The sequence below is a fragment of the Dipodomys merriami genome, unplaced genomic scaffold, assembly GCF_024711535.1.
Source record: "Dipodomys merriami isolate MVZ:Mamm:240054 unplaced genomic scaffold, mDipMer1.0.p SCAF_27, whole genome shotgun sequence".
NCBI lineage: Eukaryota > Metazoa > Chordata > Mammalia > Rodentia > Heteromyidae > Dipodomys > Dipodomys merriami.
Genome location: NW_027204159.1, coordinates 8,191,408 through 8,262,694, shown reverse-complemented (window position 1 = coordinate 8,262,694; position 71,287 = coordinate 8,191,408). Strand labels below are relative to the sequence as shown.

At 41.5% G+C, this 71,287-nt stretch overlaps 6 protein-coding genes across 6 annotated transcripts in view; all 6 read right to left on the bottom strand.

Annotated features, from left to right (window-relative positions):
- Positions 1 to 10,571, bottom strand: part of LOC138837280 (protocadherin beta-4-like) — a 12,865-nt gene extending 2,294 nt beyond the window's left edge. The window contains exons 1-2 of the mRNA XM_070035979.1: positions 8,041 to 10,571; positions 1 to 2,517 (exon numbers count right to left, since the gene is read on the bottom strand). The exon at positions 1 to 2,517 is cut by the window's left edge and continues 2,294 nt beyond it. Coding sequence (XP_069892080.1) covers positions 110 to 2,517; positions 8,041 to 10,381 — 4,749 coding nt within the window. The 5' untranslated portion in view covers positions 10,382 to 10,571 and the 3' untranslated portion in view covers positions 1 to 109. The remainder of the gene's footprint in view (positions 2,518 to 8,040) is intronic.
- Positions 10,572 to 18,223: 7,652 nt separating this feature from the next.
- On the bottom strand, positions 18,224 to 21,421 carry LOC138837426 (protocadherin beta-4-like). Its single transcript, XM_070036208.1, has one exon. It carries the CDS (start codon positions 21,169 to 21,171, stop codon positions 18,754 to 18,756), a length of 2,418 nt encoding a protein of 805 aa, XP_069892309.1. The 5' UTR covers positions 21,172 to 21,421; the 3' UTR covers positions 18,224 to 18,753.
- Positions 21,422 to 24,602: 3,181 nt separating this feature from the next.
- LOC138837425 (protocadherin beta-5-like) lies at positions 24,603 to 35,745 on the bottom strand. Its single transcript, XM_070036207.1, has 2 exons — positions 35,720 to 35,745; positions 24,603 to 27,409 (listed from the first exon to the last, which is right to left on the bottom strand). The coding sequence occupies exon 2, from the start codon at positions 27,043 to 27,045 to the stop codon at positions 24,703 to 24,705; it is 2,343 nt and encodes a 780-aa protein (XP_069892308.1). The 5' UTR covers positions 27,046 to 27,409; positions 35,720 to 35,745; the 3' UTR covers positions 24,603 to 24,702.
- Positions 33,490 to 38,197, bottom strand: LOC138837424 (protocadherin beta-4-like). The gene has a single exon (XM_070036206.1). It carries the CDS (start codon positions 38,004 to 38,006, stop codon positions 35,610 to 35,612), a length of 2,397 nt encoding a protein of 798 aa, XP_069892307.1. The 5' UTR covers positions 38,007 to 38,197; the 3' UTR covers positions 33,490 to 35,609.
- Positions 38,198 to 48,027: 9,830 nt separating this feature from the next.
- Positions 48,028 to 51,100, bottom strand: LOC138837422 (protocadherin beta-3-like). Its single transcript, XM_070036205.1, has one exon. It carries the CDS (start codon positions 50,690 to 50,692, stop codon positions 48,359 to 48,361), a length of 2,334 nt encoding a protein of 777 aa, XP_069892306.1. The 5' UTR covers positions 50,693 to 51,100; the 3' UTR covers positions 48,028 to 48,358.
- Positions 51,101 to 55,092: 3,992 nt separating this feature from the next.
- LOC138837421 (protocadherin beta-2-like) lies at positions 55,093 to 57,816 on the bottom strand. Its single transcript, XM_070036204.1, has one exon. The coding sequence runs from the start codon at positions 57,776 to 57,778 to the stop codon at positions 55,379 to 55,381; it is 2,400 nt and encodes a 799-aa protein (XP_069892305.1). The 5' UTR covers positions 57,779 to 57,816; the 3' UTR covers positions 55,093 to 55,378.
- Between the last annotated feature and the right edge of the window lie 13,471 nt (positions 57,817 to 71,287).

Sequence of the window (71,287 nt, the reverse complement as noted above, 5' to 3'; positions counted from 1 at the left end):
ATGCAGAGGTTGGGAAAAGCGATGTGAATAGCTTCATATAATGATATAATTTCTTCACAGAAGGGTATAGCAGAGGAAAGTTGGCCACATTAAGTAAAACAAATAGCAACTAATTGAATACAAAATTATTCCTAAACTGGGATATGTTGAAAGAGTCTATTTCAGAGTCCTGAATTGAGAGGTTGGGCACTATCGGTTGCAGGACTTTAAACTCACCATTCCCAGAGTCTCCTGTGAGACACACCTCATACTGGTAGCTGTGGGCCAGGGTCCCCGTGCCACTCACGTCCAGCAGGTGTGCAGGCAAGGGGCCATCGGGCAGCGCGCAGCCGGCCAGCGAGCGCGCCCTGCTCCTCCTGCACAGCCTGACGGCCACGAAGAGCAGCAGAGACAAGAGGAAGAGAGAAGACACGGCCGCCAGCGCGATGACCAAGTAGGCAGTGAGGCGGTCGGGCTGCGCGCGCTCGGGCGCCGGCGCGTCGGGCAGCGGCAGGTAGGGCTGCGAGAAGCCATCCACCAGCAGCACGTGCAGCGTGACGCTGGCCGAGCGCGGAGGCTCGCCATTGTCCTTGACCAGCAGCAGCAGCCTGTGCTTGGGCGCGTCGCGCTCGCTCAGCAGCCTGGCGGTGCGCACCTCGCCATTGTGCGGCCACACGCTGAACAGCCCGGGCTCCGTGGCCTTGAGCAGCTGGAACGACAGCCAGGCGTTCTGGCCCGAGTCGCGGTCCACCGCCACCACCTTGCTCACCAGGTAGCCCGGCTCGGCCGCCCTGGGCAGCAGCTCGGTGCAGGGCGCAGACGCGTTCTGCAGCGGGTACAGCACGAAGGGCGAGTTGTCGTTGGCGTCCAGCACCTGCACGCGCACCAGCGCCTGGCTGCTGAGCGGGGGCGAGCCGCGGTCGGCGGCGCGCACGCGCACCTCGAACGCCTGCAGGGCCTCATAGTCCAGCGCCCTCAGGGCGAACAGCTGCCCGCTGTCCGCGTTGATGGACACCAGCGCCGCCGCCGCGTCGGGGTCGGGCTGCGGGCCGGGCAGCAGCGAGTAGGTCAGCTGGGCGTTGCTGCCCGAGTCTCTGTCTGTGGCGCTGATGCTGCCAATGTGCAGGGCGGGGCTGTTGTTCTCGCGGACCCACAGGGTGTAGGACGACTGTGTGAATTCGGGGGCGTTGTCGTTCATGTCGGACACCTGCAGGGTGATGGTGTGCTGGGTTTGCAGCCTGGGAGTCCCCAAGTCGGTGACGGTAATTGTGATGTTGTATTCGGCTGTGCTTTCTCTGTCCAGAGGACTCTCTGTCATCAAGCTGTAGAAATTCTTGAAAGTAGATTTTAGGATGAAAGGAAGGTCATCTGGAATAGAGCATACTGTCTTTCCATTATCTCCAGAATCCCTATCTCCAACTCTGAAGATAGAGACTAAGGTCTCAGCAGCATTCTCTGGGATGGAGCTGGTGAGTGAAGAGATGGTAATTTCTGGGGCATTGTCATTCACATCCACCACCTCTATGAATACAACGCCCTTCCCAGTTAGGCCTCCTCCATCAGTGGCCTCCATTTCCACACGGTAAGAAGTAACTTTCTCAAAGTCCAATGCCTTTTTCAGTCGAATTTCTCCCGTGATCTCATTTATTGAGAAAGTTTGCTTAATGTCATCTGATGCTTGGAAGAAGCCATAGGAAACACTCCCAAAGTTCCCATCATCTGCATCTTTGGCTAACACGTTTAGAATCACAGAATCTGGTGGGCTGTTCTCCAGGACCCGCACCTCATATGGAGAGTGCACAAACTCGGGAGCATTGTCATTGACGTCCATGATCAGGACTCGAACCAAGACTGTGCCAGACCTAGGTGGAGTCCCACCATCCAGAGCCACAAGGGTTAAGCTGAGCTCAGCCTGTTCCTCGCGGTCCAGCGCTTTGTCCTGGACCAATTCTGGGTACTTCTTGCCTTCGCTATTATTTCGAGTGAGCACATAAAAGTGAGCATTGGGGCTGACTGTGTAGGTTTGAATCCCATTAATGCCCACATCCAAATCCTCTGCTAATGTTAATGGAAACAGAGTTCCTGGGTGACTGTTTTCCAGTATTTTCAAGAGCACTTCCCTATCAGGAAAAACTGGGGCATGATCATTTATATCTTCAATCAGTAATTCTCCCTGAAAAAATTGCACTGGCATTTCCAGGGAAACTTGGAAACGCAACACACACGGTTCCTTGGGGCCACAGAACTCCTCCCGGTCTAATTTCTCTCTCAGAAGCAAATCTCCGTTCTGAGGGTCCAGCAGCAAATGCTGTTTATAATCGTCAGACACCACCCTGGCAGATCGGGAAGCCAATTCCCCAAGTGCCATGCCGAGATCTTGGGTAAGACTGGCTACAAAGGAACCGCTTTCTGTTTCTTCTTTCACAGAAAATCGCATGGGCTCCGGGCGAACAAGAGACACAAACAGCATAACAACAAAGAACCTCACTTGCCTGTTTGAGAGAATCATCTCTACCTTCTCCATGTTGGAGTCTGATGCTGGCATTCAATCACTTCTGCTGCTCCTGAGGAAATGCTGGAGATGTATTATGATTTCTTGTTTGGCTGAATCATCAGAAAGTGGCTTTTCTCCATCAATTCTTTGGTATACGTTCGACCAACTCCGTTCATAGCCTCTCCCAAAGCTTCTGTATTTGACTGTGTATTACAGTGTAAAGGAATACAGGCGCTCTTTAGGGCTGTTTATTCGGAATCTTAGCCTGCAGCGCCACCCTGCGTCCTGATTGAGAAAGTAATCCGAGATATTCAAGTAAAATGACCTTTTGCAAGTTTCTGATTGAATAGACCCATTACAGCAACTATAGTTAGTACTGTACATCTGGCAGTTTCTCTGTGTTCTGTGCTTAATGAAATAGCTAAATAAAGGGCATTTTGGATGTGGGTGTGATGGCCGGAGGTTCTTCAGGCTAGCCAAGGAGGCCAGCCTTGGCTGTACAGTAAGACCCTGTCTCAAAAAGAAATAAAAGCCTAAGAAAGTTATTTTCATACCTCCCCCATGGCATAACCCCTGTTTTTCACTGTATGTGATGTTGGTATAATTTGTGGAGGGGAAGGGCAAAAACAAATCATTTAAATAGGGATACAGGTGGACCCATGGCAACAATGAGACGTACAAATCGTTATGTGACAAAACGAACTTTACAACTTTGGCAGGGGGTGGAGGTGGGGGGAGTGGGTGGTTGGGAGATGGGAAGGGATGTGAAGGGGAAAAAAAGGAGGAGGCAACAATGCTTGATAAGAAATGTACTCATTACCTTGCCCATGTAATTGTAACCCCTCTATATGGTATTTTCACAATAAAAAAAATTAACCAAAAAATAGAAAAGAAAATTTTGTTTTCATGTACACATAAGTGAAGACAACTTTCAACCAAGTATAAGATATAATGGTTTCTTGCCATGAGATTTAGACCATTATCTTTTCTATATTTGCAATTTTTTACTTAACCTACAATGTATACATTCAGTTTATCTATATTACTAATAATCATTTCATGTGAATTGCTGATCGGATCTGCAGTTGAGTATATAGCTTGGTGATACAGTGCTTGCATGCCCATTGCAAAGCCACAACAACAGCAGCAACAACAACAATAAAGCACACTCATTAATTACATCTATTTTGTCCTCAAATTATAAATGACCCTCCCAAGTGTAGTGGCCTGGGAAAGAATTACCTCCTCTTTACTTGCCACAATTAAATAATTCCCATGGCAGTGGCAGCCAAAAAGGATGTTTTAAACCGAAGACTTGACCTTTTTCCTTATCTTTATAAGAATAGATAAGTATGAAAAGAAGAAAAAGGTCTGCCTAAAAGACCCATATTCAAGAATGCCTTTAAAGTAGTTTGAATGAATAGAAAAAATTATTTTTGATTATTAAGGATTTGCGTATCTGATTTTCAGTTATATACAATGACAGGTATTTTGTTCTGGGTAGAGAACCAAGGAACTCTTGCACACTAGGAATAAATTTCATACTTTACCATTGATCTGTATGCCCCACCCAGCAACATATTTATGTAGCACTAACTGCAGTTTATGTATGCTTAAAGAAATGCTAATCTTTTTCCTCATGGAGAGTTTCAAAAAATTTTGAGAATTTCCATTCTCTTTTAGTCACTAATATTAAATTTCTGGAACATGATGATACCTATGAGAATAAAACTTATTTTCTTAATGCATTTCTTTAATTGAAGAATAATATTATATGACAGTATTTTTCCAATTCCATGCAAAATAAGATTTGTTGTTTCGCAACTGCCCAATAAATAAGTGGGCGAAAGACTTAAAGAGAAGCTTCTCTGAAGAAGAAAGAAGGATGGCCAATAGACACATGAAAAAATGTTCAACATCCCTAGCCATAAAAGAAATGCAAATCAAAACAACATTGAGATATCACCTCACTCCAGTTAGAACGGCAAAAATCAAGAACTCTAACAACAGATGCTGGAGGGGATGTGGACAGAAAGGAACCTTACTTCATTGTTGGTGGGAATGTAAACTTGTTCAACCACTTTGGAAAGCAGTATGGAGGTTCCTCAAAAGAATTCACATACATCTCCCCTATGATCCAGCAATCCCACTTTTGGGCATTTACCCAAATGTATACAAACAAGACCACACTAAAGCTACCAGCACAACTATGTTTATTGCAGCATTATTTACCATAGCTAAGATATGGAACCAACCCAGATGCCCCTCAGTAGATGAATGGATCAAGAAAATGTGGTATATATACACAATGGAATTCTATGCCTCCATCAGAAAGAATGACATTTCCCCATTTGTTAGGAAATGGAAAGGCTTGGAAAAAATTATATTAAGTGAAGTAAGCCAGGCCCAAAGAAACATAGGTCCCTTGGTTTCCCTTATTTGCAATATCTAGTATAGGTATGAGTCAAGCGGAAAAGGTCAGATAATGTGATGTTAGGAAAACGAACCCTTAAATATGTATTTTAATGTTTTCATTTCTTTCATGCATGTGTTTCTAACGCATTTATAAGATTATTTCTTTGTTGCTTTGTATGTCCCTCCCCCACAGTGTAACCCCCGCTTTCACTTTATTTGATGTCAGTATAATATGTGGAGGAGATGGGGACAAACAAGTCTTTTAAGGATTCAGGTGGACCTGTTGCAACAAGGAGAATTACAAAATGTCATGTCAAAGCAAGCTTTACAATGTCGGTGTGGGGGAGGAGGGGGGTATGATTGGGTGGGGGGGAGGGGGGAGGCTGGGAAGGGAGGTGAAGGGTAAACAAAGGAGGAGGCTGCAATGCTTGGTAAGAAATGTATGCATTATCCTGTCAATGTAATTGTAACCCCTCTGTACAGTATGTTCTCAAATAAAATAAAATTAAATTAAAAAAAAATTTGTTGTTTCGAGATTTTATTCTTAGCTGTGGTTAACTTAGACTTTCATGATATTGTTCTCTTTTCTTTGGTATTTTTTTCAATTTATTTTATTTTTTTGTGAACATACTGTACAGAGGGGTTACAATTACATGGGCAGGATAATGCGTACATTTCTTATCAAGCATTGCAGCCTCCTCCTTTGTTTACCCTTCACATCCCTTCCCAGCCTCCCCCTCACCCCCCCACACAAACCTCTTCCCTCCCCCCTCCCCCCTGCACCAACGTTGTAAAGCTCATTTTCGACATGACAACTTGTACTTCTCATTGTTGCAACAGGTCCACCTGTATCCTTAAACGACTTGTTTTTCCCCATCTCCTCCACAAGTTATACTGACATCAAATATAGTGAAAGCAGGGGTTATACTGTGGGGGAGGGACATACAAAGCAACAAAGAAATAATCTTATAAATGCATTAGAAACAAATGCAGGAAAGAAAAAAAACATTAAAATACATATCTAAGGGTTCATTTTCCTAACATCACATTATCTGACCTTTTCCGCTTGACTCATACCTATACTAGATATTGCAAATAAGGGAAACCAAGGGACCTATGTTTCTTTGGTCCTGGCTTACTTCACTTAACGTAATTTTTTTCCAAGTTTTTCCATTTCCTAACAAATGGGGCAATGTCATTCTTTCTGATGGAGGCATAGAATTCCATTGTGTATATATACCACATTTTCTTGATCCATTCATCTACTGAGGGGCATCTGGGTTGGTTCCATGTCTTAGCTATGGTAAATAATGCTGCAATAAACATAGTTGTGCTGGTAGCTTTAGTGTGGTCTTGTTTTCCTTTGGTATTTTTTTGTTCAGCTTCATTATTTTGTTGATTGTGAGGCTTGAACTCAAGGCTTGGGTGCTGTCCCTGAGTCTTCTTGTGCTCAAGACTAGTGTTCCACCACTTGAGCCACAGGACCAACAGTTTTTGAGTGGTTGATTCGAGATAAGAAAATGATGGGTACTGTTCTGCCCCAACTGGCTTCAAATCATGGTCCTCAGATCTCAGTATCTTGAGTAGCTAGGATTACAAGAGTAATTACAGGATTTACAGTAATTACAGGAGCCAATGGTACCTGGCTCATTCAGCTTCTTGTAATTACAATGTTGAAAGTAGAATGCTGATGAGTATGGACAATTTTTATCCAAAAGGACTGTAAATAATCCCAAATCAATATTATATTGTAGTGTAAACAAGGAAAACAAAGGGAGAAGAAAATAGTTCCCTTCTAAATCACACTATGTATGTCTGGGAATCATGAATAATGAAGTAGGACTCCATGGACAAGATACATCTATGTATCTTTGTGAGATTACATGTGAAAGGGGTCTTCATGATTGCAACTCTGAATTTACAAGCCAACTGTCATTCCTCATGCCATAATAATGTCTCATGCAAAATAGCACACTCAGATGTTTAAAATGGTTTCAGTTTAATTATGTCCTCAGTCATTGTGACTATGCTTTGAACAACTATAATCACTTAAGAGGAGTTTACTGTATACATTCATTCTTTTGTTCATTGGAAATACAACACTAACAAAGTATTAATTGTAACTCAATAAAGAGAATGAATCACATGTTTTCTTTTCATTTGGGTACTATGAGCCTAAAAGGGAATTAATTGATCTTAAACACTTCATCATTTTCCCTACAGGCCATTAACTGAAAGTGTACTAGGAATATTATTGGAAATACAGTATGGAGTTTTGTTCAGCCGTACAGCAGAATCAAAGTACGCAGTTTTCAGTACATGGGTGGGAATGGAGAAAATCCTGTTATCCTACACAAGCCAAACTCAAAACAAGAGTATCATAACTTTTCCTCATATATGGAATTTAGAGGAGAAAAGAACATGAGAATCCAATGCAACAACAATACTCACAAGACACTTTGTTGGAAATGAACTCTACAACTTGGAGGGAGAGGAATAGGGAGAAGGAAGGTGGGAGAAAATGACGGAGGGGCTAACAATATTAGGCAAGCAAGGGTTAAAAATATTAGGCAAGAAATGTACTCATTACCTTACATATGCAACTGTAAACCCTCTGTACATCACCATGATGATTAAATTTAAAAATAAAATGAAAATCAAAAGGGGATAAACAAAAAAGTAATAACTAACATAGAAGGATTGAAGTGGGTAAATATATGCAAGTACAACAGAAAACAAATGGAAACCTTCACTTTTGAAAATAAAGATAATAGGAACTATACGTTATATAGGGAAATGTATTTGGATTTCATGATGTGTTTTTGCATTTACAATTAAATATCTGATAAAACAAAACTATGCCTGGTGTGAAACTAGTACTTTGAAACATTTAAGATTTACATATTTAAGTCCACAGATTCTGAGTGTAACTGCTTTAAAATACATAATTTCAATAAGTTAAGTACACCTATTTGAAATCACCAGTAACACAATGAGTTCATTATTCCTGTCCATTACTACGAACAAAAGAGGCATTACCTGAAGAACTGATTGAAAATAAAACATAAAACAATCAGAGCAGTATCGATGTGAAAACAACAAAAAGGAAAGGAAGTGTTTTAATATTTCATGTACTACAAAGCCACAGCATTAAGACTCCTGAAAAAGACTATTTGGAATAACGGGTTTCAGGAAATTGAACTCGTTGGTGCCAGTTCCTCCCTGCAGACACACCTCATACTGGTAGCTGTGGGCCAGGGTCCCCGTGCCACTCACGTCCAGCAGGTGTGCAGGCAAGGGGCCATCGGGCAGCGCGCAGCCGGCCAGCGAGCGCGCCCTGCTCCTCCTGCACAGCCTGGCGGCCACGAAGAGCAGCAGAGACAAGAGGAAGAGAGAAGACACGGCCGCCAGCGCGATGACCAAGTAGGCAGTGAGGCGGTCGGGCTGCGCGCGCTCGGGCGCCGGCGCGTCGGGCAGCGGCAGGTAGGGCTGCGAGAAGCCATCCACCAGCAGCACGTGCAGCGTGACGCTGGCCGAGCGCGGCGGCTCGCCATTGTCCTTGACCAGCAGCAGCAGCCTGTGCTTGGGCGCGTCGCGCTCGCTCAGCAGCCTGGCGGTGCGCACCTCGCCATTGTGCGGCCACACGCTGAACAGCCCGGGCTCCGTGGCCTTGAGCAGCTGGAACGACAGCCAGGCGTTCTGGCCCGAGTCGCGGTCCACCGCCACCACCTTGCTCACCAGGTAGCCCGGCTCGGCCGCCCTGGGCAGCAGCTCGGTGCAGGGCGCAGACGCGTTCTGCAGCGGGTACAGCACGAAGGGCGAGTTGTCGTTGGCGTCCAGCACCTGCACGCGCACCAGCGCCTGGCTGCTGAGCGGGGGCGAGCCGCGGTCGGCGGCGCGCACGCGCACCTCGAACGCCTGCAGGGCCTCATAGTCCAGCGCCCTCAGGGCGAACAGCTGCCCGCTGTCCGTGTTGATGGACACCAGCGCCGCCGCCGCGTCGGGGCCGGGCTGAGGGCCGGGCAGCAGCGAGTAGGTCAGCTGGGCGTTGCTGCCCGAGTCTCTGTCTGTGGCGCTGATGCTGCCAATGTGCAGGGCGGGGCTGTTGTTCTCGCGGACCCACAGGGTGTAGGACGACTGCGTGAATTCGGGGGCGTTGTCGTTCATGTCGGACACCTGCAGGGTGATGGTGTGCTGGGTTTGCAGCCTGGGGGTCCCCAAGTCGGAAACGGTGATGGTTATGTTGTATTCGGCTGTGCTTTCTCTGTCCAATGGCCTCTCAGTCACTAGGGTGTAAAAGTTCTCGAATGTGGACTTTAAGAAGAACGGGAGATCGTTTGGAATGGAACAAATCATCTTTCCGTTTTCCCCAGAGTCTGCATCAGAAACACTGAAAATGGCAACAACACTCTCTGGTGAATTTTCTGGGATAGAACCTTTGAGCGTTGACATGGTCAGTTCTGGGGCATTGTCGTTCACATCCAGCACCCTTATAACCACAGTGCATTTTCCTGAGAGTGCCCCTCCATCGGTAGCTACAATTTCCATGTGGTAATATGGAGTTGCTTCAAAATCCAACAATATTCTCAGGTGTATTTCTCCTGTCGTTTCATCTATTACAAACGGCTGGGAAACACCATCTACTTGAAATAGAGCATAGACCACACTACCATGCGTTCCTGCATCTAAATCTCGAGCAGAGACAGTGACAACTAAAGAATCCATCGGGCTGTTCTCAGGTACCTGCACCTCATAGAGCGACTGTAAAAATTCAGGCGCGTTATCATTGATGTCCACGACTTCTATGCGCACTGTGGAGGTCCCAGAGCTGGGTGGAGCCCCACCATCCAGCGCAGTCAGAGTGAGGCTGAGCTCAGCCTGTTCCTCCCTGTCCAGCGCCTTATCCAGCACCAGCTCTGGATATTTCCTGCCATCTCCGCGGTGCTGGGTAACCACATGAAAATTAAGGTTGGGGCTGATTGTGTAATTCTGGACAGTGTTGCTCCCTATGTCGAGGTCCTGCGCTGCTTTCAGAGGGAACACTGTCCCTGGCTGGGCGCTCTCTGGGATCTTTAGGAGCATCTCTCTCTCTGGGAACTCTGGAGAATGGTCGTTTATATCTGTGAGGTGCAAATCAGCTTGAAAAATCTGCACGGGGTCTTCCAGTAAGACTTGGAAATGCATTAGACAGGGTTCTGTCGCCCCGCACAGCACCTCCCTGTCCAGCTTTTCATACAGGAGCAAACTGCCTGTCTTTACATCTAGCTGCAAGAGCTGTTTGTTTCCTTTGTAATGGATTCGCGCGCTGCGAGTGGCCAACTCCCCCACCCTCAGCCCCAGATCTTTTGCCAAGTTGGCCACAAAGTGGCCACTTTCCGTTTCTTCTGGAATGGAATATCGAATTGTCTCACAACCAGACCCCCACACAAACAATAGCAAAGCAAGGAAAGCAACTTGCCTTTTCTCTGGGGTTTTTGCTAGCGCAGTCTCCATTGTTCAGACGTGGTTCCAGAAGGTCCGTTTCTTCAACTCCGTGTAGGATTAATCCACACAGGTGATTTCGCCAAATAACCTCAATTAAATCTTACTCACTGACTTGTTTTTAGAAGTATGCTCTTCCTAAAGATCTGTCCTCTAGACCTCACCGAAATGCGCGTCCTTCTTTTAAGGAAAGATTTCTGATTGTCAGCTTAATGGTGCTGTGGGTATCTGCAGAGCGGGTTGTTCTTATTCTTAGCCTGCAGCGCCACCAAGCGTCCTTACTTACTATTGCATACAACTTTTGCCATTTCAATCCCAAACTGGACTGTTTTTTTTTTTTTTACAAGAGTATTCAATTCACGGGACTCCCCTCTCTTGTACCTCTTTCTGTCATTTGTTGTATGTTCTAAAGAAACATGTTATGAATTAATTTTCAGAAGAAGGAATACTTTTAGAGAAAAAACTTATGTTTCATATCTGCTAGATTTTTTCTTTTTAAATAAAATATGCATCGAGAAACAAAAGACCAAAATATAGTATAAAACTCAGTGGGTGTACACCCAATTAATACTTTGGTTTAAGAATAATCTGCATGAAAAGTATAACTTACCAAAACCACAGGAATCCTTTTCTCTTATTTTCTGGTTACAACTCTCTCTCACTCTTAAATATTCATGCTATCCTGAGTCCATTTACCGAAGATTATTTTTTATTGTTGGAACTGTTATGTAAATGTTAGTTTGTGAGTATCACTCTCTCATGGTTTTTCTCTGACTGAAAATATTGCTAATAGAACTCATCTGTGGTATGTTGTAATTTGTTTTATTCTCATTACTCTATGAATGTACTGTAGTTCCTTTACAATCTTCTCTCATTGATGAACATTGAGTTTTTCCAATTTTTAACTTTACTCAAAAACTTCCCTGTTCTGTTTTTCTCATGCTATTGACTGATGACTTTGTAAAGTTAGGTGGTTGTGCCTCCTGATGTATGTTTGTATTTTACTTTAGCAAATCTTTTGAAATACTTTTCATGAACAAATATAAGTTCCAGTTGCTCTATATCCTTGTCAACATTTGATGCTGTCTTTTTTGTTTGAACATTCTAGTGAATATTACCATATTGAAGTTTTGACTTGAATATTCCTAGTGACTAATGAAAATTTTGCATTTTCTTTATATATATATAATTTTATTGTAAAAATACTGTACAGATGGCTTACAGTTACATGAGTAGGGTAATGAGTACATTTCCTATGGAGTATTTTTACCTCCTCCTTTGTTTTTTCCCCTACCATCTCTTCTTTCCACCCCTCCCCAACTCTTCCCTCCCCACCCTGAAATTGTAAGTTTGTTTTTATTATAGTTTCTTGTACATCTTATTGTTACAATAGGTCAACCTGTATGCTTATTTAAGCATTTTCTATATCCCTTTCCCTCCCCAAATTATAAAAACGTATGGAAAGACTTGGAAGAAATAATATTAAGTGAAGTCAGGGGCAAAGAAACACAGTTCCATTGGTTATTTGCAGTAACAAGTACATGTCTAGAACAAGAAGAAAAATTGCATTTTCCTGTTTTATGGCCATGTGAATGAATTCTTCAGAAATATTTGTTCAAGTTTTTATGTATTTTGTAATTGAGATTGTCTCTGTTTGCTTATTGCTCTATGGAAGTACTCTTACATTTTGAATATAGGACTCTGTCCAGATATGTGCATTACAAATACTTCTCACTTGATTTGTTGCATTTTAACCCTAGAATAGTGTCACTGATCCATCTAATTTTCTTAAGTTTGATTTTTCAGTATTTGTAATTTCAAATGATCATTTTTCCTGTTAAATTTAAATCTTTGCACCAGGCACTGTTGGTTCATGCCTGTAATCCTAGCTACTCAGGAGGCTGAAATCTGAGGATTGTGGTTTGAAGCCAGTCCAGGCAGGAAACTCAATGAGACTCTCATCTCCAACAAACTTCTCAGAAAAGCTGGAAGTGGCACTGTGACTCAAGTGGTGGATTGTCAGCCTTGAGCAAAAAGGCTCAGGGACAGTGCCCAGGCCCTGAGTCCAAGCAGCAGGACTGGCACAACAAAATAAAGGAAACTACAATCACCTTAAAAGGTTTGAAAATGAAAAAGATTTCATTCAATTTCTCCAGATACCTTAATACCATCTATTGGAAAATTGACTCAATTCCCTCTATTTCTGAAGCTTCATTGTTGTCATAAATCTAATGGTCATGTGTTTGCTCAAGTATTCAATTTTTATTTCCTTGTCTATCATGCCATATTATGTTATCAGTATAGCTTAATTGGAGAGGTAAGTCTTCCATTATAATACTATTTTCAGCCAGGTGCCAGTGGCCTATGCTTGTAAACCTAGTTACTCAATAGGCAGAGAGATCTGAGGATTGAAGCCAGCCCAGGTAGACAAATTCAAGAGATTTTTGCTTCTAATTCACCAGAACAGCCAGAAGTGGAGGTGTAGTCCTAGGGGTAGAGAACCAGCCTAGTTGCAAAAGCCAATTGAGAGTATAAGTCCCTGAGTTCAATCCCCACTACTACTGTGACTTGATGTGACTTTGATTAATTCTGAGATTTATTAATCTGAAACCACATTTTTAATGATATGTTTACTGGTAAAAGAATTTTAGCCTAGCAATAATCTTAATTCAGGACTTTAAATACAGCACTCCTTTGTCTTTTGATTTCATAGTTTATGTGAAAAAATCAGCTCTCTGTTTAATACATGCTATTTTAGAAATAATGTCATATTCGTTTCTTTGGTCCTTTTTCTTTGGAATAATGCACTAACACCACTTGAGCCACTCCTCTAGCCCCTGATTTTGGTCTTGAGCAACTTTGGCATGATATACCTAGATATTGATTGCTTGGGTTTTACTGAGAATCTTGAAGGGTTAAACTTTCACCTATTTTGGTGACTACCACTTGTTACCCTCTCTTATTATTCTAGTACTATATTTACATAGGTGTTAGAGAGTTTCATATATCCTATAAGAAAGTAATGTTATTTTCCATATTTTTGATTTCTTTTTCTTAGCATTTCTAGCCAGATAATTTCTATTGCCCTGCTTTAAACCCACCAATCTGTATTATTTTATGTCTACAACATTGCATGATTTATATAATTGTATATGCCCTGCATTATGTTTTTCAGTTATAGGATTTCCATCATAAATTTCAATTCTCTGGTAACATTCTTTTTTGTCTCTTTTCTCCATTATTCCTTGTTTTACCATTTTATCACACTTGTGTTAACACCTTGTTTACTTGATTCTATGTATGGATTTTTTAAGGCCGTTGGTTTTATTCAGCTCATCCAGTTTTATGTGCAAACTTGAATTTTTGATTTTGGTAAACACTACATGAAAAACCATGTCTGATGAAGATGATATTACCATCATTCAGGATGAATGCATCCTTTCCTCTGTTAGCTTGGTAGACCCCATCTCATCATCAAGCCTTTTGTGATCTAAAGAGGTTCTATGCTTAGTCAAGTGTATAAGAAGCAATAATTTTCAGCTAGAACTTGATCTATTCTCCACAGTCTTTTTTCTTGTGGTAATTCCCTGATAATGGTATTTCAAGAAAAATCTTACCCTAGTTTTAAAGAATTTTTCACTTAGGCTGGGCACACGTGGCTCATACCTGTAATCCTTGCTACTTAGGAGGCTGAGATCTGTGGGTTGTGGTTCCAAGCCAGTGCAGGGAGGAAAATCCATGATACTCTTATGTCCAATCAGGGAGCTAAAATGCAGAAGAGGAGCTGGATCTCAAGTGGTAGAGCACTAGTCTTAACCAAAACAGATGAGGAACAGGGTCCAGAAACCTGAGTTCAAACTTCAGTGACATAGCACACACACACACACACACACACACACACACACACACACGCACATGCACACACACGCATGCACACACACACACACACACACACAATATTACATTTAGTTTTTTAAATCTTTTTTTAACAGGGCTTCCCTGAAATTAACAAGTGTCCAGAGAGAGAAATTTACTTAAAATGTTTATTTCTCCAGAGGTCAATACCTTACTCTGCTCCTATCAAGAACTTGCTGTTGTTTCAGACTTAGAAAAATTCCACAGAATAGGGCTGGGAAGGTGGCTCAGTGGTAGAGTACTTTCCTTACATGCATGAGGCCCTGGGTCCAATTCCTCAGCACCACATAAGCAAAAAGAAGAAAGCCGCAAGTGGCACTGTGGCTCAAGTGGTAGAGCACTAGCCTTGAGCTGAAGAGCTGAGGGACAGTGCCCAGGCCCAGAGTTCAGGCCCACGACCCAACCACTCCCCCCCCCAAAAAAAAAGAAAAAAAGAAAAATTCCACAGAAGAAAACTAACTGTAGCTCTCAGTTCTCATCCTCACATCCTATCTGAGAAATTTTAGTTACCATATTTTTGTTTTGTTGATTGTAATACTAACAGTTGAACTCAGAGTCATATCCACTTGAGTCATGAAAGCCCCCCTTCAGTTCTTTTTGCCTTATTTTTTTTTGCCAGTCCTGGAGCTTGAACTCAGGGACAGGGCACTGTCCCTGAGCCTCTCTGTGCTCAAGGCTAGCACTCTACCACAAGGCTTCATGAGTGCTAGGCAAGCACTCTTCCACTAAACCACACTCTCAGCCCTAATTTGATTTTTAGATAATTTCTCACACTACTTTCCCAGGCTGGCCTCACATAGCAATCGCTCTACCTCTTCCTCCCATGTATGTCACGTGGGATAACAGATGTATATCACCACATCTTGATTGTCTCAATAACTTTTAGCCTGGCCTAAGGTCAACCTGTGAAACCTCTTGATCTCTGCCTCACACGTAACTGGAATTATGAGATGTGCCACCATCCCTAACTTGTCATATCATCCTCTTCCTATTGGTTATATATATATATATATATATATATATATATATATATATATATACATATATATATGTATGTACGTATGTATGTATGTATATATGTATATATATACATATATATGTATATATACATATATATGTATATATGTATGTATGTATAGATGTGTATGTATGTATGTATGTATGTATGTATGTATATCTGACATTTAATCAGTTTGTGTGTGTGAGAGAGAGTTATTTAGGCTACCACATGTCCACCTAATTCCACCAAATATACACATAAGTTTGGATTGTAAGAAAAGTGTAGACCTTCAGGTCATAATGACTATACTGCTTTCAGTACAATTTCTGTCCTTAGAATACCACTTATTAAATTCATTATGTCCAACACCTAAAAATGACAGCAAATGAATTATAAATGATGTATATATGTATATATACAAGCATTTGAAATTTCATATTAAAATAAAATAAGCGTTATTATTTGTCCTTCAATCTATTTTTGTTCTGTGAACACTGGCCTATTTTAGAAGGTGTGAACGTTATGGATATGTAAATTCTAACAACTAGATTTCAGAAATGGAGCAGTGACTTAAGTGGTAGAGTACCAGTCTTAAATGGAAAGGCTTAGGGAGACCATGAGGTCCCAAGTTTAAGCCTCAGTTCTCATTCTCATATGTGTGCATGCATGCACACATGCATGCAAACACACACACAAATCCAAACTCATCTGAATTTCAAAAATTTACCTACTCTGCAGTCTGGCTTACTCACTAGCAGTCAAGAAAGAATCCTTAATTTATGAGTGCAAGATTGGGTGGATTCTAGATATTATTTGATTAGTCTTCTATGGGTAATTATACAAACTGAACTTTCCTCATAAAACAAAAAAGTGAGCTTGGGACAAGAGCAGCAGTACTTATGTATAACTCCAGCATTAGGGAACATGAGTTTGAGAACAGCCTTGGATGGACTACAGAGTGAGATCCTGTCTCAAAACAATTACAGAAAATGTAAATGTGAAGTGCTATGACATTGAAATACAATGGTGAGAACTTTAACCAGTTGTATTAGTTGTCATGTAGAAAAGATATTTCATGGTCTAGGGATGTAGTGTACTTGCCTATAATGCTGAAGACTCTAGGTTCAACCCTCTATACTGCAAAAAGATATAAGAAATGGAGAAGTCATTATAATTGATTAGTCTATGTCTTGAATATTTGTGCTCAATTCTGTTGTCATTTTTATCTTTTTTCCATTCCAATTTTAAGACTAGATTTGAACTCAGAACTTCCTATGTGTTAGGCAGGTATTCTATCACTTAAGCTAAGTCTAGACCCTTTTCTTTTAGCTGTTTTTAAGATAGAGTTTCAACCTTTCCTCAGGACAAACTCATCTGTAATCCTCCTATTTATACTTCATGCTATTGCTGAGACAAAAGGCATGTAACATTGTGCTCTGCTTTTTATTGGTTGAAATGGGTGGTCTTAGGAACTTCTTGCTTGGTCTGGCTTCAAATCTTGACCTCTCAATTTGACTACTTGGGATTATAGGGCTGAGCCACTTGAAGCCAGCTGATTTTAATTCCTTAAATAGAATGAAGGCTGACAACGGTTTCAAGAATAATTTAAGTGGATAGAAATTTTCTCTTTTTATTGTATTATATCTTGGGGTAAAGAATAATTCACAGAAATACTTAAATCCAGCAGAATATGTGAGATTTTAAAGCAAATACAAGATTGTAAAGAAAGCTTTTAAATTGCTCATAATTCTGAAAAAATTCAATGAAGTCAACTTACAGTCATATCCATATATTTTTAGTAGTTAAAAATTACACACTACTCCATTAGGCTCATTAAACAAAACATTCAAAAATACCATTCAGATAATTCAAATCCCTTCAGGAACAAAATAAACATAAGCCCTTAAGTTACAAAATGTAACTTAAGCTCTGTTGAAAATTTACGTTATTTTAGTAATTATTACACTAAAGAACAAAATAGAAAATAATTAACAAGAAGCCATAATAGGGCTGGGAATGTGGCTTAAGTAGAGTGCTTGCCTAGCATGCATAAAGCGATGGGCTTGATTCCTCAGTACCACATAAACAGAAAAAACTGGAAGTGGCATTGTGGCTTCAGTGGTAGAGTGCTAGCCTTCAGCAAAAGAAGCTCAAGGACAATGTCCAGCCCTGATTTCCAGCCTAGGACTGGCATTTTTCACAAGATGAAAAATATTTAACTCTGTATGTGTGTGTGTGTGTGTGTGTGTGTGTGTGTGCGTGCGTGCAAGTGTGTGTGTGTGTGTGTGTGTGTGTGTGTGTGTGTTCATGAGTGTCTGACAGTACTAGGAGTTTGGCTTTGAACTGAGAACCTCCCTTGAGCTGTTTTAGTCAGAGCTGATATTTTACCACATGAGTTACATCTCCAGTTCTTGCTTTTTGATGACTAATTGGAGATGGACAATCCTGGCTTTGACTGCCCAGTCTGTCTTCTACCCAAAATCCTTAGATCTCAGCTTCCTGAGTAGGTAGGATTATTGCCAGGATCCACCAGAACCCAGTATAACATTTCTTAATCATAGTATCTGTGGAATAATTACAATGCTCCTGGTAAGTAGCAACAAAATAAATGAAATAATACTTAGTATATGTGGTACTCAAAATCAACAAGATCATAATTTTATATGCTGATATTTCAGTGAACTGCCTGTTAACATAGAATTTAGGAGAAGGAAATGTTCTAGGTTTTAGGCTAAGGGCTATTGAGTGATCTTCAATTTCTGTGACAATTATAAAACCAGGCTACCAAATTATTACAATTAAATGTTACTTTCTCTTGAAACACCAAAAATGTGAAAGTAATAGCAAGAAATTTCAAATTCTCTGACCATGAGAACATAAAGTTACAGGTAAAGTCATTTGCCAAAATATTTAAATTAGAAATAAGAAAAGCTCTAAAATGTTGCACAAATACAATAACTAATAAAAATTATCACTAAATGAGTAATTTGTAATTATAGAATAATAAACTACCAGAAGAAAGATGTGGAGAAAATATAAAATATCCAGTTCAACTAAAAATGTCTAATAAAATTAAAACCAATAAATAGGAAACAAATTATCTGGACAACTGTAATCCTAGCTACTCAGGAGGCTGAGATCTGAGGATTGTGATTAGAAGCCTGCCCAGGCAGAAACAGTCCCGGTGAGACTCTTATCTCCACTTAATCATTCAAAAACCCTAAGTGGCCCTGTGGCTCAAGTGGTAGAGTACTAGCCTTGAGCACAAAGAGGCTGAGGGACAGCATCCAGACCCTGAGTTCAAACGCCATAACTCCTCCTCGCCCCTATCCCACAAATGGAAGGAAACAAATGTGTTGTTGTCAGGGACATGCATAGGTTTAGACTAGTGATAACAAAGGAATACTAATATAATTGCTTACAGATATGTCAACAGTTTCCCAGCATTTATGAGAGATTCATTATTAAACTAACATCCCAACACAAAGTCGTTACCGCAGTGGGGGTTCTCCTGAACTTCTCTCATAGCATCCTGCACGAAGAGCTTTGGGAGTATAGGTTTCAGAAAGTTGAACTCACCATTCCCAGAGTCTCCTGTGAGACACACCTCATACTGGTAGCTGTGGGCCAGGGTCCCCGTGCCACTCACGTCCAGCAGGTGTGCAGGCAAGGGGCCATCGGGCAGCGCGCAGCCGGCCAGCGAGCGCGCCCTGCTCCTCCTGCACAGCCTGAAGGCCACGAAGAGCAGCAGAGACAAGAGGAAGAGAGAAGACACGGCCGCCAGCGCGATGACCAAGTAGGCAGTGAGGCGGTCGGGCTGCGCGCGCTCGGGCGCCGGCGCGTCGGGCAGCGGCAGGTAGGGCTGCGAGAAGCCATCCACCAGCAGCACGTGCAGCGTGACGCTGGCCGAGCGCGGAGGCTCGCCATTGTCCTTGACCAGCAGCAGCAGCCTGTGCTTGGGCGCGTCGCGCTCGCTCAGCAGCCTGGCGGTGCGCACCTCGCCATTGTGCGGCCACACGCTGAACAGCCCGGGCTCCGTGGCCTTGAGCAGCTGGAACGACAGCCAGGCGTTCTGGCCCGAGTCGCGGTCCACCGCCACCACCTTGCTCACCAGGTAGCCCGGCTCGGCCGCCCTGGGCAGCAGCTCGGTGCAGGGCGCAGACGCGTTCTGCAGCGGGTACAGCACGAAGGGCGAGTTGTCGTTGGCGTCCAGCACCTGCACGCGCACCAGCGCCTGGCTGCTGAGCGGGGGCGAGCCGCGGTCGGCGGCGCGCACGCGCACCTCGAACGCCTGCAGGGCCTCATAGTCCAGCGCCCTCAGGGCGAACAGCTGCCCGCTGTCCGTGTTGATGGACACCAGCGCCGCCGCCGCGTCGGGGCCGGGCTGAGGGCCGGGCAGCAGCGAGTAGGTCAGCTGGGCGTTGCTGCCCGAGTCTCTGTCTGTGGCGCTGATGCTGCCAATGTGCAGGGCGGGGCTGTTGTTCTCGCGGACCCACAGGGTGTAGGACGACTGCGTGAATTCGGGGGCGTTGTCGTTCATGTCGGACACCTGCAGGGTGATGGTGTGCTGGGTTTGCAGCCTGGGAGTCCCCAAGTCGGTGACGGTAATTGTGATGTTGTATTCGGCTGTGCTTTCTCTGTCCAAAGGCCTCTCAGTCACCAAAGTGTAGAAATTCTTGAAAGTAGATTTTAGGATGAAAGGAAGGTCATCTGGAATAGAGCATACTGTCTTTCCATTTTCTCCAGAATCCCTATCTCCAACTCTGAAGATAGAGACTAAGGTCTCAGCAGCATTCTCTGGGATGGAGCTGGTGAGTGAAGAGATGGTAATTTCTGGGGCATTGTCATTCACATCCACCACCTCTATGAATACAACGCCCTTCCCAGTTAGGCCTCCTCCATCAGTGGCCTCCATTTCCACACGGTAAGAAGTAACTTTCTCAAAGTCCAAAGCCTTTTTCAGTCGAATTTCTCCCGTGATCTCATTTATTGAGAAAGTTTGCCTAATGTCATCTGATGCTTGGAAGAAACCATAGGAAACACTCCCAAAGTTCCCATCATCTGCATCTTTGGCTAACACGTTTAGAATCACAGAATCTGGTGGGCTGTTCTCCAGGACCCGCACCTCATATGGAGAGTGCACAAACTCGGGAGCATTGTCATTGACGTCCATGATCAGGACTCGAACCAAGACTGTGCCAGACCTAGGTGGAGTCCCACCATCCAGAGCCACAAGGGTTAAGCTGAGCTCAGCCTGTTCCTCGCGGTCCAGCGCTTTGTCCTGGACCAATTCTGGGTACTTCTTGCCTTCGCTGTTATTTCGAGTGAGCACATAAAAGTGAGCATTGGGGCTGACTGTGTAGGTTTGAATCCCATTAATGCCCACATCCAAATCCTCTGCTAATGTTAATGGAAACAAAGTTCCTGGGTGGCTGTTTTCCAGTATTTTCAAGAGCACTTCCCTATCAGGAAAAACTGGGGCATGATCATTTATATCTTCAATCAGTAATTCTCCTGGAAAAGATTGCACTGGCATTTCCAGGAATACTTGGAAATGCAATACACACGGTTCCCTGGGGCCACAGAGCTCCTCTCGGTCTAATTTCTCCCTCAGAAGCAAATCTCCGTTCTGAGGGTCCAGCAGCAAATGCTGTTTATAATCGTCAGACACCACCCTGGCAGATCGGGAGGCCAGTTCCCCAAGTGCCATGCCGAGATCTTTGGTAAGACTGGCTACAAAGGAACCGCTTTCTGTTTCTTCTTTCACAGAAAATCGCATGGGCTCCGGGCGAACAAGAGACACCAACAGCATAACAACAAAGAACCTCACTTGCCTGTTTGAGAGAATCATCTCTACCTTCTCCATGTTGGAGTCTGATGCTGGCATTCAATCACTTCTGCCGCTCCTGAGGAAATGCTGGAGTTGTATTAGGATTTCTTCTTTGGCTGAATCATTAGAAAGTGGCTTTTCTTCATCAATTCTTTGGTATACGTTCGACCAACTCCGTTTATAGCCTCTCTCAACGCTTCTGTATTTGACTGTGTATTATAGTGTAAAGGAATACAGGCGCTCTTTAGGGCTGTTTATTCGGAATCTTAGCCTGCAGCGCCACCCTGCGTCCTGATTGAGAAATTAATCCGAGATATTCAAGTAAAATACCCTTTTCAAGTTTCTGATTGAATAGAGCTGTTATAGCAACTGTAGTTAGTACTATACATCTGACAGTTTCTCTGTGTTCTGCGCTTAGTGAAATAGCTCACTAAAGGAAATTTTAGATGTGGGTGTGATGGCAGGAGGTTCTTCAGGCTAGCCAAGGAGGCCAGCCTTGACTGTGCAATAAGACCCTGTCTCAAAAAGTAATTAAAGCTTAAGAAAGTTTTATTCATGTATAAGGATAAAGGGTTTCAGTTGCACATAAGTGAAGACAACTTTCAACCAAAGGGTTTTTGACTGCACATAAATGAAGGCAATTTTCAAACAAATGGAAGGCATAATTATTTCTTGTCATCAAATTTAGACCATTATCTTCACTGCTTTGCAAAATTCTACTTAACCACCAGTGTATAAATTCAATTTATTCATGTCGCTAATGATTATTTCATGTGAATCACTGATAGGATCTGCAGTTGAGTATGTAGCTTGGTGGTACAGTCTTGCATGTCCATGGCACCAGCCATCACCACCACAATGCATGAACACTCTTATTAGTTACATCTATTTTGTCCTCAAACTGTAAATAACCCTCCAAAGTTTAATGGCCTGGGAAAGAATTGCCTCCTCTTTACATGCCACAATTAAATATTTCCCATGGAATTGGTGCCAAATGGATGTTTTAAACAGAAGATTTGGCCTTTTTCCTTCTCTTCATAGAAACAGCTAAGTATAGAAAGATGAAACATGTGCCTCAAAGTATATTCAAGAATAAATTTAAAGTACATAGAGTGAAAGGAAAAAAATTTGTTTTTGAAAGGAGTTAGGCATCTGATGTTCGGTTGCATAAAGTGAATAGTATTTTGTTCTGGCTATACAACCAAGGTTCTCCTGCATGCTGGGCATAAATTTCGTACTCTATCATTGATGTGTATGCCCCATCCATCACCACATAAATGTAGATGTAACTGCACTTTATGTATGCTTAAAGAAATGCTAGCTGGACGCCGGTGGCTCATGCCTGTAATCTTAGATATTCAGGAGGCTGAAATCTGAGGATCACAGTTCAAAGCCAACCCTGGGCAGGAAAGTCCATAAGACTCTTATCTCCAATAAACCACTAGAAAGCTGGAAATGGAGCTGTAGCTCAAGCAATAGAGTACTCACCTTGAACTGAAGAGCTCAGGGATAGTGCCCAAACCCAGAGTTCAAGCCCCATGACCAACAAAAAGAAAGAAAAAAAGAAAAAAGAAAGAAATTCTAATCTTATTTTTCCTCGTGGAAAGTTCCAAAAATCTTGAGAATTTCCATTCTATTTCTTTTAGTCATTATTGTTCAATTTCTGTAAAGCAATCATACCCATGTGAAGAAAAGTTATTTTTCTAATACATTTCTTTAAACACTAAATGTTTTATTGACAAGATTTGTTGTTTCTGTTGTTTTAAATTTTATTCTTAGCTGTAGTTAACTTAGACTTTCATAATATTGCTCTCTTTCCTTTGGTACTTTTTGTTAGCTTCTTTCTTTGGGCTTGGGTGCTGTCCCTGAGTCTTTCTGTGCTCAAGGCTAGTGTTCCACCACTTGAGCCACAGCACCACTTCAGTTTTTTAATTAGAGATAAGATTATTATGGGTACTGTTCTGCTCTGCTGGCCTCAAATCGAGATCCTCAGATCTCAGCATCTTGAGTAGCTAGGATTACAGGAGTGAGCAAATGGTGCCAGGTTTATTCAGCTTCTTGTAATTACAATGTTGGAAGTAGAATGCTGATGTGTATTATCTCCAAAGGACTGCAAATAATCCAAAAACAATATTAGATATTAGTGTAAACCAGGAAAATAAAGGAAGAACAAAATAGTTCCCTTCTGAAACACTCTATGTATGTCAGGGAATCATGAATAATGAAGTAGGACTCCATGGGCAAGATACATTTATGTTTCTTCATGAGATTACATGTGACAGGAGCCTTTACATTTGCAACTCTGAATTTACAAATCAAACTGTCATCCCTCATGCCTTAATAATGTCTCATTCACAGTAGAAAGCACAATCAGATGTTTAAAATGGTTTCAATTTAATTTTGTCCTCAGTCATTGTGAATATGATTTGACCAACTATAATCATTTTAGAGGAGTTTGCTGTACTCATTTATATTTTTGTCCATTGTATGTAATACACTAACAAAATATTAACTGTAACTGTCAATAAAGAGAATGAATCAAATGTTTTATTTTTATTTTTGTACTGTAAGCCTAAATGGGAATTAATTGATCTTAAACACTTCCTTATTTTCCCCACAGGCCATTACGTGAAGATGCACTAGGAATATTATAACAAGCACAGAAAGAAAATACAGTGCAAATACGGAATGGAGTTTTGTTCAGCCATAGAGTAGAATCAAACAATGCAGTTTTCAGTACATAGGTGAGATTGGAGAAACCATGTTAACCTACATAAGCCAAACTCAAAACAAGAGTATCATAATTTTCCTCTCATATATGGAATTTAGAGTAGAAAAAAACATGAAAATCCAATGCAACAGTAATATTCACAAGACACTATGTAGGAAATAAACTCTACAACTTGGGGCGGGGTGGGAGGTAGTTGGACGGGAGTGAAAGCAAGGGGAAAAAATGAGGGAGGTGGTAACAACGTTCCATAAGCAATGTACTCATTACCTTCCTATGCAACTGTAACCTCGCTGTACATCAATTTGACAATAAATAATTTTTTAAAAAAAACATGAATCTCAAAAGGAAAGGGGAAAAACCGAAAAGTAATAAGATAAAGGGATTGAAAAGGGTAAATATATGCAAGTACAACCGAAAATTAAGTTGCAAATTTCACTGTTGAAATAAAGATAGCATAATGAGAATTATTCGTTATAAACGAAATGTTTTGAATTTTATGATGGATTCTTTCCATTTACAATTAACTTAAATACATGGTTAAAAACAAAACTATGTCTGTACTTTGAAAAATTTAACATTTACACGTTTGTTTAACTACACAGACTATGACTGTAACTGCTTTTAAATACATAATTTGAAAAGAGTTAAGTAGATGTATTTGAAATCACCAGTAAAACAATGGATTCATTATTCCTGCCCATTAGCAAAAAAACAAACAAACATAAAGGCATTAACTGAATTAATGAGAAGACCCACTTTGATATAAAAAAATAAAACCACAATCTCGTATATCGATATGAAAACAAGAGAAAGGAATAGAAAGTTTTTAATATTTCAGTTATTACAAAGCCTCAGCCTTAAGTGTCATGAAAAAGACTATTCGGAATAACGGGTTTCAGGAAATTGAACTCATTGGTGCCAGTTCCTCCCTGCAGACACACCTCATACTGGTAGCTGTGGGCCAGGGTCCCCGTGCCACTCACGTCCAGCAGGTGTGCAGGCAAGGGGCCATCGGGCAGCGCGCAGCCGGCCAGCGAGCGCGCCCTGCTCCTCCTGCACAGCCTGACGGCCACGAAGAGCAGCAGAGACAAGAGGAAGAGAGAAGACACGGCCGCCAGCGCGATGACCAAGTAGGCAGTGAGGCGGTCGGGCTGCGCGCGCTCGGGCGCCGGCGCGTCGGGCAGCGGCAGGTAGGGCTGCGAGAAGCCATCCACCAGCAGCACGTGCAGCGTGGCGCTGGCCGAGCGCGGCGGCTCGCCATTGTCCTTGACCAGCAGCAGCAGCCTGTGCTTGGGCGCGTCGCGCTCGCTCAGCAGCCTGGCGGTGCGCACCTCGCCATTGTGCGGCCACACGCTGAACAGCCCGGGCTCCGTGGCCTTGAGCAGCTGGAACGACAGCCAGGCGTTCTGGCCCGAGTCGCGGTCCACCGCCACCACCTTGCTCACCAGGTAGCCCGGCTCGGCCGCCCTGGGCAGCAGCTCGGTGCAGGGCGCAGACGCGTTCTGCAGCGGGTACAGCACGAAGGGCGAGTTGTCGTTGGCGTCCAGCACCTGCACGCGCACCAGCGCCTGGCTGCTGAGCGGGGGCGAGCCGCGGTCGGCGGCGCGCACGCGCACCTCGAACGCCTGCAGGGCCTCATAGTCCAGCGCCCTCAGGGCGAACAGCTGCCCGCTGTCCGCGTTGATGGACACCAGCGCCGCCGCCGCGTCGGGGCCGGGCTGAGGGCCGGGCAGCAGCGAGTAGGTCAGCTGGGCGTTGCTGCCCGAGTCTCTGTCTGTGGCGCTGATGCTGCCAATGTGCAGGGCGGGGCTGTTGTTCTCGCGGACCCACAGGGTGTAGGACGACTGCGTGAATTCGGGGGCGTTGTCGTTCATGTCGGACACCTGCAGGGTGATGGTGTGCTGGGTTTGCAGCCTGGGAGTCCCCAAGTCGGAAACGGTGATGGTTATGTTGTATTGGTCTCTTCTTTCTCTGTCCAGGGGCCTCTCTGTTGCTAGGGTGTAAAAGTTCTCAAATGTGTTTTTCAGGAGGAATGGGAGATCATTTTGAATAGAACAAATGATCTTCCCATTATTCCCAGAATCTGAATCAAATACACTGAAAACAGCAACTACTGCCTCTGGTGAGTTTTCTGGTATGGAGCTCCTGACCGTTGACATGCTCAGTTGTGGGGCATTGTCATTCATATCCAACACCTGTATGGCCACAGAACATTTTCCTGAAAAGCCCCCACTATCTGTGGCTATAACCTCAAGGTCATAATGTGGAACTTCCTCGAAATCCAACATCTTTTTCAGGCGTATTTCTCCTGTCATTTTGTCTATCACAAATGGTTGAGAAACTTCATCTTCTTGGAATAGAGCATAGACCACACTACCATGCGTTCCTGCATCTAAATCTCGAGCAGAGACAGCGACAACTAAAGAATCCATCGGGCTGTTCTCAGGAACTTGCACCTCATAGAGCGACTGTAAAAATTCAGGCGCGTTATCATTGATGTCCACGACTTCTATACGCACTGTGGAGGTCCCAGAGCTGGGTGGAGCCCCACCATCTAGCGCTGTCAGAATGAGGCTGAGCTCAGCCTGTTCCTCCCTGTCCAGCGCCTTATCCAGCACCAGCTCTGGATATTTCCTGCCATCTCCGCGGTGCTGGGTAACCACATGAAAATTAAGGTTGGGGCTGATTGTGTAATTCTGGACAGTGTTGCTCCCTATGTCGAGATCCTGCGCTGCTTTCAGAGGGAACACTGTCCCTGGCTGGGCGCTCTCTGGGATCTTTAGGAGCATTTCTCTCTCTAGGAACTCTGGAGAATGGTCGTTTATATCTGTGAGGTGCAAATCAGCTTGAAAAATCTGCACGGGGTCTTCCAGTAAGACTTGGAAATGCATTAGACAGGGTTCTGTCGCCCCGCACAGCACCTCCCTGTCCAGCTTTTCATACAGGAGCAAACTGCCTGTCTTTACATCTAGCTGCAAGAGCTGTTTGTTTCCTTTGTAATGGATTCGCGCGCTGCGAGTGGCCAACTCCCCCACCCTCAGCCCCAGATCTTTTGCCAAGTTGGCCACAAAGTGGCCACTTTCCGTTTCTTCTGGAATGGAATATCGAATTGTCTCACAACCAGACCCCCACACAAACAATAGCAAAGCAAGGAAAGCAACTTGCCTTTTCTCTGGGGTTTTTGCTAGCGCAGTCTCCATTGTTCAGACGTGGTTCCAGAAGGTCCGTTTCTTCAACTCCGTGTAGGATTAATCCACACAGGTGATTTCGCCAAATAACCTCAGTTAAATCTTACTCACTGACTTGTTTTAGAAGTATGCTCTTCCTAAAGATCTGTCCTCTAGACCTCACCGAAATGCGCGTCCTTCTTTTAAGGAAAGATTTCTGATTGTCAGCTTAATGGTGCTGTGGGTATCTGCAGAGCGGGTTATTCTCATTCTTAGCCTGCAGCGCCACCAAGCGTCCTTACTTACGATTGCATGCAACTTTTGCCGTTTCAATCCCAAACTGGACTCTTTCACAAGAATATTCAAGTCACAGGACTCCCCCGTACTGTATCTCTTCCTGTCATTTATTGTATGTTGTAAAGAAAAATTTTATGAATTAATTTTCAGAAGAAGGAATACTTTTGGAGCAAAAAGTGTACATTTCATATCTGCTAGATTTTTTTCTTTTTAAATAACACAATGCATCCAGAAGCGAAAGACCAAAATGTAGTATAAAACTCAGTGGGTTTACACTGAATTAATACTCTGGTGTAAGAATAATCTGCATGAAAAGTAGAACTTACCAAAACCACAGGAATCCTTTTCTATTATCCTCTGGTTACAACTCTCACTTTTAAATATTCACACTACCCTGAGCCCATTTACCAAAGATTATTTTTTATTTTTGGAACTGTTATGCAAATGTTAGTTTGTGAGTATCAGTCTCTCATGGTTTTTCTCTGACAGAAGATATTGCTAATAGAACTCATCTATGGTATGTTGTAATTTGTTTTATTCTCATTATTCTATGAATGTACTGTAATTCCTTTACAATCTTCTCTCACTGATGAACACCGAGTTTTTCCAATGTTTACCTTTACTGAAAAGTACTGCCCTGTCCTGTTTTTCTCATGCCATTTACTGATGTCTTTGTAAATATAATCAGGGGAGTTAAATAGATGTGCATCCTTGTATATGCTTGTATTTTACTTTAGGAAATCTTTTGAAATTCTTTTCATGAGTAAATATGAGTTCCAGTTGCTCTATGTCCTTGTCAACTGTTGATGTTGTCTTTTTGTTTGAACATTCTAGTGAATATTACCATATTGAAGTTTTGATTTGAATATCCTTAGTGACTAATGAAAATTTTGCATTTTCATGTTGTATGGCCATTTGTATAAATTCTTCAGAAATATTTGTTCAAGTTTTTATGTATTTTGTGTTTGAGATTGTCTGTTTGCCTATCATACTATGGAAGTAGTCTTGCATTTTGAATATAGGACTCTGTCCAAATATGTGCATTACAAATACTTCTCACTTGATTTGTTGTATTTTAACACTAATTTTTTAAGTTTGATTTTTCAGTATTTGTAATTTCAAATGATCCTTTTTCTTGTTAACTTTAAGCCTTTGCACCAGGCACTGGTGGCTCATGCCTGTAATCCTAGCTACTCAGGAGGCTGAAATCTGAGGACTGTGGCCTGAAGCCAGTCCAGGCAGGAAACTCCATGAGACTCATCTCCAAATTCTTCTCAGAAAAAGCTGGAAGTGGCACCGTGGCTCAAGTGGTGGATTGTCAGCCTTGAGCCAAAAGGCTCAGGAACAGTGCCCAGGCCCTGAGTTCAAGCAGCAAAACAAAGAAACTACAATCAACTTAAAAGGTTTGAAAAAGATTGGATTCATTTCCTCTCCCCTCACTTCAGATACTTTAATACCATCTATTAGAAAGCTGACTCAATTCCCTTTATTTCTGAAGCTTCATTGTTGTCATAAATCTGATAGTCATGTGTTTGCTCAAGTATTCCATTTTTATTTCCTTGTCTATCTTGCCATATTATGTTATTAGTATAGCTTAATCTGAGAAGTAAATCTTCCATTATAATACTATTTTCAGCCAGGTGCCAATGGCCTATGCCTGTAAACCTAGTTACTCAGGAGGCAGAGATCTGAGGATTGAAGCCAGCCCAGGCAGACATATCCAAGAGATTTTGTCTCTAATTCACCAGAAAAGGCCAGAAGTGGATATGTGGTCCTAGGGGTAGAGCACCAGCCTAGATGCAAAACCAATTGAGAGTATAAGTCCCTGAGTTCAGTCCCCACTACTAGTGTGACTTGATGTGATTTTGATTAATTCTCTCAGTTTTATTAATCTGAAACCACATTTTTTTTTGCGGGGGTCTGGTCGTGGGTCCTGAACTCTGGACCTGGGTGCTGTCCCTCAGCTCTTTAGCCCAAGGCTAGCGCTCTACCACTTGAGCCATAGCACCACTTCCGGCTTTTTTATTTTCTGCTTATGTGGTACTGAGGAATCGAACAAAGGGCCTCATACATGCAAGGCAAGTGCTCTACCACTGAGACACCTTCCCAGCCCCTGAAACCACATTTTTAATGATATGTTTACCGGTAAAAGAATTTTAGCCTAGCAATAATCTTAATTCAGGACTTTAAATACAGCATTCCTTTGTCTTTTGATTTCATAGTTTATGTGAAAAAATCAGCTCTGTTTAATACATCCTATTTTAGAAATAATGTCATATTCATTTGTTTGGTCCTTTTTCTTTGGAATAATGCACTAACACCACTTGAGCCACTCCTCTAGCCCCTGATTTTGGTCTTGAGCAACTTTGGTATGATATACCTAAATATTGATTTTTATTTACTCCACTTGGGTTTTACTGAGAATCTTGAAGTGTTAAACTTTCACCTATTTTGGTGACTACCACTTGTTACCCTCTCTTATTCTTCTAGTACTATATTTATATATGTGTTAGAGAGTTTCATATATCCTATAAGAAAGTAGTTATTTTCCATAACTTTAGTTACTTTTTCTTAGCATTTCTATTGCCCTGCCTTAAACCCACCAATCTGTATTATTTTATGTCTACAACATTGCATGATTTAAATAATTGTATATGCCCTGCATTGTGTTATAGGATTTCCATCATAAATTTCAATTCTCTGGTTAAATTTTTTGTCCCTTTTCTCCATTATTCCTTATTTTACTATTTTAGTCATACTTGTTTTAACACCGTGTTTAATTCCTTTCATTTTAACCTATGGATTTTCTAAAGTCATTGATTTTATTCTGCTCTTCCTGTTTTATTGGTACAAACTTGAATTTTTGCTTTTTGCTGAACACTATTTACATGAAAAATCATGCACAATGAAGATGACAGTACTTCCTTCAGGGGGAATACATGTTTTCCTCTGTTAGTGCCATAAAACCCCATCTCATCATATAACCTTTGTCATCTAAAGAGGCTCAAATGTATTTGCAACTCTAATTTTCAGCTAGAACTTAATCTATTCTCCATAGCCTTTTTTCCTGTGATAAGTTCCAGAATCTGATTTTTATATTTCAAGAAAAACCTTACCCTAGTTTTTAGAGAATTGACAATCAGGATGGGTTCAGGTGGCTTAAACCTGTAATCTTAGCTACTTAGGAGGCTGATATCTGTGGACTGCAGTTCCAAGTCAGCCCAGGCAGCAAAAATTCATGATACTCTTATCTCCAGTCAACCACCAAAAATCCAGAAGAGAAGCTGGGGCTCAAGTGGTAGAGTACTAGTCTTAACCATAAATGTTAAGGAACAGGGTGCAGGGTTCAGTCTTCAGTGACAGTTACACACACAAACACACACACACACACACACACACACAGAGAGAGAGAGAGAGAGAGAGAGAGAGAGAGAGAGAGAGAGAGAGAGAGAGAGAGAGAGAGAGAGTATTTCACTTAGGTTTTTAATCTTTTGTTGTGGTCCAGAGAGAGAAATTTGTTCAAAAACTATATTTCTCCAAAGGTCACTACCTTCCTCTGCTTCTGTCAAGAACTTGCTGTTGTTTCAGACTTAGAAAAATTCTACAGAATAAAACTGACTGTAGCTCTCAGTTCTCATCCTCACAGTTTTGCTAGCTAAGAAGTTGGGTTTTTCTTCCAGTTGTGGGGCCTGAACTCTGAGCCTGTCACTGTCCCTCAGCTCTTCAGCTCAAGACCAGTAGTCTTCCATCTGAGTCACAGCGCCACTTCTGGGTTTTTCTGCTTAGGTGGTGTTCAGGAATCAAACCCAGGGCCTCATGCATGCAAGGCAAGCACTCTACCACTGAGCCACCTTCCCAGCCCTATTTAAGAAATTTTACCATATTTTTGATTTGGGAATGGTAGTACTGAGAGACGAACTCAGGGCCACAACCACTTGAGTCATGAATCCCTCCCTTCAGTCTTTTTTGCCTTTTTTGGGCCAGTCCTGGAGCTTGACCTCAGGTACTGGGCTCTCTGTGCTCAAGGGTAGCCCTCCACCACTTGAGTCACAGCACCAATTCTACCTTTTTTTGTTTATGTGTTACTGAGGAATCAAGCACAGGGCTTCAAGCATGCTAGGCAAGCATTCTACTGCTAAACCACACTTGCAGCCCTCATTTGATTTTTAGGTAAGTTCTCACACTACTTTCTCAGGCTGGCCTCACACAGTAATCGCTCTACCTCTGCCTCCCATGTAGCTGGGATAACAGGTGTATACCACCACATCTTGACTGTCTCAATAACTTTTAGCCTGACCTAGAGTCAACCTATGATCTTGCTCTCTGCTTCCCATGTAATTGGGATTAAAAGCATGTGCCACCATTCCTGACTTGTCATATCAGCCTCTTCCTATTGGTATATAAAAAATATATATATATATATATATATTTCTGACTTTTAACCAGTTTGTGTGTGTGTGTGTGTGTGTGTGTGTGTGTGTGTGTGTGTGTGTGTGTGTGTGTGAGATTCAGGATAAATGTCTGCCTAATTCCACCAAATATGTAAATGAGTTTTAATTGTAACAGAAGTGTGGAACTTAAGGTCATAATGGCTATACTACTTTCAGTAGAACTTCTGTCCTTAGAACAGTACTTATTAAATTCACTATGTCCAACACCTAAAAATGACAGCAAATGTGTTATAAAAGATGTATGTATGTATGTATATATCTACAAGCACTTGAAAGTGCATAATAAAATAAGCGTTATTGCTTGTCCTTCAATCTATTTTTGTTCTGTGACCACAGAACTGGCCTATTTTAGAAGGTGTGAATGTTACGGATATTTAAATTATAACAACTAGATGTCAGAAATGGAGCTGTGACTTAAGTGGTAGAGTGCAAGTCTTAAATGGAAAGGATTAGGGAGACCATGAGGTCCCAAGTTTAAGCCTCAGTACATATGCTCATGTGCGTGTATGTATGCACACATGCACACATGCACACACACAAATCCAAACATATACGAATTTCAGAAATTTTCCTACTCTGCAGTCTGCTCTGGCCCCTAGCAGTCAAGGAAGAATCCCTGATTTATGAGTGCAGGATTGGGTGGATTCTAGATACTTATTTGATTAGTCTCCTATGGGTAATTATACAAACTGAACTTTCCTCATAAAACAAAAAAGTGAACTTGGGACAAGAGGAGCAGTACTTATTTGTAACTCCAGTATTAGGGAACATGAGTTTGAGAACAGCCTTGGCCGGACTACAGAGTGAGATCCTGTCTCAAAACTAACACAATTACAGAAAATGTAAATGTGAAGTGTTATGACATTGAAATATGCTGGTAAAACTTCAACCAGTTGTATTAATTGTCATATAGAAAAGATATTTCATGGTCTAGCGGTGTAGTATACTTGTCTATAACGCTGAAGACTCTAGGTTCAACCCTCTATACTGCAAAAAAAATATTAAGAAATGGAGACGTCATTACAATTGATTACTCTATGTCTTGCATATTTGTGCTCAATTCTGTTGTCATTTTTATCTTTTTTCCATTCCAATTTTGAAGACTCGATTTGAACTCAGAACTTCATATATGTTAGGCAGGTATTCTATCACTTAAGCTAAACCTAGACCCTTTTCTTTTAGTTGTTTTTAAGATGAAGTTTCAACTTTTCCTCAGGACAAACTCATCTGTGATCCTCCTATTTATACTTCATGCTATTGCTGAGACAAAAGGCATGTAACATTGTGCTCTGCTTTTTATTGGTTGAAATGGGTGGTCTTATGAACTTTTTGCCTGGTCTAGCTTCAAACCTTGAACTTCTCAATTTGACTACTTGGGATTATAGGACTGAGCCACTTGAAGCCAGCTGATTTTAATTCCTTAAATAGAATGAAGGCTGAAAATGGTTTCAAGAATAATTTAAGTGGATAGAAATTTTTTATTGTATTACATCTTAGGGTAAAGAGTAATTCACAGAAAAGTACAATACTTAAATCCAGCAGAATATGTGAGATTTTAAAGCAAATACAAGACTGTAAAGAAAACTTCTAAGTTGTTCATAATTCTGACAAAAATTCAATGAAGTTGACTTACAGACATATCCATAAAAATTACCCACTACTCCATTAGGCTCATTGAACAAAATATTCAAAAGTATAATTCAGATAATTCAAATCTCTTCAGGAACAAAATAACACTTATTTCATACAAATATAACTTAAACCCTGTTGAAATTTTACGTTATTTTAGAATAATTATTACAACTAAAGAACAAAATAGAAAATAATTAACAAGAAGCCAGTATAGGGCTGGGAATGTGGCTTAGTGGTAGAGTGCTTGTCTATCATTCATTCATTCCTCAGTACCACATAAACTGAAAAGGTGGGAAGTGGCATTGTGGCTTAAGTGGTAGAGTGCTAGCTTGAGCCAAAGAAGCTCAAGGACAATGCCTAGGCCCTGATTTCAAGCCAGGACTGGCAAGAAAAAAAGAAGTGATTATATTGCTGACAAAGCCTGTCCCTATGTGCATATTAACTGAACGTAAAAATCTAAAGGGAACCAATAATGAACATTAAACAGGATAAAGCTGGGTGCTGGTGGCTCATGCCTGTAATCCTAGATACTCAGAAGGCTGAACTCTGAGGATTTAGTTCAAAGCCAGCCCTGGCAGGAAATTACATGAGACTCTTATTTCTAATGAACCACCAGAAAACTGAATGTGGCATTGTGGTTCAAGTGGTAGAGTGCTCACCTTGAGCTGAAGAGCTCAGGGACAGTGCTCAGGTCCAGAGTTCAAGCCCCACCACCAATTTAAAATAAACAAAAACAAAAACAAAACAAACAAATAAAAAAGAAAATTAAAGAGGAGAGCCAAACTTAGAAGACATTTCCACTTCTGAAAAGAGGAAAAAAGATTTAGCAAAACTATAGAGGGACATATGAGCTGTAATTGGGCTTGTATTTATAGACCAAAAATGGAAATGAGGAAAATGATCCCCTCATGAGTCATGCATGGATTGGGAATATAATTGAAGTTCTAAAATATTTATCAAGCAGTGATTTAAATTTTATTTACTGAAGAGGATAACAAATTATATATTTTATCTTTACTTTTCACAAAATGAAAAATATTTAACTGTGTGTGTATGTGTGTGCCTGACAGTACTAGGAATTTGGCTTTGAACTGAGAACCTCCCTTGGGCTATTTTAGTCAGAGCTGATATTTTACCACTTGAGTTATGTCTCCAGTTCTTGCTTTTTGATGATTAATTGGAGATGGACAATCCTGGGTTTAAATTCTCAGTCTGTCTTCTAACCACAATCCTTAGATCTCAGCTTCCTCGGTAGCTACGATTACAGAAAGGATTCACCAGAACCCAGTATAACATTTCTTAATCATAGTATCTGTGGAGAACTTACAATGCTTTTGGTAAGTAGCAACAAAATAAATAATCTTTAGCATATGTGGTACTCAAAATCAACAAGGTCACAATTTTATACACTGATATTGTAGTGAACTGCCTGTTAACATAGAATTAAGGAGAAGGAAATATTCTAGGTTTTAGGGTAAGGGGTATTCAATGATCTTCAATACCTTCTGTGACAATTGTAAAAACCAGGCTACCAAATTATTATAATTAAATGTCTTTTTCTCTTGAAACACCTAAAATGTGAAAGTAATAGCAAGGAATTTCAAATTCTCTGACCTTAAGAACATAAAGTTCCAGGGAAAGTCATTTGCCAAAATATTCAAATTTGAAATCAGAAAAGCTCTAAAATGTTCCACAAATACATTAACCTACATAATTATCACTAAATATGAGTAGTTTATAATTATGGAATAATAAACTACCAGAAGAAAGATGTGGAGAAAATATAAAATATACAGTTCAACTAAAAATGTGGAATAAAATTAAGACCAATAAATAGGAAACAAATTACCTGGACAACTGTAATCACTACTCGAGAGGGCTGAGATCTGAGCATTGTGATTAGAAGCCAGTCCAGGCAGAAACAATCCCTGTGAGACTCTTATCTCCACTTAATCATTCAAAAACCCTAAGTGGCCCTGTGGCTCAAGTGGTAGAGTACTAGCCTTGAGCACAAAGAGGCTGAGGGACAGCATCCAGACCCTGAGTTCAAACTCCATTAACTCCTCCTCAGCCCCTCTCCCACACAAACAAGGAAATAAATGTGTTGTTGTCAGCGACATGCATAGGTTTAGACTAGTGATAAGAAAGGAATACTAACATAATTGCTTAAAGACATGTCAATAGTTTGCCAGCATTTATGAGAGATTCATTGTTAAACTAACATCCCAACACAAAGTCGTTACCGCAGTGGGGGTTCTCCTGAACTTCTCTCACAGCATCCTGCACGAAGAGCTTTGGGAGTATAGGTTTCAGAAAGTTGAACTCACCATTCCCAGAGTCTCCTGTGAGACACACCTCATACTGGTAGCTGTGGGCCAGGGTCCCCGTACCACTCACGTCCAGCAGGTGTGCAGGCAAGGGGCCATCGGGCAGCGCGCAGCCGGCCAGCGAGCGCGCCCTGCTCCTCCTGCACAGCCTGACGGCCACGAAGAGCAGCAGAGACAAGAGGAAGAGAGAAGACACGGCCGCCAGCGCGATGACCAAGTAGGCAGTGAGGCGGTCGGGCTGCGCGCGCTCGGGCGCCGGCGCGTCGGGCAGCGGCAGGTAGGGCTGCGAGAAGCCATCCACCAGCAGCACGTGCAGCGTGACGCTGGCCGAGCGCGGCGGCTCGCCATTGTCCTTGACCAGCAGCAGCAGCCTGTGCTTGGGCGCGTCGCGCTCGCTCAGCAGCCTGGCGGTGCGCACCTCGCCATTGTGCGGCCACACGCTGAACAGCCCGGGCTCCGTGGCCTTGAGCAGCTGGAACGACAGCCAGGCGTTCTGGCCCGAGTCGCGGTCCACCGCCACCACCTTGCTCACCAGGTAGCCCGGCTCGGCCGCCCTGGGCAGCAGCTCGGTGCAGGGCGCAGACGCGTTCTGCAGCGGGTACAGCACGAAGGGCGAGTTGTCGTTGGCGTCCAGCACCTGCACGCGCACCAGCGCCTGGCTGCTGAGCGGGGGCGAGCCGCGGTCGGCGGCGCGCACGCGCACCTCGAACGCCTGCAGGGCCTCATAGTCCAGCGCCCTCAGGGCGAACAGCTGCCCGCTGTCCGCGTTGATGGACACCAGCGCCGCCGCCGCGTCGGGGCCGGGCTGAGGGCCGGGCAGCAGCGAGTAGGTCAGCTGGGCGTTGCTGCCCGAGTCTCTGTCTGTGGCGCTGATGCTGCCAATGTGCAGGGCGGGGCTGTTGTTCTCGCGGACCCACAGGGTGTAGGACGACTGCGTGAATTCGGGGGCGTTGTCGTTCATGTCGGACACCTGCAGGGTGATGGTGTGCTGGGTTTGCAGCCTGGGAGTCCCCAAGTCGGAGACGGTGATGGTGATGTTGTATTGGTCTCTTATTTCTCTGTCCAAGGGCCTCTCTGTCACCAAAGTGTAGAATTTCTTGAAAGTCGGTTTTAGAAGGAATGGCAGATTGTCTGGAATAGAGCATACCATCTTTCCATTCTCTCCAGAATCCCTATCTCGAATTCGAAAAACAGAGACTACTGCCTCGGGAGCATTTTCTGGGATGGAGCTGGTGAGTGAAGAGATGGTAATTTCTGGGGCATTGTCATTCACATCCACCACCTCTATGAATACAACGCCCTTCCCAGTTAGGCCTCCTCCATCAGTGGCCTCCATTTCCACACGGTAAGAAGTAACTTTCTCAAAGTCCAAAGCCTTTTTCAGTCCAATTTCTCCTGTGATCTCATTTATTGAGAAAGTTTGCCTAATGTCATCTGATGCTTGGAAGAAGCCATAGGAAACACTCCCAAAGTTCCCATCATCTGCATCTTTGGCTAACACGTTTAGAATCACAGAATCTGGTGGGCTGTTCTCCAGGACCCGCACCTCATATGGAGAGTGCACAAACTCGGGAGCATTGTCATTGACGTCCATGATCAGGACTCGAACCAAGACTGTGCCAGACCTAGGTGGAGTCCCACCATCCAGAGCCACAAGGGTTAAGCTGAGCTCAGCCTGTTCCTCGCGGTCCAGCGCTTTGTCCTGGACCAATTCTGGGTACTTCTTGCCTTCGCTGTTATTTCGAGTGAGCACATAAAAGTGAGCATTGGGGCTGACTGTGTAGGTTTGAATCCCATTAATGCCCACATCCAAATCCTCTGCTAATGTTAATGGAAACAAAGTTCCTGGGTGGCTGTTTTCCGGTATTTTCAAGAGCACTTCCCTATCAGGGAATACTGGGGCATGATCATTTATATCTTCAATCAGTATTTCTCCCTGAAAAAATTGCACTGGCATTTCCAGGAACACTTGGAAATGCAACACACACGGTTCCTTAAGGCCACATATCTCTTCTCGGTCTAATTTCTCCCTCAGAAGTAAATCTCCAGTTTTAGAATCCAATAGTAAGTACACCTTGTCATCGTCAGAAACCACCCTGGCAGACCGGGCAGTCAGCTCCCCCATTCCCAGACCCATTGCTTTGGTAAGACTGGCTACAAAGGAACCACTCCCTGTTTCCTCACTCACAGAAAAACGCATAGGCTCCGAGAAAACCAGACGCACGAACGCTGCAAAAATAAAGACCGTCACTTGCCTGTTAGGATGCATTCTCTTTAGCTTCTGCATTCTTTTGGTTAAATCCAAATCTTTCAGTAATCACAGACACTGGAGGCGTTCAATTCTAATTTTTTGCTTGTAGTAATGACGACAAAATTACATTCTATTAAATCTATCCTTTACCAATCCTGCTGGTAATTCCATACTGCTTGAAAAGCTTTTTGTGCATTCAAACGAAATTCTCTCTGAACACAAAGGAGTAAGTGAGCAACCTGGGCTCCTGTGTTCACAACCTAAGCCTGCAGCGCCACCCAGCGTCTTAAACTCGTCATTTTCATGTCAAGTACTTTTGGAAAATTCCAAATGAAAGCTATATGTGAAAGAATATATAATAATCAAAGTTTGACATTTCTTTAAATTTCATAATTGACCAAGTTATTACATTATTGAGAACTAAGTAGGACAACTTTGATCACTAAGGAAACAAATATCTTAGTTTTCCTACACTTATATCAGTGGAACTTCAAAAGACTATTTCTCCTTGGAATTATTGAACTAAGGAAGATGAGTTCTCATAAAAATATCATTTTAATCCATAAAATTAATATATTTATTTTCAATACTGAGAAGTCTTTATGATGATGTAAACGTTTAAGATGTTCTCTAACACATGATTCTTAAAAAGTGCTGTATTTCAAAGGATACATAGTAATATTCTATGTTGATATGCAAATAGCAACACATTTGAATAAATCACTACCTTGTTTTGTATTAAAACATTTATACTGTGAAAACATTAAAATTAGAATTAAAGCAAAATATTATAGTCTTTTAGACAAAACTGTAGAAGAAAAAGTATTTTCATGGAAAAGAAATTTGAAGCTTAAGGAATAAGAAGGTGTGATGATTCTGCTTCCTTCTTACTATGATTATATCAAGATAAAAACCAAGAAAGTAAAATTTACTGAATTTTAATAAGATAAAGGCATTAAACTGTACTTACGTATTTAGACAGATATAAAATATTTTTTACAGTGTGTTTGCTTGCTATCACATTCACTCTTTGTATTGCAGATATTATATTCCTTGACCAGTTAATTTGGAGACAAACAAGAAGCACTGACTGGAAATGTTCTAATCTGTGATCAAAGGTTGGCTAGTGGCTTCTCTATTCTTGCAATGTAAAGGGGAGAGATTTGTGTAAAGGATGGATTGGAGCACAGTGTACAAGTATTGAGACTTCTCAAATACAGAAAGAAAGTGTTGCTGCACTGGAGACAGCCAGTTAACTAATTACAATTAGTATATTGGATGGAGTGCACTTACCTTGCCACATAAAGAATTATTTCCCCTTTAATATTTTGTCATTTAATCATCATCAATTACAATATATAATTCATGTTAAATGAATTATTTCAAAAGGATTTTAACAATCTAAGTCCTTTAGTTTAAAAAAAAAGTCTTATTGAGAAGCTGGGAAGGTGGCTTAGTGGTAGAGTGATTGCCTTGCATGCATGAGGCTCTGGGCTCGATTCCTGAGCACCACATAAGCAGAAAAAAGCTGGAAGTGATGCTATGGCTCAAATGGTAGAGCACTAGCTTTGAGCTGAGGAGCTGAGGGACAGTGCCTAGGCCCAGAGTTCAGGCCCTACCTCTGGTAAGAAAAAAAAGTCTTATTGAAATTGTAGCATGGATTATAGTAGTTATTCAATAAGCACCAGTTCAATAAATTTCACTAAATTTTTCTGTGTATATAAGCAGATTATTGTGCAATTATACAGCTGACCTTTGACATCTAGAAGTCAGTACAGAATTCTTAGGGGTGAGATTATAATCCCTGCTAAATTCTATTTAATTAAATTTCTATTTCTATTATTTACTTCTTATAATGAATATAGTGATGAGAGTAATAAAACTTAAAATTTTCTTTTTCATTTACAATAAGAAAATATACAAATGTTAGGATTAAATGAAATAAGGCATATGCACTAAATAATAGGAAATAATACTATTTTTTGCATAAATGTAAAACAAACCTCCCTCACAAAATAAATAGAAAATTATTCCTAATCTAGTACCTAGATTTTAGTTAGATTGAAACTCAAGATTCAGAACTAAGCTCAAACTATGTTTTCTTATTCCTAAATGATGGCAAAGTAAGTGCCGAGACTTAGTTCTTTCCAGTTCCCTTTGCAATCCAAAAGCAAATGAAAGCTAAATAATAATAATATTATATTCAGGTATTATTGAAGCATTTTGCATATTATAATCAATTTTAATCTGCCACCCAAATCGATATGAATTGGCACTTTCATTGACTACATTTATAGGGGATAAAAGTAAGGTACAGAGTGTTTCAAACCTACTCAAGGTCCTACACTATGTCAAGTGATAGATTCGTGGTTTAAAATGTACATTGTAGCTTCACAATTTGTTGTATGTTCAAGTAGCAGTGAAGAAGTGAACAACTGTTTAGATAATTTACAGAGAGTACATCTAGCCTTGTCTTGGGTACATAGATATTACAGGTAAAATGTATTTGTATTCAAGTTTGCACTTATTATTAGAACTTTCAAATGTTTTGGAGACAGGATTGGACATAGCAGCAAAGGGAATTTTAACCAATTTAAAAATTGGAAAGAAAACGAGTATTTTCACAGATTGATTAGATGAAAAAATAAAAATGATGTATATAATGGAATCCCTTAAACACTGGAGAAAATTTATACATATAGATTAGATTTATGTAAAGGATTAAAAGTTACAGTCAAGAAGGGAGATTTAGAAGGATAGTCTAGCATAAACCTCAGGGATGATTCCTCAAACCATACAACTTATATTTCAATCTGAATAATTTTATTTTCTAATTGCTACACCTGGAAACTTCAACACATTCTTAGAATAGTGAAAGTAAGTTTCCTGCTTTGTTCCTGAGAGAAAAAGAAGTTTCAGTTTTTCATTAATAAACATGAGGTTAATTTAGGGACTTTAGATGTGGTTTTCCGTGTTGAAGAGTTTTATTCATAATTTCTTGAGTGTTTCATAATCATGATGGTGTTGGATATTGCAAAATGCTTTTCTGCATTGAGACAATTCTGTGTTTTTTGTCATCTATTCTGTTAACAAAGTTTATTGTCTTGATTGATTTTTGTATGTAGAACCAACATTGCAATCCTGAGATAATCCTTCTTGGCCATGGTATGTAACTTTTGATGTTACCAAAATTAGTTTACTAAAAATTTGATCCAAAAATTTTACAACTATATTCATGAAGGAAACTGGTATGTAGTTTTGTCTCCTTGCATTATATTTGCCTGAAATTATTTAAAGTTAGTTTTCCCTTCACGTAATAAGTTAATAAGTGGCCACTGATCCTCTATTTTTTTTTGGGGGGGGGGTCCGGTCATGGGGCCTGAACTCTGGGCCTGGGCGCTGTCCTTAAGCTCTTCAGCTCAAGGCTAGCGCTCTACCACTTGAGCCATGGCGCCACTTCCGGCTTTTTTCTTTTTGCTTATGTGGTGCTGAGGAATTGAACCCAGGGCCTTGAGCATGCAAGGCAAGCGCTCTACCACTGAGCCACCTTCCCAGCTCCCGATCCTCTATTTTTTAAAAACGATTTTTGTCTGGTATTGGCGTTAATTCTTCTTCAAATGTTTGGTAGATTTCATCAGTGAAGTCATCTGATGATGGGCCAATCTTTGTGAAAAATTTTTGCTTACCAACTTCATGCTTTAATAAGGCCTACTAAGAGTTTGTACTTGCCTGGGAATGTGGCTTAGTGGTAGAGTGTTTGCCTAGCATGTATCAAGCCCTGGGTTCAATTCCTCAGTACCACACATAAACAGAAAAGCCAGAAGTGGTGCTGTGGCTCAACCAGGACCTGAGTTAAAGCCCTAAGACTGGCAAAAAATAAAGAGTTTGTACTTTTCTCATTGGCTTTGGGTGTTTCTAGGAAATCTTCCATTCATCTATGTTTTTCAATATTTTGATTTAAATTGTTCACATCATTCTCTTACAGACTTGTTTAACCCTTATAAGGTAGATTATACTTTCCACTCTATTTTTAGTTTGCTAAGTTGAATCTCTTATTTATTTTTCTACATCAGTTCATCCAAATGTTTTGCAAAATTACTTTTTACAAAGTACCAACTTTTTGTTCAGTAGATTTACTATTGTTGTTCTATTTACTTATTTGTTTCTACTTCAGTCTTTAATGTTTTGAAAATTACCTTACATAAGTTATATGAAGGTAGATTTTATTTTTACGTTTCCATATATTTACAATATATTTCAATCCATCTCACCTCCTCTATCATTCTTCCTTCTCCTCTCCTTCTTTCCCCATATGCTCTATTTTGATAGATTTGAGCAATGTATTTAGACTGCATTCATTATACTCTAATATTCTAATTTCCTTTTGCTTACTTTGAGTTTAGTATGTGCTCCTCTGTCTTCTAGTTCCTTAAGTGGAAGCTTGAGTTATCTATTTAAAAAAAACTGGTATGTTAAGCTATAATTTCTGGCATGTGGTGATTTCATTTTTATTTTATAATGTTAAAAGTAATATACAGTATACCTTGTGACCTATTGGCTATTTAGAAATGTGTTATTTTTAATTTCCAAATTTTCATTCTATTGTCATTGGAGAACATACTTTGTATGATCTCGATTCTTTAAAATGTATTAGGACTAAGCCAGATGCTGGTGGCTCCAGCCTGTAACCCTAGCTACTCAGGATCACTGTGGATCAAAGTGGTAAAGCACTAACCTTGAGCTAGGGACAGTGCCCAGGCTGAGAGTTCAAGCTCCATGACTAACCAAAACACTTATTGAGACATTTTATTACTTAATATGTACTCCATCATGAAGAGTATTTCATATGCACTTGAGGATTCTATCAGTTATGCTTATTCTGAAATATCAAATAAAAGTGTTTTTTCTTGGTTCTATGCTATTTTGTGACTTTATTCTTCTATACATGTATTATTGAGAGTGGTAGTATTAAACTTTCCTATTATCACTATAAAATTGCCTACTTATTTATGTCAGATTTGCTTCAATTGTTTTGGTGGCTTTATTATTAAGTGCATATGTAATTGTGGATCTTCCTAATTATTTGGACCTTTCATCATTTGAAATAGCCTTCTTCAATTGTATATTTAGTAATCTTTAACTCATTTTTATGGCCTATTTTGTCTGGTATTAATGTAGCAATTCCTCAGATGTCATATTTTTTTGGGGGGGGGTCCGGTCGTGGGGCCTTGAACTCTGGGCCTGGGCGCTGTCCCTGAGCTCTTCAGCTCAAGGCTAGCACTCTACCACTTGAGCCACAGCTCCACTTCCGGCTTTTTTTTCTTTTTGCTTACGTGGTGCTGAGGAATCGAACCCAGGGCCTTGAGCATGCAAGGCAAGCGCTCTACCACTGAGCCACCTTCCCAGCCCCAGATGTCATATTTTTTATTATTGTCTAGATGGTCTATCTTTTTCATCCTTTAACTTTCAGCATATTTGTATCTACAAATATAAATTGTGTCTTTGATAGACAGCATATAATAAGATTATTTTACATACATATATTTTTGTAATTCTTCCTCTTTAATAGAATTTTTCCTTCATGTAAAAGTATTATTGTGTATATGTGTATATTTTACTTTTACATTAATCCAATTGATGGACACTAGAATCAATACTTTGGTTGATTCAACCAATAGTTTGGTTGTCTATTGTGAATAATGCTTCAATTAGTATAGAAGATAAAATATATTTTCATTATACCAATTTAAATCTTTTAAATGCATACACAAATGTGGGATTGCTGTATTTTATGATGATTCTACTTTTAGTTTTTTGAGAACCTCCATATAGTTTTCCATGACTGCACTAATTTACAGCCACTGGAGCAGTGTACAACTGTTCCCTTAGGGAAAGTTTTAATTTGTTATTATATTCTTGCATTTTGGTTACATTTTATTTAAATATTTCATACATTTTCCTGAGAAGTAAGCCTTTTAATTAATTTGTCAACTCTACAAATTAAATTCTACTGTTTTAGGGTTGTAGTTCTTGCTGTTTTCAATTGCCTTTTGCTTGTTATTTTTGACAGCTAATTCTGTAAATTCTGTATTTTTGTTGAAAAGTCAGTAAAGTCTCTTCTAAGTTCACTTACTGACTGCATAGAGATTTCTTTATAGGCATGGAACTAATCAATCTCCTAGTATTTATTAAGGGGCTTATATTTATGTTGGAACATGCGTTCACTTCTTAGATGAAAATTGTACCTTACATTTCCCTCCCAAACCTATTTCCCAGCATGGAGGAGAAGCTGAAGTCATAGCCACAAAATAAACCAGGCAAACCTGGTAAATAGAATTATACACCTAGCCACAGGACCAACACACACCTCCTGCTAGTATTAAACCCAGAATAATAATGGCTCCTCCTGCATTGTAGGCTAACATTGGAGAACAAAAGAACTCAAATTCTAACTTTAAGAAAGATTATTGAAGCCCAGAATCGGTGGCTAGTACCTGTAATCCTAGCTGCTCAGGAAGCTAAGGACTAAGGATCAGAGCCAGCCCAGGCAGGAAAGTACATGAAACTCTTATCTCCAATAAACCACTCAGAAAACCAGAAGTGGCCCTGTGGCTCAAGCAGTAGAGTGCTCACCTTGAGTTGAAGAGCTGAGGGATAGTGCCCAAGCCTAGCATTCAATCCCTATGACCGACAAAAACAAAAACAAAAATAAATAAAAAGAATGATTACTGATCACAAAGAACTCTGGGCCTAGGTGCCATCCCTCAGCTCTTCAGCTCAAGGCTAGTGCTCTGCCACTTGGGCCACAGTGCCACTCTGGCTTTTTCTGTTTATGTGGTACTGAGGAAGCAAACTCAGGGCCTCATGCATGTGAGGCAAGCACTCTACCACTGAGCCACCTTCCCAGTCCCAGATTCTTTTTTGTGTATGTGCTAGTCCTGGAGCTTGAACTCACAGTCCAAGTGCACTGTCTCTGAGCTTTTGTATTCACACTTAGTGCTCTACCACTTGAGCCACAGCTCCACTTCCAGCTTTCTTGGTAGTTAATTGGAAATAAATGTCTAATGGACTTCTCTGCTCAGGCTGGCTTCAAACCATGGTCCTCAGATCTCAGCCTTCTGAGTAGCTAGGATTACAGATGTAATCCCCAAGCATTCAGCTGATATCAAGATTCTTTGCCAAAAAATAATAAACAAGTAGAATGTTTGCATATGAAAAAATCAACAAATCAGATAAGACCTAGAAAGCATTGTCAGTAGACTAGACCAAGCAACAGAAAGGAAAAAGTAAACAAGCATGTCTCCAATTTCAAAGAACATTGGGACAAGATCAAAAGTGCAAACCTTAGAATCCGTGTATAGAAGGAGCTGAGAAACCAACTAAAGCATGCCTTTTTGTCTGTTTCACTGTATCTCTCTGTATATCTTTCTCTCTCACACACACACTCACACTCACACATACACACAGAATCTATTCAATGCAATTACAGCAGAAAATTTCCATTTCCCAAATCCAAGGAAAGGTATGGACATATAAATATAGGAGGAACATAGAACCCTAAATAGACAAGACTAGAAAAGCACCTCACATCACACAATCAAAATACTAACACTACAGAACAAAGAATATAAAAAGCTGCAAAAGAAAAACACCAACTCAATTATAAATCTATCAGAATTCTATAAGAGCTCTCAGCCAAAACTCTAAAATTATGTCAACCAAATAACTGCCAATCAAGATCTACTTCTTCTTTAAAACTCAATGGAGGGTTGGGAAGGTGGCTCAGTGTTAGAGCACTTGCCTTGCATGCATGAGGCTCTGGGTTCGATTCTTCAGCACCACATAAGCAAAAAACCAGAAGTGGTACTGTGGCTCAAGTGGTAGAGTGCTAGCCTTGAGCTGAAGAGCTGAGGGACAGCGCCCAGGCCCAGAGTTCAGGCCCCACGACCGGACCCCCTCCTCAAAAATTATAAAACTCAATGGAGAAATAAAGACCATTCACTATAAGCACAAACTAAAGCAGTTTGTATCACTAAGCCAACCAGCATTGTAGAAGATACTTAATAAAAACAAGGACAACAACCTATACATGGGAAAGAAAGCCAGCTACAAATATGAGAGGTCCAAAAAAAGTAAAGTTCAAGATATGCAATATATAAGTAGATGAAAAGAAGGAAGGAATCAATCATGCACTATTTAGTAAACAAGCAAACTCCCAAGAAGAACAAGAAAAGATCAAATATTACTCAACAAAGTAAATAGTAGTCAAAACAACCTGAAAACAACAAAATTACAGGCCTCAGCAAATACTTCAATATTAACTCTAAATGTGAATTATATTAACTCTTTAATTAAAGATTCTGATGGGTTTGGATTAGGAAAAAAGATCTGCCTAGCACCAGTAGCTAACAAATGTAATCCTAGTTACTCAGAGGCTGAAATCTGAGGTTCATGGTTCGAAGTCAGCCTGAGCAGCAGAGTACATGAGACTCTTATCTCCAATTGACCACCAGAAAACCGTAAATGGTGCTGTTGTTCAAAATGGTAGAGTACTAGCCTATGGCAAAAAGAGCTCAGGGAGTTCACACTATAAGCAAAGAAAGAAAGAAAGAAAGAAAGAAAGAAAGAAAGAAAGAAAGAAAGAAAGAAAGAAAGAAAGAAAGAAAGAAAGAAAGAAAGAAAGAAAGAAAGAAAGAAAGAAAGAAAGAAAGAAAGAAAAGAAAGAAAGAGAGAGAGAGAGAGAGAGAAAGGGAGGAGGGGAGGGAGGGAGAAAGAGAAAGGAAGAAAGAAAGAGAAAGGAAGGGAGAAAGAGAAAGGAAGGGAGAAAGGAAAGAAGGAAGGAAGGAAGGAAGGAAGGAAGGAAAGGAAAAGACAGAAAGAAGGAAAAGGAAGGAAAAAAGGAAGGAAGGAAGCAAGGAAAAAAGAAAAAAGGAAAAAAAGGACTACTTGTATACAAGACACACAAATCTCTCTAGGAGACACACAGAGAGACAAAGTAAAATGATATGCCACACAAATGGAGTTTGAGTCTAGTTTAGTATCATAATCATACTAGATACAAACTTAAATTCACTTCAAAACTTTGCTTTACAGTGCTAAAAGCTAAGTGGTGACATTAACAAGAAAATACTAAAATTATTTCTAAATTTATGTTTATAGGAAAAAAGAGTGCTCATACCATCTAGAATTATATTTGGCAAATAAATGAGTGACTATCCAAATGTTTTTAAGCCCCAGGAATCCTGCAAGACTTATTTAATTTTGGCACCATAAAAACTAAGTTCAATAGAAATGCCAATTGTAGGTGAGAGGATTTCAATACAGACTTCAGGACAACGAGAATGGACTTGTGTTTAATTTTAATCAAATACAATTTAATAGATATTAACTTAATACATTAAAATTAATGGATTTTAATTAAATACAAAATAATGGAGATTAACAGATTATTTTTGCAATTTTCTGAATTTTCAGAACACTCAAAGGGAAACAATCAAATAAGTTGTTTCCATAGAGATTGGATTCTATTCTCACAATAGTTAGAATAATTCATCTCTTCTAGATAGATACTTCATTGAAATTCTATGTGCCTTCCTGAGATTACAAAAGGCCAAGATTTTTACATTTGCACCTCTGAATATACAAACCAACCTGTCATCCCACCATATGCCTTAATAAATATCTCATGTCAAGTGGAAAGCACACTTTTAAAATGACTTAAAATGGTTTAATTTTCATTTTCCTCATTTATTATGAATGTGCTTAGAAGCAACAATAATGAAAATTAAGAAGTTTGCTATATTCATCTATAATTGTTGACTTCTATAAACATGCAATTTTGAAATACTTTGTCAATACAGAATATAAATTGAATACATTTTGTACTTTCATTAGAATATTATGCCTCATGAAATATGATAAATTATAAAAAAAGAAGAGATGTTAAATTTAAAGAATAATCTCAAACTATATTAACTATAAATAATGCTACTTTAGGAGCATTAAAAAGCACATTATATCAATATAATGAACACTATAAATTGCAAAACTTGTGGATTGGAACTATGTACTGACATGAAATGTGGATATTTCAAGTGAGTTGTTAAATAAACCTAATTAAAATTACCACTAAAAGAGAACCAATTTGCTCTTGTTATCCTATTAGTAAAAGAAAAAGAAACATTAATACCGCAAGTTGTTAAAGTATGAAAGAGATGAAAAATTAAATTATGCATTGAATAACGTAACCACTAGAAAGTAAAATCAACATAACTATGTTATGTTCCCTAAAATACTTCACTTAAAAAGAACACAAAGCTAAACCACATTTGACTGTTCGGTTAATGAAATCCAACTTACTGCTGCAACTTATAATTTGTAGTGCGTCTTTAAGAGTCTTGTATCAGAAAATTGGGGGAAAAGTTGAACTCATTTACCCCAGCACTTCCCTGCAGACACACCTCATACTGGTAGCTGTGGGCCAGGGTCCCCGTGCCACTCACGTCCAGCAGGTGTGCAGGCAAGGGGCCATCGGGCAGCGCGCAGCCGGCCAGCGAGCGCGCCCTGCTCCTCCTGCACAGCCTGGCGGCCACGAAGAGCAGCAGAGACAAGAGGAAGAGAGAAGACACGGCCGCCAGCGCGATGACCAAGTAGGCAGTGAGGCGGTCGGGCTGCGCGCGCTCGGGCGCCGGCGCGTCGGGCAGCGGCAGGTAGGGCTGCGAGAAGCCATCCACCAGCAGCACGTGCAGCGTGACGCTGGCCGAGCGCGGAGGCTCGCCATTGTCCTTGACCAGCAGCAGCAGCCTGTGCTTGGGCGCGTCGCGCTCGCTCAGCAGCCTGGCGGTGCGCACCTCGCCATTGTGCGGCCACACGCTGAACAGCCCGGGCTCCGTGGCCTTGAGCAGCTGGAACGACAGCCAGGCGTTCTGGCCCGAGTCGCGGTCCACCGCCACCACCTTGCTCACCAGGTAGCCCGGCTCGGCCGCCCTGGGCAGCAGCTCGGTGCAGGGCGCAGACGCGTTCTGCAGCGGGTACAGCACGAAGGGCGAGTTGTCGTTGGCGTCCAGCACCTGCACGCGCACCAGCGCCTGGCTGCTGAGCGGGGGCGAGCCGCGGTCGGCGGCGCGCACGCGCACCTCGAACGCCTGCAGGGCCTCATAGTCCAGCGCCCTCAGGGCGAACAGCTGCCCGCTGTCCGCGTTGATGGACACCAGCGCCGCCGCCGCGTCGGGGCCGGGCTGCGGGCTGGGCAGCAGCGAGTAGGTCAGCTGGGCGTTGCTGCCCGAGTCTCTGTCGTTGGCGCTGATGGTGCCAATGTGCAGGGCGGGGCTGTTGTTCTCGCGGACCCACAGGGTGTAGGACGACTGCGTGAATTCGGGGGCGTTGTCGTTCACGTCGGACACCTGCAGGGTGATGGTGTGCTGGGTTTGCAGCCTGGGAGTCCCCAAGTCGGTTACAGTGATGGTGATGTTGTACTCAGCAGTGCTTTCCCTGTCAAGTGGGCTCTCAGTCACTAAGGTGTAAAAGTTCTGTACAGAGGGTTTCAGGACAAAAGGGAGATCATTCTGGATGGAACACTTAATTTTTCCATTGTCTCCCGAGTCTAGATCTGAAACGCTGAAAATCGCTACCACAGTCTCTGCCAAATTCTCTGAAATAGGACTGTTAACTGACGACATGGTTAATTCTGGTGGGTTGTCATTAACATCAACCACATCAACTATGACTGTACATTTTCCTGAAAGGCCTCCTCCGTCCTTGGCTTCTATATCTATTTCGTAAGTACTAATTGTTTCATAATCCAGACATTTAACTAGTTGCATATCACCAGTAATTGGATTTAGTTGAAAAGTTTTGAGAATTTCTTCTGAAGCGTGAAAAAATGCATATGAAACCGCCCCATAATTTCCTGTGTCTAAATCAGAAGCGGAGACTGTAGTAATGACAGAGTCGACAGGAGTGTTTTCTGGAATCTGAACCTGGTGGAGTGACTGTGCAAATTCGGGGGCGTTGTCGTTGATGTCTAAGACTAAGATGTAGATCTGGGCTGTCCCGAACCTTGGAGGAGAGCCGCCATCCAGCGCTGTGAGGACTAAAGTAAGCTCTGGCTGGTCCTCCCGATCTAGCGCTTTGTCCAGCACTAGCTCCGGATATTTCCTTCCGTCCCTGCGACGCTGTGTGACGACATGGAAGTGGGAATTGGGAGCCAGGGTGTAGTCTTGGAGACTGTTATTTCCCACATCCAGGTCCTCAGCATTTCCCAAAGGAATTGCTGTTCCTGGTGGGGCACTTTCTAGGATTTTCACCTGCATTTCGTTCTCAAAGAATACTGGCGAATGATCATTAATATCTATGACTTGGAGCTCATTTGTAATCAACTGAAAAGGATTTTGCAGTAACACCTGAAACGGCAGTATACATGGCTCCGTGGAACCGCAGAGCTCCTCTCGGTCTAACTTCTCATTCAGGAGCAAATCACCGGTCTGATAATTGAGCTGAAAATGCTGTTTGTTCCCTTTGGACGCAACTTGGGCCACCCTTGTGGCCAATTCTTCCACCCTCAGCCCCACATCCTTTGCTAGATTGGTTATTACAAAGCCCCTCTCTCTCTCCTCAGTCACAAAATAGCGTTTCAATTCCGACCCAGCCAAGGACCCACCAAGAAAAATAAAGAGAAGCAGGACTTGCCTTTGTTTAAGAAAGCGCTCCCCTCCAGCCTCCATTTTACTTCCTGCCTTCTTCTTCCAGAAGGAACCGTCGCTAAATCCAGCCTCACGGTGTTGGGAAAAGCGTTTTATACTTCAGCTTGTGCAAATGGCTTAGCAAAATAATGTTTTCCAGAGGCTCAGATAAGCTGGTTGATCCTTCTGCCCAGGTTCACACTCTCGGCTTTCTCCGACTGGATTGGTGCGTCAGAGGAAGACAGTGTAATTCTCCTTTTTTAGTCAACAGCGCCACCATGCGTTCATTGGCAGTTTAAAATTTTTTAGAGAAAGTAATTTCGTTCATTGTGGTTATCAAACCCAGTTGACTATTGGAGGAACTTCTGGTGTCACATAAGTAAGCGCAACTTGTGGAAATTAACTCCTCTAAATGAAGATGGAATCCCTGAAAGAGCCCTGATTTACATGATTTTGTAAGAGTCTATACATGCTGATAATGCTACTACCTTTCATCTATATTTATTATACATAAATGTAAAAGGCTTTGTTTTAAATGATGCCATACTTAACTATCTTATGTGTTATTTAATTTTCCATTTTGTTTACTAAATATGAGTTGCTTTTTTTTTTTAGTCGTGGGGCTTGAATTCTGGGCCTGGGTGCTGTCCCTCAGCTCTTTAGCACAAGGTTAGCACTCTATCACTTGAACCACAGTGCCACTTCAGGCTTTTTCTGTTTATGTGGTGCTGAGGAATCAAATTCAGGGCCTCATAAATGCAAGGCAAGCACTCTGCCACTGAGCCACCTTCCCAGCCATAAGATGCATTTAAAATAATAAAAACACTGTGAGAAAGCAAGTTGGGAAAGAAATTATGGCAGATTGTTTCTCAATCCATCTAGAGGGTAGCAAATGCCCAATTGCTTACACTTTTTCATTTCTAAGAAACACTTTAGAGCCAGGCACCAATGGCTCACTCCTATAATCTTACTTGGGAAGCTGATATCTAAGAATTATGATTCACAGGCAACTAGGGCAGGAAGTCCACAAGAATCTTATCTCCAACTAACCATCCAAAAGCCAGAGGTGGAGCTCTGATTCAAGTTTACAGTACTAACCTTGAGCATAAAAGCTCAAGAATAGTGACCAGGATCTGGAGATCAAGTCTCAAAACTAGTGGGCATGCACACATACACGCATACAAGAAATACTTTAGAGGACCTTTTCCTCTCCTTATTACACAGTAATATTACAACTAGTTATTCTGCATAGGTGATTATTGAATTTGTAGAAACTAGGCATAGGGCAGAAAGAGCCAATGTCTAAAATCATATACTATCTTACATCAAAGGAGATTTAGGTACTTTAAACAAATGTTCAAAAGTATGAAAGCTTTATAGAGGAGATAAAATGAATGCACTGAAAGCATGCATGAGGGAGGCCTTAACTTAATGAGGATTGCTAAGGAGACTTCACTAAAGTTCCACCATTTAATCTGGGGCCTGAAGGATGATTAGTGTACCAGCTGACTACAAAGAATGTGAAGGTCCTGGAAGAACAAAGTACAACCATTTTGGATAATAAGAAAGCAGAGAATACCCAGAACCTTATTTTGAAGAGTAAGTGAAAAGGGTGAAGAGGTAAAGTCAGTCCAAATAATGGGCACATGCATTTTATTTTAAGAACAAAAAGAGACATCTGTAAGGAAGACAAATGAAACAACACAAATATATGTGTTCAATATAACTTCATTTGTATTTCTACACAATTATCAGGAATGCTATGTACTAGCTCATCTATTGACTTTACTTCTGATGCTGAAGATACTGAAAATAATTCCAATTATCCTTCTATAACTTTATGTTATTTTATTGGACTATAACTGCAAGGTATTGAAATAGCTATTGTCATGGGAGCAGGATTGTGACCTAAGATCTTAGAGGGAATTAGTGGTTAAAGACTTCTAATGCCAAGGTAGAACTCAGTGTCACTGGAGATCTCAAAATGAGATCTCCAAATTATAATTTTAATAGTATAGCTCAAACATGTGAAAATAATATAAAAAGTAAAGATAGGCTTAATAACAAAATAATTAAAATACACTTAAGAGGTTGATCAGAAATTAAACTGTAAGAAATGAAATTTTCATGTGTCATTTATTTTTAAATTATAAAGCTGAATGTCCCAATGTCTCCATCTATAAACCAATGGATAGGAAAAGAGATTCAAAAGGCAATAAGTAGATGGGCTGGGAAGGTGGCTCAGTGGTAGAGTGCTTGTCTTTCATGCATGAGGCCCTGGGTTTGATTCCTCAGCACCACATAAATAGAAAAAGCTGGAAGTGGCTCTGTGGCTCAAGTGGTAGAGCACTAGCCTTGAGCTGATGAGCTAAGGGACAGCACCCAGGCCCAGAGTTCAGGACCCACAACCAACAAAAAGAAACAGAAAAAAGAAAATAAAAGCAATAAGAGGAAAAACAAGTACAGATATATACAATGGGGGTGATAACTGGATAATTTTGTTTTGTTTTGGTTTGGTTTGGTTTTTTGTCCATTGTAGGGCTTGAATTCTGGCCCTGTGTGCTGTCCCTGAGCTCTTCAGCTCAAGGCAAGTGCTCTATCGCTTAAGCCACAGTGCTACTTTCGGTTTTCTAGTGGTTTATTGGAGATAAGAGTCTCAGGGACTTTCCTGCCCGTGCTGGCTTTGAACCATGATCCTCAGATCTCAGCCTCCTGAGTAGCTAAGATTACAGGCGTGAGCCACCTGCACCTGGCTCTGGATAATGTTTAAATAACACGTATTTAAACAGTTCAATTATAACAAAATGATACAATTCATTGTGTATCAGAAAGCATTTAATTCCAGCAAATTTTGTTCATTAATTATTTTAGCATATTTAAGTATTAATGCATACCAAGTGAAATAACTACTTTTCAATCATTCAGAAATTTTAAGTAGAACCTAAAATGCCTTAGTGACTATGTTAATCATGCAATAAATGTGGAGCTATTCATAAACATAATGCAAACACTTTTTATAAAGCATCGAAAAGTCTAGAGAACTGAAGGAGGTATAGATAAATAGACAGACAGACAGACAGACAGATAGATAGATAGCTATCCCGTGTGTGAGTAGAGTGAGTGAGTGAGTGAGTGAGTGAGTGAGTGCGTGAGTGAGTGAGTGCATCTATCTACACTCTAACACAGGCTGATTTCTTATTGAATCCTAAATGCCTCCAGAAATTCTTGAAAAGAACAAAAGTTAGGCTGGGAAGGTGGCTCAGTGGTAGAGAGTGCTTGCCTTGCATGCATGAGGCCCTGGGTTCGATTCCTCAGCACCACATAAGCAAAAAGAAAAAAGCCAGAAGTGGCACTGTGGCTCAAGTGGTAGAGCGCTAGCCTTGAGCTGAAGAGCTGAGGGAAAGCGCCCAGGCCCAGAGTTCAGGCCCCACGACCGGACCCAAACAAAAAACAAAAAACAGAAAAGAACAAAAGTTTCTTAAGTTGGTAAAGAATAAACACATATTACATGTATTTTTTTAACTTTTTTGGAGGGAGTCAGAGTTAGTAAAAGGCTTCTAATAATTCAAATGGATATTTAAAAAGAGGCCTGGATTAACCAGAGTTCTTTTTGTTTGTTTGTTTGTTTGTTGCTGCAGTTGTTTTGCATTACTTAAACTTTCACAGAGCATGCCTCAGACCAATATCCTTGTAACTCTGCCTAGGTATAGCCAAGATGACAGGCATGTGACACCAAGACAAACTTAAAAAAATAATGAGATGGAGATCTCAATAACTTTTTGTTCGAGCTGACCTTAAACTTCAGTTCATCCAGACTCTACCTGAGTTATTAAAATGATAAGAATGAGCAACTGTGCTCTGAGTTACTAGAATGATAAGAATAAGCAACTGTGTCCACTTAACTTTTTCTTTTACAAAAACGGACATTCATAAAGTGAATAGTCTGTGGATTCAAACAATTAGGTTCCTCAAAGCTTCTAAAGAAGTAATAACTTTTACATGTTGTCATTTAAGATATACTTTTAGATAAATATAATAAAGGTGTTATGTTATTCATGAATATACCCCTGTAAACAGTTACAGAGAACAATGCAAAGACACACAGCCTAAAGTGATAAAACAAAAATATTCTGGGCTTCAAAATTTCAACCCATGTACTGCAATAATGTTGTTTTTTAAAATATAAGCCTTTGAACTTACCAAGGAACTGGGAAGTTGACTTTCAGAAAAGGCTCTCTAACTAAAAATGAAAGAGTTCCAGAAGTACAAAATTTACATTCATACATTAAATATAACTAGGTTGCCATACTAATCAAAATCAAAATACAACCAAATTCATATTCATTGAACTACAAAAGCCATACATTTAGAAATACTAAGTAACGAGAAGAATTAGAATAAGATACTTTCAAATAAGTATGAGCAAAACAGTAAACGAGAGAGAGAGAGAGAGAGAGAGAGCTGAATCCAAAGCTATTACTAAAACAGATTTTCATCATAAATTCTTTTGCACCCTGAGAAAGGATGGAGATGCTTGGAGTCAAGAAGTTGACTTCACTGGTGCTAGGTCCTTTCATCAGGTACACCTCACAAGGTAGTGTGGGACAGAGTCCTTGTGGCCAACGTCCACTTATTTCTGAGTGCAAAATTTTTCTATAACACATTAAAAATCCCTGTCTGGGTTGGATCCCAAATAGAAAGAATACTTTATCATAGCCAGACAGACCTCTATTTGAATCCAAAGCTATTTCGGACTACAATATTTTCTCCCATTTCTTCACCAGAGCCCTGGGGCTGGAGATTGGGGATAATAGGCTTCAGGAATTTGAACTCATTAGTGCCAGTCCCTCCCTGCAGACACACCTCATACTGGTAGCTGTGGGCCAGGGTCCCCGTGCCACTCACGTCCAGCAGGTGTGCAGGCAAGGGGCCATCGGGCAGCGCGCAGCCGGCCAGCGAGCGCGCCCTGCTCCTCCTGCACAGCCTGACAGCCACGAAGAGCAGCAGAGACAAGAGGAAGAGAGAAGACACGGCCGCCAGCGCGATGACCAAGTAGGCAGTGAGGCGGTCGGGCTGCGCGCGCTCGGGCGCCGGCGCGTCGGGCAGCGGCAGGTAGGGCTGCGAGAAGCCATCCACCAGCAGCACGTGCAGCGTGACGCTGGCCGAGCGCGGCGGCTCGCCATTGTCCTTGACCAGCAGCAGCAGCCTGTGCTTGGGCGCGTCGCGCTCGCTCAGCAGCCTGGCGGTGCGCACCTCGCCATTGTGCGGCCACACGCTGAACAGCCCGGGCTCCGTGGCCTTGAGCAGCTGGAACGACAGCCAGGCGTTCTGGCCCGTGTCGCGGTCCACCGCCACCACCTTGCTCACCAGGTAGCCCGGCTCGGCCGCCCTGGGCAGCAGCTCGGTGCAGGGCGCAGACGCGTTCTGCAGCGGGTACAGCACGAAGGGCGAGTTGTCGTTGGCGTCCAGCACCTGCACGCGCACCAGCGCCTGGCTGCTGAGCGGGGGCGAGCCGCGGTCGGCGGCGCGCACGCGCACCTCGAACGCCTGCAGGGCCTCATAGTCCAGCGCCCTCAGGGCGAACAGCTGCCCGCTGTCCGCGTTGATGGACACCAGCGCCGCCGCCGCGTCGGGGCCGGGCTGCGGGCTGGGCAGCAGCGAGTAGGTCAGCTGGGCGTTGCTGCCCGAGTCTCTGTCGTTGGCGCTGATGGTGCCAATGTGCAGGGCGGGGCTGTTGTTCTCGCGGACCCACGGGGTGTAGGACGACTGCGTGAATTCGGGGGCGTTGTCGTTCACGTCGGACACCTGCAGGGTGAAGGTGTGCTGGGTTTGCAGCCTGGGGGTTCCCAAGTCGGTTACAGTGATGGTGATATTGTACTCAGAGTTGGTCTCCCGGTCCAGCGCTGAGTTTGTCACAATTGTGTAAAAATTTTCAACTGAGGGTTTGAGAAGAAAAGGAAGATCTTCTGGGATGGAGCACATCATCCTTCCATTATCTCCTGAGTCAGGATCTGAAACACTGAATACAGCAATTACGGTTTCCATCAGGTTTTCTGGGATCTGATTGGTAAGTGAGGACATGCTCAGTTCAGGAGGGTTGTCATTCAGATCCATCACTTGGACTAACACCACACAACTTCCAGTAAGCCCTCCACCGTCTATTGCCTGAATATTTACGGTGTACATCTGAATGGATTCAAAATCCAATTTCTGTGCTAAAAGGAGTTCTCCTGATTTTGTATTTATCTGAAATGTTTTTCGGATATCTTCAGAAGCTTGAGAAAACATGTATGTTATTTCTCCATTAATACCAATGTCCAAATCCCTAGCAGAGACCGTGGCAACCTGAAATCCAACAGGGCTGTTCTCTGGGACCTGTAACTCATAGAGAAGCTTTGTAAACTCTGGGGCGTTGTCATTGATATCCACAACTTCAATACGGACCAGGGCAGTGCAGGACCTGGGTGGATTCCCACCGTCCAAGGCAGTGAGGAGTAGCCTGATCTCAGGCTCTTCCTCCCGATCCAGCGCTTTCTCCAGCACCAGCTGCGGTAATATGCCATCAGGGCTGTCTTGTAATTTCAGATGGAAATAGAAATTGGGGCTGAGTGTATAATTTTGGAGACTGTTGCTTCCTACATCCAAATCCTGGGCACGTTCTATTAGGAAAGTAGTTCCAGGAGCAGTGTTTTCTGGAATTTTCAAAATTATTTCGTTGTCTAAGAAAACAGGGGAATGATCATTTATGTCCTTAATCCATAACTCGCCTAGGAAAAACTGCAGAGGATTTTCCAGTAATACCTGGAAAGGTAGTACACAGGGCTCGGTTCGACCACAGAGCTCCTCCCGGTCCAGTTTCTCATTTAACAACAAATCCCCGGTTTGCCTATCCAAATGCAAATGCAGTTTTTTTCCTTTAGATACCAGCTGGACACCCCTGGAAGCTAGCTCCTCTACCTCCAGCCCCAGATCCTTTAACAAATTGGCCACAAAGAAGCCACTCTCTGTTTCCTCAGTCACTGAATAGTGTGTAGGTTCAGAAACAGCCTGAGCTATGCCCAGCAAAACAAAGAATATTAGGACTTGCCTTTGTTTCAGAAAGAGCTCCTTTCTCTCTCTGGCCTCCATCACCTTCTGGTGTATCTGCAGACTCGCTCCAGCTCTGTCTCTCCTTACCGCTGACAGTAAATCCCAGACAGACACTGGGATAAGTGGACAGTCCAGCAGCCTGATTTCCCAGAGTGACCGCCCTAGAAAGCCTCCTCTTCCTGCTGAATTCTTCAGCTGAGTAACAACCTAATGCCTTCAGCTGATTGCTTTGCTTATTCTACTTCTAAGTCTGCAGCGCCACCCTGCGTCTTTTCCTAGTGTTTGTTTTCTAACAGAAAATCATGTTACTTTGTTTTTGACTGATAGTAATCTAAGTTGAATATTTTTTTAAGTAGTATCAAAATGTATGGAAATCATATGTGTATGTTAAGGGCTTTTCATTGCACCCCTAACATAAGGGGTGCAATGTTCTACTTCGGGTTCATCACAAATCCAAGCATCTCTTTTCAAACTATGATAATCAAGAAACAGGAAGGGTATGACCTCAGGGACAAAGGGTATGACCATGGGACAAAAAGAAAGCTTTGACTAGGCAGTTCCCAGATTTGTTCAGAATTTGGACATGTGTGCAACTTGATCATGGTTTTGGTTACAGAAATGATACTCAAGGAAAAACAATTCAAATGAGAATGCTTCTGTGCTCTTATATTTCCCTGAATTCTGAAGTGACTATCCCAGTGAGTAGAGGTAATTCCTTCTTATGTCAATACTTTTATATTTTCTTCTCTAAAGGATAGGGTTTTTTTGTGTGTGCCAGTTCTAGAGCTTGAAGTCAAGGCCTGGCCACTGTCTCTGTGCTTCTTTTACTCAAGGCTAGCTAGCATTCTACCTCTTGAGCCACAACTCCACTTCTGGCTTTTTTGATAGTTTAGTGGAGATAAGAGTGTCACAGACATTACTGCCTGGGCTGGCTTCAAATGATGATCCTCAGATCTCAGCCTCCTGAATAGCTAGGATTATAGACCCTGGATAGGATAGTATAATTTTAATTATAACTTCAATTTAATGATGACATCTGAAAAACTTAAAAATGTCATGATACCAAATACTCCATAAAGCTTCTAATTTCCCCAATTACCTTTCAAATTTTCTTTCTAGAGATTGTGTGTTAAATCTGATTCTAAACAAGATATAATTTATTGCAGTTTTTGAAGTTCTTTCTTTTGATACCTTAAAAGGTATTTCTTATAAATAAAATAAATCTAAAGCCACAGAAACATATGGATGAAACTTAAATGCATATTGCTTAGTGGGAGAAAAAACCCAATGATGAGAAATTCTGGAAAAGGTGATTTTAAAGAGATAGTAAGAAGTTCAGAGATTGTAGAGGGACAATGAGGGTGAATGAAGAGGTGAAACTTTTAGGGCAGTTTTATTTTATGTTACTATAATGTTATATTCTTGGATTCAAGAGCTCACACATTTGTCAAACCTAGATAACTATGTAAAACAAAGAGTGACTCCTAAACTGTGGACTTTAGTTAATTGTGTTGATACTGTTTCATCACTTGTAACAACTATATCAAACTAATCTAGGATATTAGTAAGGAAACTGCAAGTGAGAGGGGGAGTGTGTGTGGAGTCTATTATTTGCTCAATTTTCTGTAAAGTTTAAGATTCCTTATGAATAGTCTATTCATTTAAAAATATTTTGATAGGGGCTGGGAAGGTGGCTCAGTGGTAAAGTGCTTGCCTCGCATACCTGAGGCCCTGGGTTCGATTGCTCAACACCACACATAAACAAAAAAGGCTGGAAGTGGTACTGTGGCTCAAGTGGTAGAGCTCTAGCCTTGAGCTGAAGAGCTGAGTGACAGAACCCAGGCCCAGAGTTCAGGCCCCACGACTAACCAAAAAAATTGACAAAGAAACATTTCAAATACAAGTAAAAAGTGAAAGAATTGTACAACAATGCAACTTATCCAAAGTAGATGATAATTTATGTAGATAATAATTTATATTTGCTTGTCCATCAAAATAACTTGAAAACATTATACTTTACTTCTGAATATGAGAGAGCAATATATATATATTCCTTTTTCAGGAATCCCTGATGCTTAAAACTGGCTTAAGCATGCCAAGTTAAAGCACTCTTCCAAGGGGTGACACTGTCCAAAAAGAAATGTACTCTTTACCTGACTTATGTAAGTGCAACCCCTCTGTACATCACCTTTATAATAACAACAAAAATTTAAGTAATAAGGTACTCTAGTAGATGACTATATCATTATAATAACGATAATTTCTACTAATAATAAAATTGAAATTTCATACTGTAAAAGAAAATATGGCAGTTTGTTAGTAACTAAATATAACATAAAATTAGTAAATAGAAATAGATATACAGGGGCTGGGAAGATGGCTCAGTGGTAGAGCACTTGCCTTGCATGCATGAGGCCCTGGGTTCGATTCCTCAGCACCACATAAGCAAAAATAAAAAAGCTGGAAGTGGCGCTGTGGCTCAAGTGGTAGAGTGCTAGCCTTGAGCTGAAGAGCTGAGGGACAGTGCCCAGGCCCAGAGTTCAGGTCCCACGACCGGACCCCCCCCCCAAAAAATAGAAATACAAAAGATTTCGGAATGGCAAAAAATGTTTGGAAAGGAAGAAAATGCAGAATCTAATGACAAAATACAGAACAATTCAAATACACTAAAGAAAAATAAGAAAATATTTCTGAAAAAGGAGACATGGAATTGGGATTCAAGGAATCCATGTGAAAACTGTTCTGTCTATATTCAAGTCCTGCCATTTGTATGAATTTCCATTCAAATGAAAGTGCCTTACTGTTTTTTTTTTAGTATCATTCATAGGTGAAGGAATATCTGGGAAGTGGTAATTTATGTTTGTAAATTTGAACTCAGCTTAAGGAAATGCAAGCCATTTTCCTTTAGCAACTGAAATACAATATCAATGTTTCACTCGGTTTGCCCTCTGGGTCCAGTGTCTACTTAGTATCAAATCCACAGTCCATGACTTTAAAGTGCTATAATATACTGTAGATATATGCTACTTGCCTTCTCACTGTCTGTCCCTTTACTTGCCTATCATCAAGCACCAAACTTCTGATGAGCAGAACCTCTTCAACAGAATTCTGCCATACAATATCCTGAATGGGACATGTTGACTAAAACAGAATCAGACTTTATCTTAGATTGAGCTTTAAGTATTTCTTTAAATATGTTCCAGCAAATAAAACTCCATGCAAAGTCTGATCACACAAATCTGTTACTTAAGCCTCAAGAACCTCAGACTTCTGATACAATAGTCACAGACAGGCAATGTAATATGGAACACACAGCACTGTATTTGCAGTTAATACCAGGGCCTACAGTGTTGTCATACAGGCTTTTTATATGTTTTACATTTTCCAGAAAGAATAAATTTGAGAGGAAGAGATAACATTGATCAAGACAGATGGTATTTATTAACTGATTTGAACTTAAACGCCTTTGTAAAGCTACTTAAATTAATTCAAAAAATTGTGAAAGGCAAATTGAAGACAAATTTGATACTTATATTTATTATTCATTATATTTAATAAGCTGTATCATTTTCTCACTAACATTAAATATCAACAAAATGTAATTTGAAGCCTGTTTTGTATCATTTTACTGTTTCTATACTGTATTTGAGAATATTAAATATTGACACAAATAAAATAAAGGTAAAATTTTTCCTGTTGGTCCACCTTATATGAAATTTCCTTTTATTCTGTGCCAGTCCTGAGGTTTGAACTCAGGGACTGGACACGGTTCCTAAGGGTTTTTTGGGTTTTTTTGTTTTGTTTTGTTTTGTTTTGTTTGGAGGGGGGGTCCGGTCATGGGGCCTGACCTCTGGGCCTGGGTGCTGTCCCTCAGCTCTTCAGCTCAAGGCTAGCACTCTACCACTTGAGCCACAGCGCCACTTCTGACTTTTTTTCTGCTTATGTGGTGCTGAGGAATCGAACCCAGGGCCTCATGCATGCAAGGCAAGCACTCTACCACTGAGCCACCTTCCCAGCCCTTGGTTTTTTGTTTTGTGTTTTTTTTCTCAGAGCTAGCACTCTGCCATTTGAGCCACAACTCCACTTCCAGAATTTTGGTGGTTAATTGGAGGTAAGAATCTCACAGCTTTTCCTGCTCTGAATGGCTTCAAAGTACAGTCCTCAGATCTCTGCCTCCTTAGTAGCTAGGATTAGAGGTATGTCCAGATACAACATTTCCTTTTGAAGTACCAAGTTGACGGTATATTTATTGGAAAAATTATTTTTGACATTTAATGAATAAGAAAATTCAATGGAAATTGACAAATACAAATTTGGTAAATAATCCACACAGCAATTCATTGGAGTTATGACTTAATAATGAAAGAGACACATAGAGGATCTTTGTTGTTCCGCAGTCCAGGGTGGCTCCAAATTCCTGATTCTCCTGAAGTGCTCACCCAAGTATGGGATTACAGGCATGCATCACTATGCCTGGCGTTATGTTTTCCTTATAGTTTTATATTTGCAGTTGAATTTGTTACCAATGTCATCAAAATCATCTAATGAATTTAATTCAAAATGAAAAGTAATATCAATCAAGTAAGTAGTAAAGATCTGCTGAAAAATAATACTGATAGTCACAACTTACTTGTCTCCATTTATGAAATATCAAGAAAAGCAAAAGGTGCTCTCAACATAAACAGCTTGGCCCTCTATGACATGTTATAACAGCTACCATTTTAGAGATAATCATCCTTGTCAAGCTGAATGCCAATGGCTCATGCCTGTAATCCTAGCTAATCAGGAGGATGAGATCTGAGGTTGCATTTCAAAGCCAGCCTGGGCAGGAAAGTCCATGAGACTCTCATCTCCAATTAACTTCCAAAAAATCCAGAAGTGGAACTGTGGCTCTATTTGTAGAGCCCATGAGCCTAAGCTCTGAGATCGAGCTCCAAGACTTATGCACTCACAGAGGCATGCATATGCATGCATGTGAATACACACACACACACACACACACACACACTCACACACACACACACACACACACATCATCTTTGTCAAACTTCAGAGTATCTGCTTCTTTTTAAATTGTTTTTGTGTAGTTGATATACAGAGGGATTAGTTACATGTATCAGATATATAAGTACAATTCTTAGTGAACTACTTCTCCCCTTCTGTCGCTTTCTCCCAATCTTTCCTTCCTGTTCCCACCCATAAGATATCCAGTTCATTTTCTACAAAGTGTCTAGTGAGTATCACTGTTGTATTACTCATCCTTGTTCCACCTTTTATGTGCCCTCTCTTGCCCTCCCAAAGACAAAGGAAGTAACAGACAATACAAAAGGAAAAGAGAACAAAAACATCAACAGTGGCAACTAAAGAGTGTCTCCTGTTTCCTTTTTATGGAGCTCATTTCATAGAATATTATTTATATGACCATCTGTCCAGAGCTACTATGCTTGGCCTCCTTTGGCCTCTGTATGTTAATGATTAGGGTCCTCTATAATTTATCATGTCTTGGTTTTTTTTTGATTCTTCAGTGTGTTTACTTGTAGATTTATAGGTACATTCTAGTTACCAGAAATAAGGGAACCCATGCAGCCTATGTTTCTTTGGTTCTGGCTTACTTTGCTTAATATAATATATTCCATGTCTTTCCATTTCCTTACAAATGGTACAATATTGTTCTTTCTTGAGCCAGCCACTCATCCACTGAGGGACATCTGGGTTGATTCTATATCTTAGCTATGGTAAACAATGCTGCAATAAACATAGTTGTGCTGGTGGCTTTAGTTTGGCCTGGTTTGTGGTCCATTGGATAAATGCTCAGAAGTAGAATTGCTGGGTCATAGGGAAGCTATATGTTTATTCTCTTAAGGAACCTCCATACTGCTTTCCAGAGTGGTTGAAGAAGTTTACATTTAACAATGAAATAGGGTTCCCTTTTGGTCACATCCCTGCCAGCATGTTATTGTTAGTTTTCCTAATAATGGCCATTCTAACTGGAGTAAGGCAGAATCACGATGTTTTAATTTGCATTTCTTTTATGGCTAGAGATATTGAACACTTCTCCATGTGTCTATTAGCCATTCTTTTTTTCTTCCTCTGAGAAGTCCCTCTTTGGGCCTTTAGCCCATTTGTTTGACTGGGTTGTTGTGCTTTTGAGGGGTTTGTTTGGGGGGGGGCGGTTAATTTTTTGAGAGCTCTAAGTATATTTTGGATATGAGGCCCTTATCTGATGTATAGCTAGTGAAGATTTCCTCCCATTCTGTGGTCTTTCTTATCTTGATTAGCTATGTCCTTTGCTGGGCAGAAGCTCCTCAGTTTGATATAATCCCATGCATCCAGCCTTTCCTTGATTTGTTGTGATTCTGGACCTTTGTTCAGGAAGTTTGCCCCATGCCTAGAAGGCTTAGGGTTTCCCCTACTCCTTCCTGTAATATTTTCACAGTATCTGCCCTTACATTGAGGTCTTTGATCCATGTAGAGTTGATTCTGTTACAAGGTGATATATGGAAATCTACCTTCAGTTTTCTGCATGTAGATAGTCAATTTTGCCAGCACCATTTGTTGAAGAGGCTTTCTTCCAAGCTGTGTTTTTGGATACCTTATCAAATATTAGGTGTCTAAATGTTTGTGGGCTTATTTATGACTCTTCTATTCTGATCCATTGGTCCTCAAGTCTACTCTTGTGCCAATACCAAGCTGTTTTTTTTATCACTATGGCTTTGTAATAAAGTTTCAAGTTTAGTATCCTATTCCTCCAGTGCTGTTCTTCCTGCTTAGGATTGTTTTTGCTATTCTGGGTCTTTTATTACATATAAAGTTTTGGATTGATTTCTTTGAAGAAAGTTGTTGGAATTTTGATAAGTATTGCATTGAATTTGTATATTGGTCTGGGCAGAATTACCATTTTCACTATGTTAATTCTTCCTAATCAGAAACATGGGATGTTTTTGCCATTTCCTTAGGTCTGCTTCAATTTCTTTCTTCAGAGTTTTAAAGTTTTTACAATAGAGGTCTTTTACATCTTCGATCAAGTTAATTCCTAAGTAGTTTTTGAGGTTATTACAAATGGAGTCACTTTCCTGATTTCAGCATCACTCTTCACCTTCATTGTTGGCATACAGGAAGGCTGTTGATTTTATGTGGGCTGATTTGCGGGGGGGAGGTCTGGTCGTGGGGTCTGAACTCTAGGCCTGGGCACTGTCCCTCAGCTCTTCAGCTCAAGGCTAGCACTCTACCACTTGAGCCACAGCACCACTTCCAGCTTTTCTCTTTTTGCTTATGTGGTGCTGAGGAATTGAACCCAGGGCTCATGCAAGCAAGGCAAGCGCACTACCACTAAGCCACCTGTGTGGGCTGATTTTATAACCTACTACTTTGCCAAAGCTTAGAATCAACTCAAGTAGCTTGGGTCAGCAAAGAAAGATTGTTTTACTTCTTTCCCTATTTGGATACCCTTTATGTTTATCTCTTGTCTTATTGCTCTTGCTAAGAATTCCAGCACTGCATTGAAGAGGAGTGGAGAGAATGGGCATCCTTGTCTTGTTCCTGATTTTAAAGGGAATTGTTTTAATTTTTCTCCATTAAGTGTAATGCTGGCCATTGGTTTATCATATACAGCCTTTATTATATTGAGATATGTTCCATGGATTCCTATTTTCTCCAGAGCTTTTATCATAAAGGGCTGTTGAATCTACCTGTTTAAAGTTTGATTGGTGTGGATCTCTCAAGCTAAAGTGTGTGCCAGGACCCTAAATCTGGTCAGAGACACCTAGGGACTTCACCTGTGACAATGCCACATCTTCCCAGAAGACCAGGATATATGCTTCTTAAAGTCTAAAGTTTGGGGGTACTTTAAGGAAGGTCACTGATTAGGCAAGCTTTTTTTGCTTAATAATGAGATAACATAGTAGTTTCAAAACAAACATCTATACCATTAGTGCTGTTATAGGTAATGACCTATACTTGAGAAAAAAGATTGTAATTATAATGACACCTAGGAAAGAGGTTTTCTCTTATTCAAAAGCAATGATGCCTGATGGGAGGGAGGGAATGAGAGGGAAAGATGGAACAGCTTACATTAAACAAAAGGAAAGAAATGTGCATATCACCCAATGTGGAAGAAATAGTTGTATTGTCAAAGCTCATAGAATTCACAAACATTTTAGACCATGATAATGCCTTGTGAAGGTTAAAATGTATTTGTGACTTTAACTAGCACTATTCCAAAATACTGTGAAATTTGTGGAATTTATGTAATCACTTAATCTCAATAAAAAATTATTTAAAAAAAAAACAAGGCTGCCAAGAATAGTGCTTCCCTACCTACTGTTAATGACTTTCTAAGACCCTAGTTTCATTGGACATAAAAAGATATCATATATAACTCACTTTTCTCTGTCCTATAGTAGATTAGAAGAATATGGACCAATTTTAACATTCAATGGAAAGAAAATTCTTGAGAGAAGAACCAAATCATTTTTCCTTTTGTCCTAGAGTGCTGAGATTATGGGCCATAAAAAGATGAGGTCTGTTTCTGGAAGTTCCAGGAAGAGGCAAGTAAGCATCAACAAGCCCAATAATATAGAATTGTCATTGAGTCACTGTCACCCAGGGCATTGAGCTTACTAGGCAGGCATTCTAACACTTGGGACACACTCTCAGCCATTATTTGCTTTAGTTATTTAAATAAGGTTTCATAATTTGCCAGGAACTACCTCCATCCTTGTAACTCCCATCTCCATCTTTTAGGTAGCAGGAATTATAGGTATGTATCACCACATCCAATCTGAAAGAGGTTTTGGCAATTATTTCTGCTGGCAATTGTAGCCATATTGCAAGCAATTTTCTTGCAGTGGATATTTATGATGCAGATATTAGCAGTACTTAAAAGGTTTCCTCAGGTCTGGGAAGGTGGCTCAGTGATGAGCACCACATAAGCAGAAAAAGCTGGAAGTGGCACTGTGGCTCAAGTGGTAGAGCGCTAGCTTTGAGGGACAGTGCCCAGGCCCAGAGTTCAGACCCCAGGACCAACAAAAAAAAAAAAGTTCCCTCAGTGTTCTCCAAAAGTTTGATGATTCCAAGAGCCTGAAGAATCCATTTAATTAGTTGAGACTATTCAATTGTTTACTGAGACTAAATCTTCAGAAAAGGCTTTGACCACCAGGTTGCCAAGGAACATGTTTCTCAAGGACTGTCAGACTGTCACAATTTGGACCTAGAAAGTCTCACACTGTTGCTAATACAGATCATTCCTTTTTCTAAGTGTGAAACTTACCTAGGATTGTTCTTCCTCCATCAATTCTTAAAACTGAATGGACAAACATCCCGCAGTATTGTGAAAAGTTAAAGTGTAACTTATTGCAGAATCCAGAGATAGAAAAATCACTTTTATCTTGTGCACATCTGTAGTACACATTTGGAAACATTCAGAAGAATGTCTCATTGTGGGTTATAGTTGTAAGCATTATGCCCACCTTTGGTCCTCAGCTACACACAGATCTGAGCTCCTCCCAGCCCAAGAGTTCCTGCCATACAGCTGGCTGCTCCCTCACTCCACCCAGACCCACCTGAGCTCCCATTTACCTCACTTCCTACCTCCACCCAGACCCTCCTGCTACCTGGTTAGTGAAGGGTCCCATATGCTCCTTCTCCAGGGAAATATGGCTCCTCTAACAAACCTTATGATCATCTTTCTCCTTTGCCTGCCTGCCTCTGCATGGTCTCCTGGGATGGATGTGATGGATCCTTTCAATAGTTACAAATATTCTCTCCAAAAACTTTTGGAGTCACAATGATAGACTCAAAAATGAAGAACTGTCTCAGCAAGCCAAAATTTACTTCTGCAAAAGATTGAGCCATCAGCCAAAAATCTGGCAAGCAAACAGAACAGGCAGGCTCTGCCCCTATTCATCCCTAATTCCCTGCCCCTCTGCTTAGATTGCTTGAGCTCAGGTTCACAATATGTTCATGATTGGGTAGTTTGAATGGGCAGACTGTATTTACATAAGGTGACTTTGAAATAAGATTAACAATACACAAGTAATCTCAAAATATACCCACACCTTTCGCTCTTTCTCAATCAATTTGAGGTGTGTCTTAACTCAATCTAGAAAAGAAACCAGTTTAAGACAAAACTTTACATTTCAAAACCCTTCCATATTCCAAAGCAGTTCCTCTTTTCCTTAACAAGAGCTTAGCTGCCAGGCCCAATCAGGAATATTTAAGCAACACACTTTGATAGAAAAGACAGTTTTTCTCACATAGTTAAGTTTCGGGCTCATTTTTTTCTCTGAAACAATAAATTTACAGATAAAAACTGGGAGTATAAAGGTTCTATAGGCCTTTTCCTATTTGGGAGCAATAGTCTTTTGTAATTTGATTTGACATATTCTTGGCTTTCTTTGGAAAGTACTGTGGTTTTGTCTGTCTTCCTACCCTGTGCAGAGGCTTCCCTCTCTGCTGCAAGTGACAAATCTCTGGTAATCAGTAATAGCTTTCCTTTTCCAGGACCGTCTATGCTACATCTAGGAAGATAATGAAGAACGTAAAAATATATAGACAGCACCTAATAGCCACTTTCGCTTCTGTACCTTTGCTTGCTAAAAACTCTGCTAAAACCTTGAGGAGTGAAGTGAAAAAGGCAGAAAACTGAACTGCCCTCATCAAAGTAGGCAAGCACCCCCTGAATGAATTTATTAAAAGGCATGGAGTAACATTAATGCTTAATGTAGTAGTTAGAAGTTATGATTACTAACTGCTCATTTTTGCTTCTGTACCAATTGCTTTGTGCTAGATGATTTTATGGTTTTTGTATGATTTTAACTGTGACTGGTTTTAGTTACTCAGTAGTAGAATGTCAGCCTGGGAGCCTAGAGTTGCTTAGTAAAAGACTTCAAAGGGTTTACAGCCTTGACCAAGGGCGCAAAGTCCTCAGAATTATCCCCACAGCTGCAAGGCCCTTCCTGGAGGCCCGGGCAGTAAGGCCCTAGGGAAGAAATACAACGTTTTAAGAAACCTAAGTAACTCCATTTTTGTTTAACACTCCATCTCAGTTCTGCGACTTGATTCCTGATCCACTTTAGCCCCAATGCTAGGAATTTATGACAGAAAGCCATGCACAATTCTTGGAACCATAGATAGCGTTTGCTTAAGGCAGGTGTTAGCCCCCAAGTGGTGTTGCCCCCCAGCCACCTAGGACTAAGAGCTTCTGACCAACTGGTACTTCAGAGCCCAGGGCGAGACATGCCATGCATTCTGTTGGTCCGGGAGTGACTCGCATAACCATTTTCGCTCAAGCTATGGACCAAGGACATTTTTCTGTAAAGGTCAACCAATCATATTTGCCCAGCTTAGCTTGCTTTAAATGTTAACCAATCATGTAATTTCTTATGTAAAAGTTCCTTAAAGTTGTTTGTTCAATACTATAAAAACTGCGATGATTCTATGCTCAGGGCCTCTTAGCATCATCGGTTACTGTGTGCGCAGAGGACCAAGCTCGAGCTTGCAATAAACCGGCTCTTTGTTGCTTACATTGATCATGGTCTCTGGTGGTCTTCTGGGGGTCCCTGAATTCCAGTATAACTGAAAGACCCCCTCCCTAACCAACCAGGCCCTGAGCCTCCTTTTTTTAGGGGAACAGAGTTTTGTATCTAACCACGCTATTTCTGGCTTCTGTAACATGCTTTGCTAAGAAAATTATATTACCCCCATATTCCCCCTTTTGATAACTAACCTCACCAGTTAATCAATAAGCCCACACCCTACTAACTAACCCCACCCTGCAGTCAGCCCCCTGGTGTGAGCGAACGATTAGGCGTCACTTCCTCATACCAAGGGCCGGAGACACACAACTCAGCACGTACACCGAGGGACCCCCTCGAACAGTGACTGGCCAAAACACATGATTTGTTTTAAAAGGATTGGCTGCCTGCGTGCAGACCAGGTTGTAACACTTTAAATTTACTGGCTGAAAAAGCGCGGGCACTCCTGTAACGGACAGAGGGGTCCCATAAAAGGACCATCCCCGGGACTGCTCGGGGTTCCCAGCCACTGACCCGAACCTTGCGGATCTCGAGGTCACGTGCACCTGGGAACCTGGGCATGCCCAAATAAAACCCTCTTGCCTTTTGCATCTGGTGTCGTCTGACTGGTGCTTGGGGCAGGGAGGTCCTGATATGGGGGACACCCGAAGTCGGGGGTCTTTCATCTTGGGGGCTCGTCCGGGATCGCCCCCTGACCCACTCCAGCTCGGACCCACCAGGAGGTAAGCCGGCCTTTGTCTTTGTCTCTGTCTGTCTGGTGTTTGTCTCCGCGCAGCGTCTGTACTATTACGCGTAATAGCTCTGTATCTGGGCGGCTTGAGAAGGAGCTGACGAGCTCGGACTTCTCCCCCGCCACCCTAGGGGAGGCCTCAGGGATTAGAGGGGCTCGATTTTTCGGAGCTCATGTCTGGAGGAAGGAGGGAACGTGGAATCTCTCTCCTTCCCGGGGAAAGGAGGGAACGTGGAATCTCTCTCCTTCCCGGGGATTTTGCTTCCCCGTCTGAAAATCTGCTTTCGGTTCGTGACCGGAGCCGCGCAGCGTTTGTCTTAACCCGTCCGTTTTTGGTTCTTTTTGTGTTCAGTGTTGGTTTAACTCTTATTCTTTTTAACATGGGTCAGGCTGTTGTTACTCCTCTGTCTTTAACCCTAGACCACTGGAGAAGTAGTCTCTCTCTTCCTGGCCCCGCCCTGGAGTCCTACTCCAGGGTGACCTGGAGGAAGGAGGGAACGTGGAATCTCTCTCCTTCTCGGGGAAAGGAGGGAACGTGGAATCTCTCTCCTTCCCGGGGAGTTTAGCCGTGGTCGGCCACTCCCATCTGAAGTTGCTTTTTCTGTTTGGCGCCTGTCTGTTTTTGTCTGTTTCTGTTTAGTGTTAATTGTCTCTGTTGTCTGTTTTGTTGCCCTTAAAGGGATGGGGCAGCAACTAACAACCCCCTTAAGTCTGACTATAGATCACTGGAAGTTACAGCCTGAGCCGAGATTGTCAGGTTTTGGAAACTTGCTTGTTTGTCAATTATGAAATTGCCACTGACCACCTGCGAGTGGCCCCAGTTAGATCTCAGCCTCAGGCCTTGGCTTAGGGGGTCTGAGCGTGGGGGAGAACCTGTCAGTCTGAGGGGACGGCCGCTAGGGACTTCTTTCCCTTGCCCCAAGATGACTGGGAATTCTCCTCTGCCTTGGAATGCCCCTGGGTCAACGTCTGCAGGAATCTAAGAGAAAATTTTCTCTGGAATGAGTAGAGGGGGTGTTGAGTCCCCTGGTAAGTGGTGAGATGTCGCCCCATTCACTGAGACCTGATTTTGTCTTTGTGGCCACTTGTTTGTCTTGTTAACTTTAGTGTGTTTGTTTTATGTTTTCTGGGGTAGGAAAGTTCTGGGTGAGTGTGGCAGGCTCACCCAGCAGACTCTGGATTCAGCTTGCTGAGTGAGAACAGCACAGAGTTCCGGTAGGGATAAACTGGGGCCCATTAGTCCCCAACTCAGCCTTTGGTTCTTGTCTAGTTCTGTTTTAAAAT

Bases quoted from the DNA above. Each gene is read 5' to 3' on its own strand.
- LOC138837425 (XM_070036207.1), bottom strand. From the start codon at position 27,045: ATGGAGACTGCGCTAGCAAAAACCCCAGAGAAAAGGCAAGTTGCTTTC.
- LOC138837426 (XM_070036208.1), bottom strand. From the start codon at position 21,171: ATGCCAGCATCAGACTCCAACATGGAGAAGGTAGAGATGATTCTCTCA.
- LOC138837422 (XM_070036205.1), bottom strand. From the start codon at position 50,692: ATGGAGGCTGGAGGGGAGCGCTTTCTTAAACAAAGGCAAGTCCTGCTT.
- LOC138837421 (XM_070036204.1), bottom strand. From the start codon at position 57,778: ATGGAGGCCAGAGAGAGAAAGGAGCTCTTTCTGAAACAAAGGCAAGTC.
- LOC138837424 (XM_070036206.1), bottom strand. From the start codon at position 38,006: ATGCAGAAGCTAAAGAGAATGCATCCTAACAGGCAAGTGACGGTCTTT.